Source organism: Dermacentor silvarum, chromosome 4, assembly GCF_013339745.2.
Source record: "Dermacentor silvarum isolate Dsil-2018 chromosome 4, BIME_Dsil_1.4, whole genome shotgun sequence".
Classification (NCBI taxonomy): domain Eukaryota; kingdom Metazoa; phylum Arthropoda; class Arachnida; order Ixodida; family Ixodidae; genus Dermacentor; species Dermacentor silvarum.
This window is the reverse complement of record NC_051157.2, coordinates 112,827,961-112,900,049: the sequence shown is the minus strand read 5'-3', so window position 1 is coordinate 112,900,049 and position 72,089 is coordinate 112,827,961. Positions and strand designations below refer to the sequence as shown.

The following is a 72,089-nucleotide window of genomic DNA, read 5'->3' as shown; positions in this document are numbered from 1 at the left end:
CCTACAATCGACAAAACAGTGATCAATCGTTTCAGCATGTGGACACAAACGGCAGTCTGTAGACCACGGCACGAAACAGCCCCTTTTTTCTAACCAGGTTTTGACAGGAAGGGTTGCCGAATGTAAGTTAAAGAAAAAAAGTTTTGATCCCTGGAGGAATGATCATTCGACGGACACGCTTGAGTAGATCTAAGTAGCAACATTCCAAATAAGGCGCACGGTAATGGGGAACAGGAAACAATGTGTCTATCAGTGCAGCAGAAATTTCTTTACGGGATGCAGTGAAAATATAATCCAAGCTAAAGCGACTCTTAAGAAAGCGAAAGCATTCAACAACCTCTTTCAAGAAGCCCCAAGGAGCATGTGGTGCATCTCTGACAGATGACGACACGACTATTTCTGGGAGGTGATTCATTAATCGAAGTTGTAACATCTCTTTTAGAAAAGGACTGTTTACATCACGAAAGAAGAATAACCGGGAGACAAGTTGCCTAACAAAAAGGTGAACTAGGCCAAGACCACCACTCTCAAGAGGAAGAAAAAGGTTATCACGCCGCATGGCCTCAACACGTGAGCTCCATATATAGGTAGCAAACACACGATGGAAAGCTTGCAACCTAAGTCGTGAGCAGTGTAATACCTGCAGGACGTACATAAGTCGAGCTGCCAGAAACAGATTGCAAGCTTCAGCTCGGCTAAATATGGACAATTGCCGCCCCTGCCAGTTGTTAACCTTACGTTGTACTTCTGCAACTTCCGCTAACCAGTGTGGATTACTGTGGCGATATTGAGAGAGGGGTACACCTAAGTACTTAAAGTCTTGCCTCCACTGAATACCTGCGAAGTGAGTTGGCATTGTACACCATAGACCGAACCAAAATCCTGAACTCTTCTCAAAGTTCACTGTTGCACCAGAAGCTGAGCAAAACTGCTGTGTTATGGCGAGGGCAGTCTCCACACTTTTCTTGTCAGCGCAGAAGAAGGCTATGTCATCTGCACAGGCTAGTACCCGGACCTCATTGGATAACAATTTTAACCCGTGAAAGGTATGATCCTTCAAAATTCGTGCACAAAGCGGTTCCAAGTACAAAGCGAATAATAGAGGAGACAAGGGGCATCCTTGCCTTACCGATGCCCTGAGGTAGATAGTCAGATAGACAACCATTAACAATTAGCCTTGTTGTACCATTAGCATAACACATGGAGATGCCTTTAAAAAGAAGAGATACAATGTTTGTGTGCTCTAAAACACTAAAGAAGAAGCAGTGATTAACTTTATCAAATGCTTTTGCCAAATGAACCTGAACTATTGCAACCTGACCCACACTTTCTGTCACACACTCTAGCACAGACCATGCAACGTGGATATTTGTCTGAATTGATCTTTCTCTAATACCACATGTTTGGTGGTCTCCCACCAATGATCGAATTACTTCTTGAAGGCGACTAGCTAATATCTTAGCAAATATTTTATAATCCACGTTGCAAAGTGATATGGGGTGATATCCCTGAACCTTCTGCAATTTTGTTGCATCACTGCTTTTTGGGATAAGTACTGTGTGCCCTTGATAGAGCGTGGCAGGTAGGTATCCAATCCTGTAAGCTTCTTCACACACTTTAAGCAGAAAGGGAGCTAATATAGAGCAAAAGCACTGATAAAATTCCGCACTCAAAGATGATAGTGGGCGTGATATCCCTGAGACCTGTCTGCAATTTGTTTTCAGACTGTGTACAGGTCTTCAACAAATGGTGCATGCAGCTTTTTCGTCGTGAACTTACCTATGTGCAACCAATTCCGTGTGCATCACCTTGATAGAGCGTGGCAACGGTAGTGCTATCAATCAATCCTGGTCAATCTTCAGTGACTCAAAGGCAGCCCTACACTTTAGCTCTGTGTCACGGGCATAGAAAGCTCGTATTCGATATTAGATACTTACTCCATACTCACAGGAGAAAAGACACCACGTGACGTTTAGTGGCTTAGTCACTGCGGCGCATAGGGAATGAAAAGCGATAATGCCGCTGAGCTCTTGACGACACACAGGAAAGGCCAACCGCTCTCACGGTCCGACGCAGCCAGCAGACTTCGAGTGCGCACAGGAGATCAAGCTCTCCATGGTGCACACCAGGCCCCAGGAGCAATAGTCACTACCACCTGCCTTTATCTCTGTGCCCTTGATTAGAGCGGGGCAGGTAGGTATCCAATCCTGTAAGCTTTCATTCATCACTTTAAGCAGAAAGGGAGTAATATAGAGCAAACGCACTGATAAAATTCCGCACTCAAGCCATCAGCCCAGGAGCTTGCCTTTAGTTAGCGAAGCAATGGTTGGTTCCACTTCCTTGATAATTATGCCTCAGCCATACAACCACACTTGCAAGGCTTGCAAGCATGCGAACCATATGATTGCTTTCGAGCGCCCTCGGCGAAAGCAACCACCTAGAAACGCGGTACGCGCGAGCCGCGCAGCGCGGCGCCAGCGGTCGAGCGCTGTACGAGGGCGCAAATAGAAATACGCGGCCGGGCTCGGACTTTTGGTGGCGTGCATGTAACGTGCGTCGAGTTATCCTCGCGCGTCTCGACTCTGAAAACATGTTTTTTTTCGGTCTCGGGCCGGGTTCAGGGACGGTTTCGAGCCGGGCTCGGGCCGGACTCGGGCCTTAGGTAAAGGGGTGGCGGGCCAGGCCGGGCGGGGAGCGTAGATTCTTTCCGGGCCCGGGCCGCGCCCGGGTCTCGCCATAAAACTTTTGGTCGGGCTCGGGCGAGCAGCCCAACGTAAAAACGGGCCCGGGCCGGGCTCGGGCTGAAAAAATCGGCCCATGCAGTGCTCTAGCGAGCACATTCCAGATGAAGAACTTATAAAGAAGATGGAAGAAACTGGTCTGGATACACGAGCCCTCCCTTTAAGTGGAGACAACGCAAATTCTGTAGCTATACTTAAGACTACTATTGGCAACTTGTGACTGGCGACGTGAAAACAATGTGGAAGAAATGAAGGATCCTAAAAGCTGTGCACACAAAATAGGATGGACTGTGCAAGGGTCACTTATTTTCCCAGGCAAGCACCGCTCACTGTTCCAGCGCTATTGTGCTTCGAACAAGCGTAGAAGAGGACACTGTCTCGAAGGTTCTCTCGCGATTTTTGGACCTGGAAAGTCGAGGTGTTAGAGCTGATGAAGAAAGCCTGCTCGATAGTGAACTGACGTTACAGAGTTCGCCAAAAATATAACTAAAATGAACGGTCGTTATCAAGTTCGACTTCCTTGGAAGAAAACGGTCGACTTGGTAGACAGTTTCTTTGCTGCCACTAAACGTATTGGCAATTTGATGCGCAACCTCAACAGGAACCGCAGACTATTGAAAAGGTACAACGAAACCATTCTTGTATATCTCAACCAAAGATCAGCAGAAGGAGTTTCCTGTTCAAGTTTCCCGAGCAAATTTCGAATTTACTACATGCCGCATCGAGCGGTGATCAAGGAAGACCGGAATATAACAAAGATTCTCACCGTTTTCGACGCATCCTGGCATGAACGTGGACCGAAGTCAGTGAACGAAAATTTGGAATCCGGGCCGAGCTTAAACACAGACGTAACCGCCTTATTCTTGCGTTTCCGGCGATACAAGGTCGCTATGACAGCAGATGTTGAAAATGCCCTCCTTCAAATCGGCCTGCTTGCATGAGAAGGACAGAGATTCACTGAGATTCTTCTGGTTTACAAAGCCTTCTCGGACAAACCAACCGCTACCAAAGCAAGAAATCTGTAGGATGACCAGAGTGACATTTGGAGACACTTCAAGCCCTTTTACGTTGATGTCCACGTTGCAACATCGTTTTCGGTGTGCCGAGGATAGCTACCGAACGACAGCTCTACTGCATCAGAAACCTATGTACATGTACGGCCTTGTGATTGGAGCTGACACAAGGCTGAGTATTCGAAAAGGCCACATCAAGGTTCTCCAACAGGGCGTCCGAGATACCCTGATTAAGGTTCATGAACGATTTTGGATTCCACAGGCCAGACAACCAGTCAAAAAAAAAAAAAAAAAAAAAAACATACGTCGATGCCAGTTTTGTCAGCGGCTGCATGCAAAGGCAGTAGAGCGAGAAAAACATCCTTTACCAGAAGACAGGTTTACAAAAGCAGAAACTTTTTGGTCACAGGAGTTGACTTTGCTGGACCATTATACGTCAAGGAAAGTGGTAACCAACGTGCATATATTTCACTATTTACTTCCGCTGTCACTCGGGCCATACATTTAGAGTTGGTCGAAGACATGACTGCCGAAAAGTTCTTTGCATTCAGGAGATTTTTTTCACGAATAGAAATATGCAAATATGTACAGCGACAATGTCCGTACTTTTGTGAGGACGTCCAAAATATTGGGGAATCTTTGCAAAACTATTAGAAAGCCAGACATAATCTCATTTTTCATAGCATCAGAAATTCAGTAGAAGTTTTTGTCGCTCCTTGGTGGGGAGGTTTCTACGAGAGACTAGAACGCTCTTTGAAAAACTGCTTGCGAAAAATGCTCGCAGGAGGAATCGCGGGCTATACTGAGCGTAGTACGCTTTTAACAGTAGTAGAGGCCGTGCTGACATCAAGTCCTTCAACCTTTGTCTGTAATGACGTTGATGAGCCTTACCCACTTTGCCCAGCAAGTTTTATAGTAGTTCGAAGAATTACATCTCTGCCACCTTACGTAGTATCGGTGGATACTAACAGCGAAGTCTAGCTGAACAGACTATTGCAAAAACGAGAACAAGACCTGGAAACCTTTCAGGTTCGCTTACTGACAGAATTCTCAGGTGAATTGAAAAACTTTGCTGTTAACAAAGCGAAACGCACCGACTTGCTGAAGGAAGGAAATTTAGTTCTCATCGGTGGCAGAAAACGTCCCTCGGCAAGTTTGTGGGATGGAAAGAATACGGGAACGGACGTGATGGAAAGGATCCGCTGCTGTTCAGTACGTTTGCCGGGCAGATCCGAAGTCAGACGCGCTGTTCAAGTGCTCTACCCATTGGAAATTAAATAACGCCATCTGCTGGGCGCGGGAAGATGTTGGAACTTCGTCTTTCATCCGTCTAGCAGACAATCATTCACCATCATTGTTTTGCGCCTCACGAGCTCCGCTTGCTCGAGGGCATGAAGATATCCTTTTCAGATTCGCTGTTCCATTAAAAGGAGAGTACGCGTGTCAGATGTGCCATCTCTGTTTCATCAAGACAGCGTGTTGGCCGGGGGACCTTGAGGTCCACTCACAGGTGGCAATATGGTGAAATTTCCAACATTTTATAGCAAGCCTGATGCAAAAGAACAATGCGCATAAAAGGTACCATAAGCTTCATCCATAAAGGTCTTTGTCTCATCAAGACAGCGTGGTAGCCGGCGGACCTTGAGGTGCTCTCACAGGTGGCAATATGGTAAATCTTCCAACATTTGATAGCAAGCCTTATACAAGAGAACAATGTGCATAAAAGGTACCATATGCTTCATCGATAAAAGTAAGAAGGTGATGCTGTGGAAAATGCACTGGCCTTTTTGTGGAAAAGCATTGCTACGTTGAACCCTTGGTTTAAGCTACAGTGTGAGGGTCCTAGATTACTTGCCAGAAAATACATTGCAGTTTGGATTTGTGGCAAGACGGACAAAATTGCAAGCTTCCTTCAGGTGGAAAAATGATCAATCGCACAGACGCTCTGTCAGTATTCCCACGAACTCGATCATACTTGTTCAAGTATAAACAATTGCATTTGTTAACTTCCCCTTTGTGAAAGCGAAAAGTATGACTACGTCAATGCAGCAAAAGCTACAATCTCGCAAGAGCTGAAAGCAGAAGTGCGAGGTGAATAACAGGGGAATAGCAGCTCTTCGTATCGAAATGACTAGCATATTCCAAAAGTGTGTCTGCATTAAACTGCCAAGTTCTCATGATTTTCCCCCGCGTGACATGAACGACAAATAAAAGAAATCATGGATGCACGTGGCGAGCTGCTCACAGCGTTGCATAAAGCGATGATGACGATGCTGATGATTTATTGCCATCCCTTTTAAAGCAGGGTGGTGACAAATTGTCAGCTGGACTGCTTCAGTTACTCGGGAAATAACTAACCCTCAGGATCATCTTCCGTGTCACCGTCAATGCCAACGCTAGTGCACAGGTTTCTATAGGGTGTATGGAAAATCAGGCGCCAAATTCCCAAAGCTCTTCGTTCGTAAATGCTATTTTGCAGTGATCGGCCGCATTCAATGACATACCCACTAGCACGATTAGCTAGTATCCTTTCTTACGAATACTTCTAGCGTAAGAATTTTTTAACCGAAGCATTCTTTGTGACACGCCGAGCAGCCGAGTCACGCCGCTGGCTATACGTTCACCAGCAGGTCGCTACTTACTTGTCTATGGCTGGCGAGTTGTACTCTGTGTAATAAATAAAAAAAAGGTTTATTTTTACTGGACTTTTGCCGGAAGCAACGGCTGCCAAACATTTCCCGTAAAATGTATTGGTGTCCGTAAAGTCATTTCACAGCACTGCGATAACGCGTCGTCATATTTAGAGTAGTTTGCCCTAAAATTTCGACATCTGCAGTTTTATTCAAAGGCACTGCAAATGCAAGCCATTGTACGTATGTACGCATTCCTACTGCAGCTTTATTGAAAGCATTGCAAAAGCAAGCAACTGTACGTATATACACATTCCTACCTACTCAGCGACCCAAGTTGGTCCGACCGTTGTTTCGAACCCTGTTACATCCGCACAGCATCCCTATGCGCAACCCATTCCACCACTGTTACCCAGTTAGGCGGGAAAATGTTAGATAAAACCATACACACGTAGATACATAACCTGCTAGAAGTGCGTAAAGTGCTCAAAGGATACTCTGCCGGTACCCTTTGCCTCCAACTTCCTCTACTCGCGCATATTCGTGCCGAACTGCCGAACAACTTTATTATGACCGGCTTCGTCCGCCTGCCGCCTAAAGCCTTGACTTTCGTCTATTTGCTATCATCTTTTCCTGTGCTCGATGGTGATTACGTCGCTACACCTGTTCCTGATGTCCTTTTGAAGCGCAATATCACTGTGCCCCACTCCGCCGTCACCGTCGCCGATAACCGGCCACGCCTCCCCGTCGTCAATTTTGGCCTCACTAAGGAAGTTCTCCCCCAAGGCATATCGGTTGCAACGCTGCGTGCTAATCGAGATGACCACGTACGTCACGACGTTTTCAGTAGACGTCTGCTCCGATTCTTCACGGATGCTATTTTCCCTGAAGCAACATTTCGTCCCATGATTGCTGCAGACCTACTGCCTGAACAAGCAGCAGCTCTGTGTCGCCTTTTGGTTTCCTACCACGACATCTTCGACCTCAATAATCGACAATTGGGCCAGACTTCTATTGTTAAGCAGCACATAAATACTGGTGATGCCAGTCCTAGTCATCGCCGGCCATATCGAGTTTCTGCTTTAGAGCGTAGGTTATTCAAGATGAATTGAACAAGATGCTTGCCAAAGGCATTGTTGAACCCTAGTCGAGCCCTTGGGCGTCACCCGTTGTGCTTGTTAAAAAGAAAGATGGCACATGGCGTTTCTGCGTAGATTATCGTCATCTAAACCAAATTACCAAGAAAGACGTCTACCCCTTGCCTCGCATTGACGACGCCCACGATTGTCTCCACGGTGCCAACTACTTTTCATCAATAGACCGTCGGTATGGTTATGACAAATTTCTGTGGATGAAAAGGACCAAGAGAAGACCGCGTTCGTCACCCCTGATGATTTATATCAAATGAAACTTGTGCCAATCAGTCTATGCAACGCACCAGCAACGTTCGAACGTATGATGGACTCTTTGCTTCAAGGGTTCAAATGGTCAACATGCCTCTGCTACCTAGACGACGTTCTTGCATTTTAGCCTGCCTTTGAGACACCCCTTGAGCGCTTATCAGCTGTTCTTCAAGTCTTCCGTGAGGCCGGGCTCTAACTAAATTAATCGAAATGTCGCTTCTGTCGTCGGCAAATTAAAGTCCTGGGCCACCTCGTCGACGGTTCCGGTATTCAACCAGACCCGGAGAAAATTCGTGCTGTCATGTCTTTTCCTGTATCTCAATCTGTTAAAGACATCCGAAGTTTTGTAGGACTCTGCTCCTACTTCCGACGGTTCGTTAAGTACTTCACGGCGATTGCCAGACCACTTACTGATCTTCTGGAGAAGAACGTGCCGTTTACTTGGGGTCCAGCTCAAACATTTGCGTTTGCCCACCTGACCAACATTCTCACCACGCCACCTATACTGGCCCACTTTGACCCGTCCTCTCCTACAGAAATCCATAGCGATACCATTGGTCACAGTATCGGAGCCGTCTGAGCCCAACGCCAACAGGGTCAAGATCGTGTTATCGGCTACGCTATAGACGCCTCCACACAGCAGCGGAGCGGAACTATTCGATTACAGATCGTGAAAGCCTACCTCTCATCTGGGCGGTTTCCGAATTCCATCCGTAGTTGTATGGCACGCACTTCTCTGTAATCACGGACCACCACGCGCTCTGCTGGCTTGCTCACTGAAGCATCCTACTGGCCGGCTTGGTCGCTGGGCTCTGCGGCTGCAATAATATTCCGACGCAGTAGTGTACAAGTCGGGCCAATTACATCAAGACGCAGACTGTTTATTGCGCTATCCAGTGGACCAACCACCCGCTGTCCCTGACACCGATGCCGACGCTTGTGGTTTCTCCGTTTCACAGCTGGTACACGTCGCCGACGAGCAACGCCGTGATGCTACCTTGCGCGCCATCATTGATCGCTTGGAATCTTCGCCTTCTGACTCGTCCCTTCACTTGTTCGTTCTACGGGATGGTGTATTATACCACCACAACGCACGCCCCGACGGTCCACGTCCTACTCCTCGTCATTCCTAAGCACCATCCACAGGCTAATAATGTTCTCACCAAGCGTGTGAATCGAACCCTGAGAAACATGCTTGCAAAGTATGTCTAGTCCGACCATACTGATTGGGACCTTGCCCTACCCCATGTCACATTTGCCTGCAATTCTTTGCGTCACAACGCTGGTAAATCAAATGAAAAATAAACTTAAAACCGAAGTTCTTAACTTTGTGAAATAGGCGACAATAAGGTAAAACCTCAAACATTTTATAGCAAGCCTGATGCCAGAGAACAACGCGCAGAAAAGTCACCATATGCTTCATCAATAAAAGCCAGACAGCTGATGCTGTGAAGACTCTACTGACCTTTTTGTTGAAAAGCATGGTCACGTTGAACTCTTGGATTAAGCTTCAATGAAGGGACCTAGTGTACTTGCCAGAAAATACATTAAGATGGGATTTCTCGCAAGACGGACAAAATGACAAGTATCCTTCAGGTGCAAAAATGATCAATAACACAGACGCTCTATCAAAATTGCCACGAACTCGATCATAACTGTTCAAGTATAAACAACTGCATTTGTTAACTTGCCTTCTGTGCAAGCGAAAAGGATGACTACGTCAATGCAGCATAAGCCACAATCTTGCAAGAGTGGAAAGCCGAAGTGCGAGGTGAAATAACAGGGGAATCGGTATCGAAATGACGAGCACATCCCAAAAGTGTGCCTGCATTAAACTGTCAAGTTCTCTACGTTCCCATGCGTGATATCAACTACAAATAAAAGAAATCATGAATGCATGCTCCGAGCTGCTCACAGCGTTGAGTAAAGCGATGTTGATGTTATTGATGATTTATTGTGGATCCCCTTTGAAACGGGGTCGGTGGCAAATACTCATCCAGACTACTTGAGTTATTCCGGTATTTACTGACCCTCAGGATCATTTTCTCTGTCGTCGTCAATGTCACCGCGAGTGCACACGTTTCTAAAAGGTGTATGCAAAATCAGGCGCCAAATTCACAAAGCTCTTCGTTCATAAATGCTATTTGCCATTGATCGGATGGCTTCAATTACATGCGCACTAGCGCGATTGGCTAGTATTCTTTCTTACAAATACTTCTAGCGTAAGTATTTTTAAAACAAAGCTTTCTTTGCGACACGCCGAATAGCCGAGTCACGCCGCTGATTATGCGTTGACCAGTAGGTAGCTATTTACTTGTCTATGGCTGGCGAGTTGTACTACGTGATCACAGCAAAAAAAAAAAAAAAAAAATGTGCCGTCATTTTAACTGCGCTTTTCCCGGAATCATCGGCTGCCAAACAATTCCCGTAAGATATTTAGGAGGCCGTAAATTCACATCACAGCAGTGCGATAACCCGTCGTCATATCTGGAGTAGTCTGGCGTAAAAATTAGACATCTGCAGTTTTATTCAAAGGCACTGCTAAAGCAAGCCATTGTACGTATGTACACATTCCTACCTACTCAGCGGCCCAAGTTGGTCCGACCGTTGTTTTCGAACCCTGCTACTTGCGCACAGCATCCCTGTGCGCCAGCCATTCCACCACTGTGACCCAGGCGGGCAGGAAAATGTTAGCTAAAAACATACAGACACAGATACCTAGTCCGCGGGAAGTGAGTAAAGTGCTCAAAGAATGCTAACGCATGAAAAGAACTCAAGACGAGAAAAATAAGTGGCACTGCTTCTTACTGAACCCATCGCGGCACGATCCAAATTCGTACCGGGGAGCCGATGAGTAAAGCTCGAGCCCTGACCGTGGCCAACCTGGGCTGTACAAGCCACCGGTGGCGAGTGCTATTCTCTCCATAGCACCCGTTACCTACCGAGCCTATGGTAGCCGCGTGCTCTTGGGCGCGCGTCCATGGCTCTGGTGATTAAGCTTAGGTTTAAGCAGGGTTATATTTTTACTGATTCTGAATAGTTGCCTAAAGAAGCAAAAGAAAAACATTGCGGCAGAACCCATGCATTTCAGGATGACTGTGGACAGTAATGCGTGAGCATTGAATCAGCTTAGCGTCACAACGTATTTCCACCGTCGAAACGAGTTACGTATGAGTCGCGCACTGCAGCTGGACTTCGTGCTTCCCTTAGAAATCTCGGTGTCATCTAGAGCCGCCGCCGCGAAGCCTGCGCATGGTCTCCGAAATGCATGTCGCGGTGGTTTTGCCGTTGATTATTGTGCTACGACCTAGGTTGATCCCAGTGAGTGTTTTCGATTTTGGAAGGAGGTAAGTCAAATGGAAAATAAATTTAAGCCGAAGTTCTTAACTTTGTGAAATAGGTGGTGTTGGAACTTCGTCTTTCATCCGTCTAGCAGACGGTCGTTCGCCATCATCGTTTTGCGCCTCACGAGCTCCGCTTGCTCGAGGGCATGAAACCATTTTATTGCGATAGCAATTATATGGACACTTCAACCGGATTTCTGCCGTCGGCGTCGCCGTCATCGTCGCCGTCGCCGTGAGGTTCCGTATAGATAAAATCCTCGCCGCGCGCCGTATGCCCGAGCGGAAGCGTGCGGGGACGCGCGCTATCACGGAGAGCGACCGCACTCATCTCCCACGCGCAAGCAAGGAAGCAGGAAGCCAGCGCCGGAGGGAGCGGGGGGGGGGGGGGGGGGGCGCACTACTTACTCTGCCAACAACCGCGCTCGTCGCTCGTCCGCACCGTCTCTTATCTCCACACGGCTCTGACCTTTATGCGCCGTGCATTCGCCGCTCAGTTTCCATTGAAGCGATAGACCACACGTACCTTCGCCCGCTGCGGCGTATGCTTGCTGCCAGCGTTTTGACAGTCGTTGTCTGCAGTCATTCAGTGCGATCTATTCGTGTTTGTTTGTGCGCGCTCACACCACGCTTGTTCATTCAGTTAGTACTAGTCGGGCGACATTTTCCAACGCACGCTACACATGCAATGCTGCCCGCATCGGCAGTGCAGAACTACAGGTGTGTCCCTTCGCACGCGCTGCCCACGGGAAGCGCTTCTCATCAACACCACCGTTTCACACGCGTCTTCTAGTGGTCATCGAGTCTCTCTTCATGTCGGTCTACTTACGCCGCAGCACACCTGCTTACTTAATCAGCTCATGTTTACTACAATTCATATGATACCAAAGCCGCTCAGCCTTACTTCGTATGACATTGCTGTGTTGCTATCGCATTCATTGCTTCGCCCTTAGGGCGAAACTGTGACTTTTTTTTCGTACTTGCTGTTCAATTAAACGAAGAGTACGCGCGTCAGATGCGCCATCTCATTTTCATCAAGACAGCGTGGCAGCCGGCGGACCTTGAGGCCCAATCACATGGTGCCGAAACCCCACGGGATCTTCTGAACGACGTCAACCTCATCAATTCACGGTATCATGCTGCGATACCTGTGCAGTTGGCGAAGAGTTCCCGGCTGCCAACTGACTCATGGAACGGCTACTCCGACTAGCTCAAGTGACTACGCTCGCAATTCGACGACATCCTGAAAGAAGCGGAAGGCATTCGATCTACGAGAACTGTAAGAGCCAGCAACATGACAGGTCAGCGTTTTACGTGATCGGATTGGCGCACTCTACGTACAGATAACAAACACCGATGAGAGCATTCTAAACGAGACGCCTGACGATTTAATCAGGAGTGAGACATTAGACGCGAGCGAATATGGAGACAAGGTTGTTACAATGACATCAAAACTTCGTTTCGTGCTTCAAAACAGCCGTACGTCCCAAGTTTCGCGCCAGACAAGCAGCCCAGCTTCAGTCAGCATCAAGTTTGGACGGGCGCAGTTGCAATTGATGAAGTTCGATGGTAACCGAAAATAATGGCAATGTTTTTGAACACAGTTTTTGACGGCAGTGCACAATAAGGAAGAGCTCAGCACTGCTGACAAGTTCAATTACCTAAGCACCCTACTCAGTGGAGCAGCTGCTCCCGCCATATCTGGACTCCAGGCAACTGAAGAGTGCTGTCAGGACGCCATAGATATTCTCAAGAAACGCTTCGGAGATGAAAGTATAATCGTTCAAGAGCACCTTCTAACCTTTTAGATTTGAGACCAATCTCGTCGTCTTCGAACATCACGCAACTTCTAAATCTCAATGACTAAGTACAGGTGCATGTAAGGAGGCTCAAAGCTCTTGGAACGAGCCCTCCAATGTACTGTTCCATGTCACGGGAGATTCTTTAACGAGTCTTACCGTCAGACTTAGTGCTTACATTTAATGAGCTTTACAAGCCGACGCCAGCGTCCACAGCAGTATGAACAATTCAAGCAGAAATTGACTCGGAGCACTCATGACAAAAGCAGAGGAAGAGTTACAAAGTCCTCTACTATAGTACTTCTATGATCAACTTCAGTGCCGAGAAGCTCCGTCAGTATATGCGTCTCCGAAAACGCCAGAATTTGTCCACAAATATACGGAGACATCGCGATCTATTCAGCATCGTAATGTGCCCCCCTCTGCAGCGGCTCTACAAAGTGTGTTGGAGAAGCCTGACCTGTGCCTGCTTTGCAAATCATCTAAGCATAGTGCTGAAGTCTGCGACAACAAAGAAGTGAGTCTGGCATACAAGAAACAGATTCTCACCAAGGCTGGACGATGTTTTCGATGTCTAAAACAAGGTCATATGGCAAGGGACTGTAGAGGAAGATGAAGATGGGATCGATGTTCTCGACGTAATGTCACTTCGATGTGTAACCCTGACTTCAAGAAGGAAGAGAATGAGGCTTCTGCGACAGCAGTTAATCTTCTTTCTGAACAAGCGAGCCCCGTTATATTAATTGCAGTCCTTGACGGTAAGAGTGGCAGGCACGGAATCTTTAAAGCACTACAGGATACTCTTGGACAGCGGAAGTCAGCGTGGCTTTTTTACCAAAGATGCATCACGCACACTCAGCTGTCAGTTTCTACAAGAGGAAGCGGTGAATGTAGGAGTTATCAGAGGACGGAAGACTCAGACAACAATGAGAATAGTTCGCGTGATCGTCTTGCCAAAAAAGACAGATAACACCTATTGAAATCAAAGCTTTACAAGTGGAGGACATCTGTAGCGAGCACATTCCCATATCATATGAAAAACTTATAAAGAAGATGGAAGAAACTGGATGGGATGCACGAGCCCTCTCTTGAGGTGGAGACAACGGAAATTCTGTAGCTATGCCTATAGGTTCAGAATACTACTGGCAACTTGTGACTGGCGACGTGAAAACCGTATAGAAGAAATGGAAGGATGTAAAAGCTGTGCACACTAAACTAGGATGGACTGTGCTAGGGCCACTTATTTTCCCAGGCAACACCGCTCACTGTTCCAGCGCCATTGTGCTCCGAAGAAGCCTAGAAAAGGACACTGTCCTTGGAGGTTCTCTCGCGATTTTGGGACCTGGAAAGTCGAGGTGTTAGATCTGATGAAGAAAGCCTGCTCGATAGTGAACTGACCCTACAAGAGTTCGACAAAAATATAACTAAAATGGACGGTCGTTATCAAGTTCGACTTCCTTGGAAGAAAACGGTCGACTTGGCAGACAGTTTCTTTTTGGCCACTAAACGTTTGGGAATTTGATGCGCAAACTCAACAGGAACCGCAGCCTATTGGAAAGGTACAACGAAACCATTCGTGTATATCTGAATTGAACATCAGCAGAAAGAGTTTCCTGTTCAAGTTTCCCAAGCAAATTTCGAATTTACTACATGCCGCATCGAGCGGTGATCAAGGATGACCGGAATACAACAAAGATTCCCATCGTTTTCGATGCATCCTGGCATGAACGTGTAACGAAGTCATTGAACGAAAAGTTGGAATCCGGACCAAGCTTAAACTCACAGGTAACCACCCTACTTTTGCGTTTCAGGCGATACCAGGTCGCTATGACAGCAGATGTTGAAAAGGCCTTCCTTCAAATCGGCCTGCCTGTATGAGGAGGACAGAGATTCACTGAGATTCTTCTGGTTTACAAAGCGTTCTCGAACAAACCAACCGCTACCAAAACAAGAAATCTGTAGGATGACCAGAGTGACATTTGGAGACACTTCAAGCCCTTTTCTTTTGATGTCCACGTTGCAACATCATTTTCGGTGCGCCGAGGATAGCTACCGAACGACAGCTCTACTGCATCAGAAATCTATGTACATGTACGACCTTCTGATTGGAGCTGACACAAGGCTTATTCGCCAAGCCCATATGAAGGTTCTCCATGGCGGAGTCCGAAAAACCCTGATTACGGTTTGTGAAGGATTTTGGATTTCACAGGCCAGACAACTAGTAAAACAAAACCATACGCCGATGCCGGGTTTGTCAGCGGCGGCAACCAAAGCCAGTAGATCGAGAAAAACATCCTTTACCAGAAGACAGGTTTACAAAAGCAAAAGCTTTTTTTTGATCAGATGAGCTGACTTTGCTGGACCATTATACGCCAAGGAAAGTGGTCACCAACGTGCATATATTGCACTATTTCACTTCCGCTGTCACTCGGGCCATACATTTAGAGTTGGTCGAAGAGATGACTGCCGAAAAGTTCCTCTTTGGATTCAGGAGATTTATTTCACGAATAGGAATATACAAAATCATGTACAGCGACAGTGACCGTACTTTTGTGAGGACGTCGGAAATATTGGGGAATTTTTGGGAAAATATTAGAAACACAGACATTATCTAATGTTTCGCATCATCAGAAGTACAGTAGACATTTCTGTGCCCAAGCGCTCCTTGGTGGGGAGGTTTCTACGAGACACTAGTACGCTCTGTGAAAAACTGCTTGCGAAAAATGCTTAGAGGAAGACTCGTGGGCTATACTGAGCTCAGTACGCTTTTAACATAAGTAGAGGCCGTGCTGAATTCAAGCCCTTTAACCTTTGTTTATAATGACGTCGATGAGTCTTACCCACTTTGCCCAGCAAGTTTTTTAGTTGTTAGAAGAATTACATCTCTACCACTTTACGAAGTATCGGTGGATACTAACAGTGAAGTCCAGCTGAACAGACTGTTGCAAAAACGAGAACAAGACCTGAAAACCTTTTGGGTTCGCTTGCTGACAGAATACCAAGGTGAATTGAGAAACTTTGCCGTTAACAAAGCGAAATGCACCGACTTGCTGAAGGAAGGAAATCTAGTTCTCATCGGCGACAGAAAACGTCCTCTACAAGTTTGAGTGATGGCAAATATACGGGAACGGACGTGATGGAAAGGTCCGCTGTTGTTCACTACGTTTGCCGGGCGGATCCGAAGTCAGACGCCCTGTTCATGTGCTCTAACCATTGGAAATTGAATAACGCCATCTGCTGGGCGCGGGAAGATGTTGGAACTTCGTCTTTCATCCGTCAAGCAGACAATCGTTCATCATCATCGTTTTGCGCCTCACGATCTCCGCTCGCTCGAGCGCATGAAATCATCCTTTTCATATTCACTGTTCCATTAAAAGAAGAGTACGCGTGTCAGATGTGCCGTCTCTGTTTCATCAAGGCAGCGTGGTAGCCGGAGGACCTTGAGGTCCATTCACAGGTGGCAGTATGGTAGAGAGAGAAAAACATTTATTTAGACCATCGAGTTGATCTTGAGGACGAGTGGGTGGTGTCCTCATTCCAGGACTTCACTGGCCATGGTTGCTCGACGTACTTGCTGGACGAGAGCTTCTTGTCCCGCCAGGGTATCGCCGGTCAGCTGTACCTCCCACCGCTCAAATGACGTGTTAGGCGTATTTAAATGTTCAGGTTTGCCCCCGCACCCCCACGACATGTGAAAGAGCAGGGCAATATGGTAAAATGTCCAACATTTAATAGCAAGCCTGATGCAAGAGAACAATGCACATAAAATGTACCGATAAATGTTAGAAGCTGATGCTGTGAAGAATGCACTGACCTTTCTTGTTGAAAAGCATTGCTACGTTGAACTCTTGGATTAAGCTGCAGTGAATTAAGGACCTAGTTTACTTGCCAGAAAATACAGTGAAGTTGAGATTTCTCGCAAGACGGACAAAATGACAAATTTTTTTCAGGTGCAAAATGACCAATCGCACAGACGCTCTATCATTATTCCCAAACATTTCCTGTAAAATATATGAGTCCGTAAATTCTTTCACATCACTGAGATAGCGCGTCGTCTTATTAGAGTACTTTGCCGTAAAAAATTAGACATCTGTAGTTTTATTCAAAGGCACTGCAAAGGCAAGCCATTGTACGCATGTACACATTCCTACCTACTCAGCAACCTAAGTGGTTTTCGAACCCTGTTACTTCTGCACAGCATCCCTGTGCGCCACCCATTCCACCACTGTGACCCAGGCGGGCAGGAAAATGTTAGCTAAAAACATACAGACACAGATGCATAGTCCGCGGGAAGTGAGTAAGTGCTCAAAGAATGATGACGCATGAAAATAACTCAAGACGAGAAAAATAAGTGGCACTGCTTCTTACTGAACCCATCGCGGCACGATCCAAATTCGTACCGGGGAGCCGATGAGTAAAGCTCGAGCCCTGACCTTGGCCAACCTGGGCTGTACAAGCCACCGGTGGCGAGTGCTATTCTCTCCATCAGCACCCGTTACCTACCGAGCCTATGGTAGCCGCGTGCTCTAGGCGCGCGTCCATGGCTCTGGTGATTAAGCTTCGGTTTAAGCAGGGTTATATATTTACTGATCTGAATAGTTGCCTAAAGAAGCAAAAGAAAAACATTGCGGCAGAACCTTTGCATTTCAGGATGACTGTGGACAGGAATGTGTGAGCATTGAATCAGCATAGCGTCATAGATGATGGTGAGCATTGAATTGAGGCATACATAGATTATGGTATCTGCGGCGCCATTCTAGGGGTTAATGTAGGTGCGAAGGTGCCTTGTATAGACATACTGGTCGTCGTGTCGACGAGTCGACGAGCGCGGAGATCAACACTGAGGACGAAGTGGGGCAGAAAATCAGCACCCAATATGGCCATGCGTACGTCTGCAACGACGAATACCCAACGGAAGGTGCGTCGGAGACCCAAGTCGATGGCAAGAGAGCGCTGACCATATGTGTTGATCGCAGAGCTGTTGGCTGCTTGAAGAGGCGCAGTTTTATGAGAACGCTGCCGGTTGTTGTGCCATAGCACCTGCCATCATCGCCACCCGTCCCTCTGGGTCCTGTCGACGAGTCGCCAAGGGGACGCGACGACACAATACGACAGGGGTGCATCAGCAGCCGCGCCCCGTCTGGGCCCTCTCGACGAGTCGCCAAGGGCACGCGACGACACAATACGGCGCGGGCGACGTCAGTAACCGTCCCGTCTGGGTCCTGTCAACGAGGAGCCGCCGCCAAGGGGATTTAAGGAAGAACCGGCCCATTGTTAAGCCAGAGAGTCGCCACCGGCCGCCCCGTCGGTCTGGTGCGCTCTTACCAGCTCTTACTGCTTTTACTAGCTATCACCAGCTAAGGGCAACTATTACCAGCTATTACCTGCTATTCCTGCTAAATCTGTACATATTTGTACATATTGTGTAAAGCTTTCGTCTCCTCTTCGTCTGCTTGAAGACTCAGTCTCTCGTCCCCGACCCCGAGTCACAATACGGTCTAGTCGCATGGCAGGAACCACACCGACCTCTGCAGCTGTGTCCACGAGAAATCGATGTCCGGCAATCCTGTCAATGGCATGGCGGCTTGTCGTACGGCAAGAGTCACTGGCCGCCATCAGTGGCTCTGCGGTATGTTTCCGTGCCAGCCGCAAGGAGAACGGCACTGACGTGCGCTGGCACAGAAGTTGCTGTGGTGCCAGCAGTGTACGCGGCGACGAGGGCTTGAACGTGAGCTCGACCTAGGTGACAATCTGGAACGCGAATCGCAGTCTCGTCAATGCGGGTGGTACGGAGGCCGTAGTGCATTAACAGTCACATCTGCAACGTCATCGATCAGTTGCTAAATGCCAGACTGCCCGTCTTCGAGTTGCGACAGCGGAACGGTAGATCCCGTCGCCACGGTACCTCTTGCTGAATAGTGAATGACGCGATTGGCCAGCTCCGCCAGTTTCTCTGGTGCGGTAGCCAAGGCAATAACCCTATTCTGCGGCAGGCGCTGAAGGAACAGTTCTCGCAGCAGCGGGCTGTTTGCGTCCAGCATACTGTCACTGAGAAGGCTCCGCATGCGACGTAGAAGTTCCGGTGGTCGCCAGGCGCAGAGCTCCTCTTCGTTGAAAAGCTGCTGAAGACGCCTGCGCGCAGAGACAGACGTGTGGTGCAGAACCGTCGTTTTAAAGTCGTCATAGGGGGTGGTTTCGTGGGGCGCGTCCACAACGTCGTAGAACTCCGCAATCACCTCGGTTAAAAGTGCGGAGACAACTTGGTAGAACTTGGATTGTTGCGAAGTAATGCGCCGAAGGGTGAAGTTGGCCTCCACGTGCGTAAACCAGGCTGCAGGATTCAGTGGCCAAAACGACGGCAGCTGAATCTTCACCGTGGTGATGCCCTCTGCGCCGATCGCCGGTCTGTTTTTCATGGACCCTTTCATGCTGTGGTGCTCGCCTTGCGATCACGTCCGGGTCACCACGTTATAGGGACCGAGGTTATGTTCACTGTAACAATGCGTGAGTCGGCGAGGGAAAAAACAAGGTGATGATGATGATGATGAACCTCTGTCACGGCTAGCACCTACTAAGGGGGATAGGCCAAGAATCGGGCGGCAGTGGGTATGCTAAAGAAAATTCTTATTTGAAAACAAGAAACGCAAAGTAAAAGACAAAAAAAAAAACAACAGCAGATGTAAAGGAACCGTTAAGGCCGATGTCAGGAGGAGACGCGACTATATTTTATTCTTCTCTTAAGGCCGATGGCAGGAGCAGAAGAGACTACATTTTATTCTTGTCTTAAGGCCGATGGCAGGAGCAGAAGAGACTACATTTTAATCTTCTCTTTTTCGAACCTCGGAACACGCTGCACGAGGAAGGAGGCACATGCACATGCCCATGCAATTGAGCGTGCCATCAATAAAAGGACGACCGCTGAACATGACGATGGCCTGCTAGGACAGCTCTCGGTATCAGCAATGACTAGCATATCCCAAAAGTGTGTCTGCCTTAAACTGCCAAGTTCTCATGATGTTCCGCCCGCGTCACATGAACAACAAATAAAGGAAATTATGGATGCATGCTCCGAGCTACTCACAGCGTTGCATAAAGCTGCCACACACCCAGTGAACGAGACGCCAACGCCGGGCCAAATTCCAAAGCCGACTTATCAGCTCCCGAAAATAACCCCACGAAAGCAAGGACAATTAATAAGGGGCCCTCTGGTGCTCCAGCGAACGCCGGTTGTGGTCCAAAGACCGAATCAGAGCCCAGAGTTGTCAAAACACAACAACATATATTCTTCGAATAAGGCAGTTACATACACACATGCACACTTCGGCTAGACACCTCACAATACAATTCAGATGGGCATTAACAAAACACTGGAAAATAATTAACGACAGCCACTAAGAGTCAAACGCATAAAGTACAGAATGAATAGGAACACAAAGTGTCCAATCGCATTCACCCGTGCTGATCTTGAGCCGGACAATCTCGGCGTAGCTCGAGGCAAATCTCGAAGACGGAACTTCTTCCGGAAATGCAGACGCTCGTTGAACTCATCGGTTAGCTTGGCGGGGAATCCCTTTCTTCCGCAGACGCTCAGTCTTCACGTCACATATCTTCACCGGCGCCGTCTGATCCCCCTTCTGATGCCCGCACGGCGCTTTTATTGCCTTCGCCGGCGCTTCGGGAACCTTCGGTTGGAGTTGTGATCCCGTAGCATAAACAAAGCCTGGGAATCTTCTAGACGTTTCTCGCGTTTTTGACCGCGGCCGTCGGAGCGTCGTAGAGGAAGGTGGTGGCACATCCGTAGGCGCAAGCCGGGTTGCCGTCCACCCTTTCTCTCTCTCGGCTTCCCGGGTGAGAGGGTGTTTCGACGCGTTCTGTCTCTCTCGTGCGCGCGTTACCGTTCCCTTCGCGTGTCTTGCTTTTGTTTATACACTCCATTGATCGCGTCGGCTCTCTGTGGCGTATGCCCTCTCTCCCTCTGTCGAAGCTGTCGCGGGGTCGGCTTGTTTCATGCTGGCTTGAATGACGCTCGGCTCGCGCTTAGATTATGCGCTCTTTTCTGACAAAAGCGATAATGATGATGATGATTTCTTGTCATCCATTTTTAAACGGGTGGTGTCAATAAGTAACTTAGACTGCTTGAGTTACTCGGGAATTTAGTAACCTTCAGGATTATTTTTTCTGTCATCGTCAATGTCACCGCTAGTGTAGACGTTTCTATAAGGTGTAGGGAAAAACAGGGCTCAAATTCACAAAGCTATTCATTCTTAAATGCTATTTGCCATTGTTCGGCCGGCTTCAATGACATGCGCACTAGCACGATTGGTAGTATCCTTTCCTACGAATACTTCTAGCGTAACAATTTTTCAAGCAACGCTTGCTTTGCGACACGCCGAGCAGCCGAGTCACGTCGATGACTGTGCGTTCACCACTAGGTAGATATTTACTTGTCTATGACTGGCGAGTTGTATTACGTGTACGCAGTTAAAAAAATGTGCCGGTATTTTTGCTGCACTTTTCCCGGAATCATCGGCTGCCAAACAATTCCCGTAAAATATATAGGAGTCCATAAATTCATTTCACAGCACTGCGATAACGCGTCGTGATATTTAGCGTACTTTGCCGTAAAAATTAGACATCTGCAGTTTTATGCAAAGGCGCACTGCAAAAGCAAGCCATTGTACGTATGTACAATTTCCTACGTACTCAGCGGCCCAAGTTGGTCCGACCGTTGTTTTCGAACCCTGTTACGTCCGCACTGCATCCATGTGCTATACCTATTCCACCACTGTGACCCAGGCGGGCAGGAAAATGTTAGCTAAAAACATACAGACACAGATACATTGTCCGCGGGAAGAGAGTAAAGTGATCGAAGAATGCTAACACATAAAATAACTCAAGACGAGAAAAATAAGTGGCACTGCTTCTTACTGAACCCATCGCGGCACGATCCAAATTCGTACCGGGGAGCCGATGAGTAAAGCTCGAGCCCTGACCTTGGCCAACCTGGGCTGTACAAGCCACCGGTGGCGAGTGCTATTCTCTCCAATAGCACCCGTTACCTACCGAGCCTATGGTAGCCGCGTGCTCTAGGCGCGCGTCCATGGCTCTGGTGATTAAGCTTAGGTTTAAGCAGGGTTATATATTTACTGATTCTGAATAGTTGCCTAAAGAAGCAAAAGAAAAAGATTTCGGCAGAAGCCATGCATTTCACGGTGACTGTCGACAATAATGCGTGAGCATTGAATCAGCATAGCGTCATAGATGATGGTGAGCATTGAATTGGCATATGTCACAACGTATTTCCACCGTCGAAAAGAGTTATGTATGAGGCGTGCACTGCAGCGGGACTTCGTGCTTCCCGAAGAAATCTCGGTGTCATCTAGAGCCGCCGCCACCGCGAAGCCTAAGCATGGCCTCCGAAATGCATGGCATGGTGGTTTTGCCATGACAACGGATGGTCACAATGACAAGTTTCCTTCATGTGCTAAAATCAACAATAGCACAGACGCTTTATCATTATTCCCAGCAACTTGATGATACTTGTTCTAGCCTAAACAACTGCTTTTGTTAACTTCGATTCTGTAAACGCGAAAGTATGACCACGTGAATGCAGCATGACACACAACCTCGCAAGCGCGGAAAGCAGAAGTGCGAGGTGAAATAACAGGGGAATAACAGCTCTCGGTATCGAAATGACGAGCATACCCCAAAAATGTGTCTGCATTCAACTGTCAAGTTCTCATGATGTTTCCCCGCGTGACATGATCGACAAATGAAGGAATTCGTGGATTCTCACCGCGTTTCACAGAGAGAGGAAACGGGAGGGCACGCCACCTGCTGGTACACTTTAATACAACTTAAAAAAGAAGGTAACGCAGATCACACACGCTACGCGAATAATCAATTACATAACATTGCAGTCATATAACGCCTGCCTTACCGGCCATGATGTCCTCGAGCCACGCAGCACCAATACTAGCCTGCGCCGGCGATGTAACGCTAAAACTCCGGATCCTGCGGCGGCTCGCTGGCGCCGGATGGTGAGTAAGTAGCCACGGTACCAGCTGCGTAGGCGCGCGCTCACGCTACGTGCGCCGCCAATGTAAGCCGTTTCACTTCCGCCGGGAGGGAAAGAACAGGAGAGGGTTCGCGTTCGCTGCGCCTGCTTGGTTCCCGTTCAGTTTAGTCTCGGAAAACTGATGGCCACGCATTATGCATACCCCCGAACAACAGGCAGCTCTCGCCGAGTGCCGATGGGAGATCGCCCGGGAAAGGGCGAGTCGTCGACGGGCCGATCCTACGGTGCGAGCCGCTGAAGCTGCGGCACTCCGCCAACGCCGAGCAGATCACCTGACCTTCTCTTGCTCGCGGTCAAGTTACTCACAAGAAGCATAACCGCCAAACACAAGGTGCACCCAGGTCCAGCTTCGCTTACCCCCCTTTTCTGGTAGGCGAAGGGCCCACGATTGTTTAGGTAAACGCAACTCTCAACAACACTATCAAACTGAAAGCGTACTCACCAAACTGTAGCAGGTCTGCAGACATAGCAGACGCAATCTTAGTACTCAGTCAAGTGGCGAAAATATAGAAATCTCACGCCGTCACCGCTTGCACGCGAAGCCGCTTCTCAATTACTCACCCAAGTGCAGACGCTGTTGAACGCTTGTTGTAGCATCTGCTACGGCTGTAACATCGGAGCCGAGGCTTGTCGGGGATTGTCGGGGCAGGCGGTGGAACAACTGCGCCTGCGCGTTGTGCGAATCTGCCCCCCCCCCCCCCCCCCCCCCCCCCCCCACCCCGATGTGTGCGATAGGCATTGCACTCTCACCCGTTTGCTAATATTTTCTTTTTCCCTCTTCAGATGGTACGCATGTGCGTGACTTGATAAACGAAATCGCACCATCTTCTCTGGGTACAGGCATAGTTCCGTAACTTTTGCCGGGAAAATGCGTGAAAAGTACGGGTACTTTAAAATGCGAAGCACTCTTGGCGAACATTTGCCACTTTGAGAGTATCTATCTATCTATCTATCTATCTATCTATCTATCTATCTATCTATCTATCTATCTACTATCTATCTATCTATCTATCTATCTATCTATCTATCTATCTATCTATCTATCTAGCCACCTACGCCTTCGTGCTCTCATGGTCGTTTCGTTAACTTGGTATGTACCAAAATTGGCATAGTATGACAAGAGTGCATGATGAACATAAATGATAGGTCATGACATGAATACCATGCCGTGTGTGCCATGTAGGTCATGAAACAGCCGCCTACGTCTTCATGCTCTCATGGTGGTTTCGTTATCTTGGCAGGATCCCCCCGCACACTGCTTCGTATAACATCGATTCCCACAGGGCGTGGGATCTGCCGGCTTTTATTGCGAAAGCAATTATATGGACACTCCAAGCGGATTTCTGCGCGCCTGGGACGCGCACTTTCACGGCGAGCGCACGAACACCAAGGCAGTAACCACAGTTCTGGACAACACACTCCAAAAAAAGACCAGCACCTCCATACGATGCCACAACATCACCGAAACCGAAGAAACAGCCATTGCGCTCGTTCTTGCACTCAACTACAGACAGAGACGATCGCTCACAGTTCTGACGGACTCCCAAGCGGCTTGTCGCAACTACCTACAAGGGCGCATCAGCCAGCCTGCCCTCAGTATCATCCTGAGCGCGACAGACACTGGCGAGCATCTCAGTACACACATCCACCCAATTCAGTATGGTGACGTTTAGGTGAGGTGACGTTTAGGTGCGGCACCAAACGCGTATCTTGCGACCGGGCGCAAAGCCAACTGGTGACTCAATCTCCCATGCGAAAGGAGGAAAGCGGGAAGGCAGTGCATGAGGGAGCGAGTGCTGCTTCTACTCTGTGAGCAACGGCGCACTTGTACTTCGCGCGGCTGTGAGCGTTTGCGCGCATCGTATCTTGAAAGCGATCTCCACACGGCTCTTACCTTTGTATGCGCTGTTCTTTCGCCGCTCAGTTTCCGTTGAAGCGATAGACCGCACGAGCCTTCGCTCGCTGGTGCTTCCGGGCTTGTTCACGCAAGCGTTGTGACAGTGGTTGTCTCGGGTCATCGAGTGTGATTTATTCATGTTTGCTCGTGCGTGCTGACACCATGCTTGTTCAGTTAGTAAGCGAATGTGTCCGAGTTTATGGAGCCGATAAAACTACTATCCTTACTCCGTATAGCTCTGTACTAATTTGCTATCGCAATTGATAGTTCGCCTTTCGGGCGAAACTGCGTTTTTTTTTCTTTTACAGCGTAGTCAATAGGTGGACATACTTTTTTCCGTCTTGTCTCCTGACGAATGAGGACGGACGAGTATTGGCAAGGTAGCGGAGACTGTCAGGGATTGGTTAGAACCTGACTCATACTGCCTATTATAGAAATTAATGCTTGCTCAAATTCAAAGTTAGCATGGACAAACCTGACTCACACTGCCTATTAGAAATCAACGCTTGCTCAAATTCGAAGATAACAAGGACTATTAACGCGCCCCATGAAAAGACAGAATATTTCAGAAGGATATGGTTTGTTTAGCGAATTGGTATTCGATTGAGCAGCACAAAAACGCACAATACGAAGTCAATGGAGACGGTCAAGAAATACGGTCCAGCAATGAGACATTTTGGCACAACCAATGATCCAGTGCTATATATTATCGGTCACAATGATTCCGTTTTTCAACATCTCTTGGACAGAAGGAAGCGGGAGAACGAGAGAGAGAGAGAAACTTTTATTTTCGCTCTTAGCGTATTATTGAACAGGTGGCCTCATTCGCGGCCATCTCTCTCAGCGTGCTTTATGGCTGATGAGGTTTACGCTGTCAGGTATTCTTGCTCCTTTACTGTGGTAGGAATATTTCTCTACAAAAAAGAAAAAAAAGAACAAGTCATAATTTAAAGTTTTCTTTGTGCACGTCATGCTTTTGTTTATGAGTTTAATTGCAGACGAGTTGACAACGACGGACAGAGACTACTGATGGCGATGCAGCCATGCTCTGCAAAGCTGAACTTTTTGTCACTATATTTGTAGCGAACGAATAACAGCGCGAGATGACGAGGGCGAGAAGGTGACCCACCCATGGGCTATCCTACAACTCTCGACCTAGTCATGTAGTGCTGTTACTCGTTGACTGCGAATCAGACCCAACTAGCCCACCTTGTAACAAGCCTTAACAAAGACTATATTTGGCCGCTGGTTTTCTTCCAACGTGTTATCGAAAAGCTGGAGGCCCTCGTTCACCGTATCGCTTCAATCAAAGAAGATCTGGAAGCACTGAACCATGCCGGGCTTCGAGTCCTTCCTCCAATCTTTTTTATGACTTTCAGGCCCCTCAACGAATGGTCACCAAAATGCGCCTATTTCTGTTGCAGTACAAGAAGACACGAAACTTGCTGGCGGCGCTTTCTCCTCGGGAATGCAAAAGTAAAAATAATACTAATAATAAAAACAACTTCTAAAGAGATGCTCAATGGAACGCCTACAAGACCGACAAGAAAAGTGAAATAGAGTATAACGCAACGAGCACGATGAAAACAACCAAAGCACCGGCGAAAACGGCGGCACGATGTCTCACACATTGCATGTGCACGTGGAATTGCTGAGGCAAGTCGAGTTTTCCGGCGGTAGTGACTTCACCTTATTCTGCCATATAATTATTATGATGATGATTTCTCACCCAGTTCCCATCTTCTTAGTCTTCAACTTACCAGTCTCTCTTCCCGTCGTCACGTCGAATCTTTGAAGTTTCTTTATACTCTAATTAACTCCCCACGATTCCCCCTTCTTAGCAAATACATCGCACCCGCTAGGCCTACAACCACCAGACATCACCATGAGTTGAATACGACCACTTTTCACCATCGTACCGATGCGTTTAAATACAGTTTTTTTTTTTTTGTCCGCGCTATATAATTGTGGACTGCTCTGCCTGGTCACGCAAGATCTTTACCACTCGATGAATTTCTATTGTATATTGCTAATCATTGATGTTCAGTGCTCTTTGTTATGCTTTTCTATGTATTGTATTCCCCACTCCTGCGATAGCCCTTCGGGGCTGCAGTATGTTGAAATAAATAAATAAATAAATAAATAAATAAATAAATAAATAAATAAATAAATAAATAAATAAATAAATAAATAAATAAATAAATAAATAAGCATGATGATAATCATTCTGATAGACGCCAGAGAAAACGCATGAAGTTCCATTTATAGCTGTCGCCGTAAAAACGAAAATGAAAAGCACGCGAGGATGCGTTCAACAAGATTGAGATAGGAAAAGGAAAACACAAAGTGTAAACCACTAGAATTTTTAAGTTCAGCGTCTGCCCCAGTTCAGTGGAGGGAAGGAGGGAAGAACACTTTATTGCACAACGACTGTAGTCCGAGTCAGTGGTGTGTATCCCGGATGTTCGAGGTGACTTCTTCAATTCGCCTTTTTGTCTTAATTTAGTTCTGCTCCCATTTCAAAATTATGCAGACAGATAAGTTTTTTTGAAACTACATAATACAGAGGACGAAATTGACGGCCGGAGGGCCTTGTAACATCGAGCAAAGCCTATAAAAAAAGAAAGACGTACAAGAATAAACAAATACAACAGCGCATATCCACGTCTTTGTGTCGTGTTTGTTTATTGCTTTTTTGTGTATGTGTTCAGCTTCTCGCGTAAGGCGAATCCTTGCTTGATTTCTACTTGGTCGGCCTACGTGGTTCTCGCTTCTGGCTCAATCCCCGTGGAATACTTTTTTTTTGCGCACCTACCCAATTTACAACTGGAAGAAATATCAGCGCAAGCGCGAGGCGTCCTATACGGAAAAATCTGAAATCCAAGTCCGCCACATCAACGCCCAGGTCACGAGGGCACAATTTGGTATTTATGTACTCTTTCTGATATTACAAGAAGCACGGACAGAGCGTCAGCGGCAGGGCACTACTTTATACTGGCTCCGTGTATACACCGTTCACCCGGTGACTGAACATATCGGAAGAGAACCCGCACCAATCTCGGCGACCCCTATCAGTGCGAGATGTCGTCGGAAGAGCGTACAGGACATTCCGGCGTTCAACCTCGGCTGCCTCCTTTCGCGCTGGCCGTTCTCTGCCGCTAAACGTAGCGTAAAAAAATAAAAAGAAAAAAAAAAAACAAGGAAAGAAGTAACACGCGCAATCCCTTGGTGGGGAAATTGCAATCCCTTAGCTTCCTTTGCTTTGATTGCTCGTCCTCCCGGGGGCATCCTACGTTGTGGGTCAGACTCCCGGTGATCGCCGCGGTGCGTTCCGTGTGCGCGCGCGTGTGTTACTTTGTATTAGTGTTTACATGTGTTCCCGTGTGCTTATGCTTCTTTATGCTACCGATAAACTTCTTGCGAAAGTATAGCCTCATATCCTTTCTTTCTCTCTTTTTTTTTCTGTTCCCTTCTACTACCTTCTTGCATTTTCCTTCCCCCTTTAATGTACTCTTTTTTTGTACCATTGCCCGTTCATTCGCCTCGACTTTTGGCGTCACTTGACTGGTCACTTGGCCCCATCTTTGTCATCTTAACTTTTCCGTGTCGCTCGTCCCGTCTTTGTCACACATTTTCCGCGTTCTTACGCGCTTGCTTCTTTTCTCTCTCTCCCCTATATACCTACGTCAGGTGAGACTCCCTGTTTTCCTTTCTCGTAGCTTCCTCTCTCCCGTCCTTGACCACGCCTTCTCTCGCCTGATGCAACTTTTTTTTCGGATTGTCAATCGGCCGCCCCGCCCGCACGCCTCCCCATCTCGACGTTTGCTACACCGCGGCCTTATACTCTTCAATATCCGCCGGCACAGGGCCCTTGGCTGCACTTTACTCGATACCGAGCCCTCCGGGCCACCGGCGTTCGCTGTCCGCTGTGTTTCTCCTCGCTTCGACGGGTGGGGTCGTGGCCACAGGCGCTTGGACAAACACTCTGTTCGGCGTTCACTCTGTCGTCGGTGGCGTGTTGCCTCTTTCCTCCTCTCCATCTCCGCTATGCTCAACGTTGTTCTAGACGCTGCAACGTCCTCCCACTGCCCCTGCTCCCTCGCCGAGCACTATGCTTGGGGCCTCGCGAGGAAGTGAGAAAGAGGACCAGGGGAATAGAAGAAGGACGACGCAGGCCACGGGAGCTAGACCGTGTGGGGGTGTTCGTGTGTGTCGTTTAGACATAGCGCGGTCATTGCGTGGAAGTTACTGTTTGCCGGTCTACACAGACTGGGTGTAGCGCCGGTGCTTTATGTCGCTGTCTCACCGGGACTCACTGGACTCTGCGGTGTGGCGACCATTTCTTTGGCCTTCGCCACCGCTGCACGACGCCACCTGCGCCAATGCGTTCACTACGCTAGCCGGAAGAGGTGAAAGGTTAGATGTCGTCAAAAGTAAACTAGGCAGAAGCATTCCCTCAAAGGATCGTTTCACTGATCTGTAGGAGCCCAAACTTGACCTTAGGGTATGAATTTTCTGCGTCGCTCGCTCAGCAATTTCACAGTTATTCCGCCATGTGTGTGCGTGTGCGTTATTTACGTGTTCACCGAACAAATAATTTTTTTAGTCACACCATTTTAGTTAAATGCCAGTTTCTTCAATTACTCCACACCGCACTTTCCACTAAACTTGGGTTGTTTGTTCACTGTGTAGCTGGTACCCTTTTCCTTGTACTTTGCTTGCTTAGGACTCACGTCACAGTAAGAAAACAGCTTTCATTGTTCCTGCGTCGGGTTTACGAAGATGTCGGTTCTGTTGGTAAATTCTTTTATGACGCGTGCGCCTAAATATATAGGATATCGACTTTTATTCAACATTATCGAACGTACGCCGTTTTCATGCCCTGTATCTCGCACACGCACACACAAAAAAGAAACAATGAAGCGATGTCGGCATCACCAGGAAGCCATCGAAAGTCACGTTATTTTCTAGTAAGCAAACCCATCAAAATTTATGGAGTGCATTTCATGATTTTTATGTTTTGTCGAACGCATTTTACCTGGCTGGTACATTGAAGGCTCTTCCGGCAGCCGCTTGTAACGTCGAAAGCCTTACTACATTGAGAATTCAGGAGCACGTATGCGCGTGCATCACCAAGCAAATAATTCTCCCAACTAAAACTTGAAAATTCAATTTACCCAAAGCGCGACAAATTGCGCTGCCGTTCGTTCAATATATTACCATCTCTCTAGTTGCAAGCAGTCTCCCAGGCGCCTACGCTTGCCGTTTCTGAGCAGGAAATTGTCTTTCTCTACAAGGATGTGCGGGCTTGGCTTCCTTGCAACGCGTAACGTTGTCGAAAGGCGAAGGAAGCGATCTTGATCTTCTCTTGGAAAACAGTGGCGAAGAAAAGAGAAAACGCAAAAGCGCGTTTTATTTCTCATCCGGGCCGCTGCCCGCTACGGCGGTTCGACAAAATCGGAGCGGTCGCATTTCAGGCCGCCGAAAGCTCGGGAAAAGATAACATTCTCCGTGCTCCCGCTTTATCCTCATCGTAGTTTTTTTTTTTTTCTGAAAAACTTGAGTGTGCAGGCAAAGCGACACAATTTGGTAACGACTCAATCTCGCTGATGCGTTTGCGAGACGAAAAAGAGATAACGCATGAAGCAAAGAAACATAAAAAGAAGAAGTAAAAAAGAGGGAGACGCAGCACGCGAAGGACTGAGCGTCGATTGGCAGCCTCCAATCACTATACGGCTGAACCAGCGAAACGCTTATTGACGAGACGGGGGCGCCAATTTCTCTCTTCCTTTCGCCGTCACAACACGAGAGAGACAGAGAGCAGTTAGTGCCTCGATCGCAAAGTTCTGGCTGTTGTGGCCAGCGCTAAGGCCGTCGCTCGCACCAATGCCCCCGTCATCCTCCGGTCACGTGCTTAAGATGTGACGCCTTGAGCTGCTCCAGAATCAAGATGTTATCCTTGATTGCCTTAGAAAGCATTCGACGCAATTGGCAATCGACGGCGCACGGAGAGAGGCTGGCAGCTGCCAATCGAACGTTGCCAACGAGGAATGGCGCCACAGAACCACCCGTTTCCGCGTATTTGGATAATTGCACGTCACCCTTCCGATATATATATATATATATATATATATATATCAGAGATGCGGCGGGTAACTTACGGCAGTTGTTGATGCTGCCTGATTAGGAGCTATTGACTGTGCAATTTTGCTTTTGCGAGGCTCCCATTTGGAAGCTCTCTGCGCGACCTGACCCGGAACGGCTTCCTCGGATGAGATCGAAAACAATAAAGTTGCTTTTGCTTTTTCCGTGCTTCTCTACGTTCGCATCAGATTTACTATTATTTACGAGGCGCTCGTTTCTTTTCTTTTTGGTTGGATGCCAGTGAAGCCGTGCAGAGCCTATTATCATTAAACCTTCTGTTCCGTACGTTATACTTACCATGGTGGCTCAAGGACTATGACACCTGCGGCTGATCATGAGTCCACTGGTTTGGTTCGTGGCCACGGCGAACTTAGTGAAGGTTAAGGGTAATAGGAAATTTTATCATCATCTTCTTCTTCTTATAATTATCATCATCATTTATTCACCAACTGGGGATTACTCGGGGCAACTTGTGCAAGATCAAGTGTCCGTGTTCACCAAATACCAGTGGCATTACATCCTGTAAAATTTTATTGTTGGTACATATCTTTACGCCATGAATAGACAAACAAAAAGAAAAACAGAATCTCGATATACAGCCAAAGTCGACTATGACTTGGTCTATGACGGTCTGTAGAGTGCGTCAGTGAATTTTTGCGATATAGGTGCTGCTCATGGTGCGCAGCAAAGCGGTGCGGGTGGCCCCCGGGTGGTTTGTACGCGGACGGTGCTAGGCGTCATCCATGCGGAAGTTCTTCAGCCCTATGGACTTCCGCGGCAGCCTCTGTCCCCTGGGCAGGTCATCGGTGTACGCTGGTCGGTGATCGTCATCGTCCCACGACCGGGCCAGCTCCGGCTGCATGGGCGGTGCTGAATTCTCTGTGGCAGAAAAGCGCCAGCGCTCTACGGTTAGCTACATGGAGGCAGTTTAGAGAAATGTTTATAACTATAGTAGAGGAATAGAGACATCCCACCGGAAACAGTGTGTTTCACCTTGGAGAACTACGTATGCAATCACTAATGAATTGCAGCGTGTAAAATGATCGCCGATGCGCATTCAGTATGGTTAGAGAGGATGTAATTGCGATTGCAATCAGGAGTGCCGGCCCGAAGGCGTGTAGACGACAATATCCTGTGTGCACGTGATCTGGCGTATTCATTACCTCTGTATCCATGTGTACACTGCGTACCTTGTCTGTCTACCCTGTGTGTAAACGTGCACGCCTGATCCTGTGTATTCGTGGCCTGCGTATTCATGTGCGCACTGTGTATCCTGTGTATTCGTCTTCTGTATTATGTGTATTCATCTGCTTGTACGCGTGATCCTTTGTGTACGTGCCCTTATACTGGACACATGATCTGTCTATATGGCAAACGCGAATACCCATGCCAGATTTAGGTGCATGAAAGTTGACTACATGCCCGATCGTTAGTCTTTGTGTGCTCATAATGAGTATTGATCGCAACGTTCAAGCGTTCTACTTAATGTGTATACACGTGGAATTCCTATCTAAATTAGTAATATGTCTTAAAAGAAAGAAAAGGTTTACAGACAATTAAATCCTTGCATCTTGCAAGGAGGATGAGACATTCATGCATGCTATAAGAACAAAATGGAGGACTAATGTCAACCCTCGCCGACAAAGAAAGCAAATATCTTGGCCGTACAGAGGTCAACACACTTGTTCAGAACACACTCATGAGGGCGAAAGCAGCTTCCAAAGCTTAAGCCGACCAGCAGGTCGTGAGAAAGCAATGGAAACTGTAAATGTAGTCACGCAACCTCACGTACAGCCGATTTTGTGCCTCATGTCATCTTCAGAAATTGCCAGCGCAGTCCTGAGAACGTGGTTCGCGCGTTCTAGAGAAGTGTGTCGACCTCTGTACATAGTCATCCGTATAGATTGGAACAAAAAATTAGGTCACGTGTTCGAGATTCGTGGGTCGTTTGTAGCTTCGCCGCTATGACGTATAAAATACGGGGGATGGAGAGAGAAAGGGTGGAGAGGAGTAGCTTTCCCAGAAATGTGCCATGTTGGCAACACTGCTACAGAAGAGCGGGAAAGCAACAGAACAAAGGCAGGAAAAAAAAAAAAGAAGACAGCAATTGCACACACGGCGCACGCGTGTGAGCCGCCGAAATATGGCGTCACGTCCACACTTCAGAGCTTGGTGGTGAGTTTGTACAATATCATAAACCAGGTTTTTCGTGACATTAATGATGCAGGACGAACTGAGGGCTGCCGTCCCTTAAGTCGGATAATATCGCCCGTCGATTATGTGGCTGTTGATCGATCTTATCGACAGGATATAGCAAAGCCGCAAACTAGTCCCGATGCCATTGGTGTTGAGATGGGTGAAACCTTGAAGTCCAAAAGAGGTAGATCGTGATGCGCTGATTATAGCACCAGTAAAACTGCTATCGCTGAGAGAGAAGGCCGCGAGAACTAGTACGAAGTTATAAGAAGGCTTTCTGTTCTGTAATTATCGTAGAAAACCAGAACATATCAGATAACTTTTATGTCTAAAATATCCAGGCTAGGAAAATATCCAGGCCAGTTACTGGTTAAATCAGTACTAAATTACAGTGGAAACATGTACTGAATAGCAAATATATAATGGCTCAAATGCTCTTATTCTTAATATAAATAAATAAGGAAGGCATATAGTATCGCATTTACAGCATGGCTTCGATTTATGAATCTTGAAAAATCAGCGTTACGGATGATAGTATGACAAGTAATGTTACCAGGCACAAACAACATAGCTGTTCTGATTAAGAAAAGGAAAAGAAAAGCTGCGCGCCGCGATTCGCAACATGAGTATACAACACAATATACAGGAAGATGCATTTGTGACGCACTTTGTTCAGTTATATCTTGAGTGAGAGGGAAATAAATACATATTGGGAAGGACCAATACTTCTGAGGAATTAGTCAAAGCTGGGGTCACGAAAGCAAAGTTTGACCAAGTAAGAAGACAGAATGAGCGATGATTGACACATGTGAGGAAGAGGAACGAAGTCAATATGAAGCAAATGTAAGCACTGATAACGTTAGAAAAGACTTGGTTACTGGCACGGAGAAGTTTAGAAGCCACATAAAAAGTAGAACACCATTAAACAAAAACTTGGCCCACATTTTATAGAAGAAGTTTCGAAATGGCACTATGCCGAGACAAGCACGAAGAACACAAATACAAGGAGACAGAGAAGTTTCAGTCAGAGCAGGTCGATGTTCAATTAGCCGCGGGCTCGTGGAATCTCTTGCGGCCTCTGTGGTTACCCTGGTTTGCGTTGTGGTTTTGGGGGACAGCTTGTTCGAGAAACCGGTAAGAGTTCTCCAAACGGCGAGTGCGTGAAGGTCGGGCTTGATCAGTTTATCGGGGTCGCTCCAGGATTGGATAGGTATATATGGGTCGTATAACTCGCCGGTGTTTGCATACTGGTATTTGCGGTCTGCACATATAGTGATCCACCGTAAGTGTTTTGTTGTGTCAGTGGTGGCAGCGAACTGATTATGGAAATAACGGATGAATGTCTACATCGAAACGGTAGCGCTGTGAAGGTATATGTAATAGCGATGTCTCGTTGTACGCTTGCGCGATGAACAAAGCTTGTATTCTTGAATTCCTGGTATCTACAGCTGGTCGGCAGAATCTTGACGTATAGGTTTGAGGTTGAAAAAGTTTCGCCTCGCATTTCCTAGGCCACGCATGCACCGTTTCACGCCGAATATACATTCGCCCCTGGACAGATCGCAACAAATGTCTCGTGAGCCGCGGTTGCCGTAAGCTCAGTATCCTGAATTTCTTCGAGCGTACTATGAAGCATGAAACAAAAATAAGTGGTCGGAAATTATTTTCTTTGAGATTCCTCAATGTACACGCGAACAGTACGCCTCGCGGAATACTAAACTTTTCCTCGCGATTAATCATTTCTTGATAGGAAACAAAATGAGCACAGGGATTTCGGAATCATAAGCAGATAAACACGAAAGCTACGCGCTTGATCGTAACTTTGGGAACACCTGTGATGATTCCCCTGTGCCGATCGAAAGAAGCATGCCGATTGTTATGCAGGTGACGTAAGTTTTGTTGCACAATTAGGGGGGGGGGGGGGTGAATCGCTTTCCGCATGAAAAGAAAACAAAAAGCCAGTGGTGAGATCTTGATGACCATAGCTATATAGATGCACGAAAATAATAATAATAATAATAATAATAATAATAATAATAATAATAATAATAATAATAATAATAATAATAATAATAATAATAATAATAATAATAATAATAATAATAATAATAATAATAATAATAATAATAATAGTAAAAAGGACAGATGACAAGGCTACTCTGTGGTTTAGGCTTCCTCCTCGACTATCTGTGGATTTACTCGCACGTCGGCGCGCGATAAAACAAAGCTCTGCTGATAGTCTCGCACGCCGAGCACTGACGTGGCGATAGTACCTGTATGCTGAAACATGGAAATTGCTAGATTTTTTTCCCGTGACCGTGTTGCACCGGTAAATAGCTGTTACAATGTCATCGCTTGGCGCAAAACGCGCCTTCTTGTATCGGAACTTTCTCGAATGGTGTCGCCGATTCTATAGCGAAATAACCTTTCTCTAATCAGATTCTACGCGCGAAGCGAATAGTGGTGTACATTCTAGAACGAATGCGAGTGCCACCGATCACGCTGGGATATGAGTCACGCACGAGCCAACGCGCTTGAGCTGTAGCCGTTCGACAATCGACGATCGTGTTCGCTGCTTGATTGTGCTCTGAGTGTTACTATAGTTTCGCTAGGCACGACACCGGCTATTATAAACTGGTAACGTTTTTAAGTCACGTCTTTGACAGTGTGTCCTCATTCACCGTCACTAAAACGTGACAATATACATTAAGCGACTATTAAAGATAAAAATACTATAAATCCTGGGGTTTTACGTGCCAAAAACACGATATGATTATGAGGCATGCCGTAATGGGAGACTCCGGCTTAATTTTGGTCACCCAAGGGTTTTTTAACCTGCACCAAATACACGGTACGTGTTTTTTTTTTGTATTTCTTCACCATCGAAAAATGCTGCCACCGCGGCCGAGATTTGATCTCGCTCTCTCAGGCTTAGCAGCGCAAGGCCAAAGCCACTACGCCACCACGGCGGGTGTTTGTTAAAAATAGCTGTCGTGAAGAAATTTCACTCCTTACGATTTCCAATAGCTCTTCGTGGTCAAGTGACTAAGCCGATCAGAATCATTCCTATATACTTTACCGTATTCGCAAGCTGTCAGCGTGAACTATCGGCTTAGCGAATAAAGATGGGATTGACGACACCAATGTGTCCTTCCTGTTATAGTCACGTTGATGCGAGACATATTACTTGTCAGACTACCCAGAGTTCGCTCAAAAGCACAAGTTTCTCCTTGATTGATTTATTGATTGATTGACTGATTGATTTGCTTCTTCACAGTACAGCGTAACAGAAGGCGGAGGGAAAAGCCATTCAAATGACGGCTTGAGGGATCCTCCCTCAATTTGTGAAGAATGACAGCAGCTGAAAGCACAATATCACAACACTATTTTTTAAAAGTGGCACATGGTTTCAAATAAAGATCATGCCATAAAAGAAAATTGAACACATTGCTTATACATCACTTATGCAAAAAAGAAAAGTGCTGCCATCTTCTGCGCTAAGATGATACACTATATACCTAGTTAAAACAAGACCCGCTTAGTGTACTGCAATTAAATAAATGCTACATAGCTTATATAACAAAACGAGCCACTAATTCTGTGACAAATAAATAAGGCACATCTATTAATTTGGTATTGTAATGATTTAGAATTCGCGCAAGAGTACATCGAAGGCATAATTAGTACGAAGGTAAGGAACGTTGGTGGCGGTGCCGTGGAGCAGAGGTAGAATACCCGGCCTCAAATCTTAAGGTCGTAAGTTGGAATCCTGCTCCAGTCCACTACATTTTCAGGCATCGAGTGGTGCCTGGCACCGGCAAGAAAAAAAAAATATATATATATATATATATATATATATATAAATTGCCGAGAGCTACTGGGGCTATACTAGTTCAGGTGCAACCAAACTAGGAAGGCCCACTAAGCTTCATCAAAGTCACTCCCTCACCAGAACAGGAATTGGCCTCCCTGGTGCAGTATTCGGCCACTACCTCCCTCATGACTCCGACAATTAACCCATGGCCCTCAGTCCCCAGTGGCTGCGGAGCACCTGACCAAGGCGGCGGTCAGACCTGCTACGCGGCAGAGGTTGCTAAGAATCTCTGGGTCCGGACAGGCCGCCAATGGAAACTGAACCTCGCAACGTTAAACACGCGCACCCTTTCGAGTGAGGCTAGCTTAGCCTATTTGAAGAATTATCAGGCATTGCCTGGGGTATTATTGGCCTTAGTGAGGTTAGAAGAACTGGTGAGGCTTACACAGTGCTGACTAACGGCCACGTCCTCTGCTACAGAGGTCTTCCAGGTAAGAGAGATTCCGGGATAGGATTTCTAGTCCATAACAACATAGCGGGCAACATTGATGAATTCTACAGAATTAATGAAAGGGTAGCAGTCGTCGTAATAAAGCTGAATAGTAGGTACAGAATGAAGGTAGTACAAGCCTACGCCCCAACCTCTAGTTACGATGATGAAGAAATAGAACAGTTTTATGAAGATGGTGAATTAGCAATGAGAAAGGTGCAAACTCAGTATATACTGTAGTCATGGGCGACTTCAATGCAAAAGTGGGGAAAAAGCAGGGTGCTAAGCAAGCAATTGGCAACTACCGCATCGATTCTAGGAATGCAAGAGGGGAGATGTTAGTAGAATTCGCAGAAAGGAATAGGTTCCGAATAATGCATACCGTCTTCAGGAAGCGCAGCAACAGGAAGCGAACCTGGAATAGCCCTAATGGAGAAACTAGGAATGAAATAAATTTCATACTCTCTGCCGATCCGAGCATAGTGCAGGATGTAGAAGTGTCAGGTAAGGTAAAGTGCAGTGACCATGGGTTAGTCAGGTCTAGGATTTCTCTCAATTTGAAGAGAGAAAGAGTGAAATCAGTCAAGAGTAAACAGGCCAACCTAGAGGCACTAAGGGTAAAAGCAGCCCAATTCAGGCTGGTGCTCACAAACAAATATGCAGCTTTAGAAAAGGAAGATAAAGACAACATAGAGGTAATGAATGAAACCTAACTAGGTAGATCTCAGAAGCAGCAATTGAAGTGGGAGGTAAGGCACCAAGGCAACCAGTAGGTAAGCTCTCCCAAGAAACAAAGGACCTAATAAAGAAACGACAAAACATGAAAATGATCACTCAAGAGATCAGATAAAATTCGCTGAACTGTCAAAACTGATCAACAAGAAGAAAGTAAGGGATATTCGAAATAATAACATGGGAAAGATTGAGGAAACCGTAAAATATGGACGCAGCATTAAATGAGTAAGAAGAAAGCTTGGCATTGGACAAGGCAAGATGTATGCACTGAAAGATAAGCATGGTAATATTATGAGCAATTTCGATGACAGTAAAAGCGGCGGAAGAATTCTATACTGACCTGTACAGTGCCCAAAACAGCCAAGCTACTTTCATTCGAAATAGTGATGAACCGGATACAGAGGCTCCTTCTATAACTAGCGATGAAGTTAAAAGGGCCTTGAAAGACATGACCAGGGGAAAAGCTGCTGGAGAAGATGGAATAACAGTAGATTTAATCAAAGATGGAGGAGATATCATGCTTGAAAAGCTTGCGGCCCTTTATACGCAATGCCTCACAACTTCAATTGTACCAGAGAGCTGGAAGAACGCCAGCATTATACTAATCCACAAGAAGGGAGACGTTAAAGAACTGAAGAATTATAGACCCATTAGCTTGCTTACAGTATTGTATAAAATATTCACCAAGAGAATTTCCAATAGAATCAGGGCAACACATGACTTCAGCCAACCAAGAGAACAGGCTGGCTTCAGGAATGGATATTCTACGATGGCTAATATCCATGTCATCAATCAGGTAATCAAGAAATCTGCGGAGTACAATCAACCTATCTATATGGCTTTGATATATTATGAAAAGGCATTTGATTCAGTAGAGATACCAGCAGTCATAGAGGCATTGCGTAATCAAGGAGTACAGGAGGCATACGTGAATATCTTAGCAAACATCTACAAAGATTCCACAGCTATCTTGGTTCTCCACAAGAAAAGTAGAACGTTATCTATCAAGAAAGGGGTCAGGCAAGGAGGCACAATCTCTCCAATGCTATTCACACATGCTTAGAAGAAGTATTCAAGCTCTTAGACTGGGAAAGCTTAGGAGTGAGGATCAACAGCGAATATCTCAGCAACCTTTGGTTTGCAGATGACATTGTCTTATTCAGCAACAATGGAGACGAATTACAGCAAATGATTGAGGACCTCAATCGAGAAAGTGTAAGAATTGGGTTGAAGATGAATATGCAGAAGACAAAGATAATGTTCAATAGCCTGGCAAGGGAACAAGAATTCAGGATCGCCAGTCAACCTCTAAGAGTCTGTAAATGAGTACGTTTATCTAGGTCCAATAACTCATAGGGGTCCCTGATCACGAGAAAGAAATTTACAGAAGAATAATATTGGGTTGGAGTGCATATGGCAGGCATTGCCAAATCCTGACTGGGAGCTTATCACTGTCGTTGAAAAGAAAAGTGTACAATCATTGCATTCTACCGGTGCTAACATATGGGGCAGAAACTTGGAGGTTAACAAAGAAGCTCGAGAACAAGTTAAGGACCGCACAAAGACAGATGGAACGAAAAATCTTAGGACTAACGTTAAGAGATAGGAAGAGAGTGGTGTGGATCAGAGAACTAACGGGGATAGCCGATATTATAGTTGACATTAAGCGGAAGAAATGGAGCTGGGCAGAAAATGTTATGCGTAGGATGCATAACCGGTGGACCATTAGGGTTACAGAATGGATACCAAGAGAAGAGGAGCGCAGTCGAGGTCGGCAGAAAACCAGATGGGATGATGAAGTTAGAAAATTTGCAGGCGCAAGTTGGAATACGCTAGCGCAAGACAGGGGTAATTGGAGATCGCAGGGAGAGGCCTTCGTCCTGCAATGGACATAAAATATAGGCTGATGATGATGATGAAGGAACGTTCTACATTTCTGTATTTATTGTTTCATAGGCCTTTTCCTTTAAGCAATGATTCGCCATCTCTATGAACAGAAAGTACTCTCGGAGAAGTCTGTATTGATATAGGTCATTAACTCTGATTATCCTATATTGTTTTTAAATAGTCTATGGTGTTGGGCTGCTGAGCACGAGGTCGCGGGATCGAATCCCGGCCACGGCGGCCGCATTTCAATGGGGGCGAAATGCGAAAACACCCGTGTACTTAGATTTAGGTGCACGTTAAAGAACCCCAGGTGGTCCAAATTTCCGGAGTCCCCCACTACGGCGTGCCTCATAATCAGAACTGGTTTTGGCACGTAAAACCCCATAATTTTAATTTGTTTTTAAATAGTGGGTCGCTAGGTGCTAGAACTGTAGGGTTGTCTATTAGCCTAAGTATTTTCTTCTGTATTTCGAATAATTGTGCTAAGTTTGTTTCTGTAGTTGTTCCCCAAACCAAATAGCAGTAGTTAAGATAAGAACTAAAGATCGATTTGTATATCACTAACCTCCCCGAGTTGGGGATAAGCTACCGGATGCGGCTTAATATTCCAGTTAATCGGCCTAATTTTATTTGCATATTATTCAGTTGGTCGTCCCATTGCAGATAATTGAGAAAATGTTCCCCGAGTACTTTCAATGACTTCATTATTTCTATATTGGAGCCTCAAAGTACAATTTCATTCTGAAAATTGACCTGATGACTCTTCGAATGAAAAACAAATACGCCTTTTGTTTTATTTCCATTTACTTTTAATTCATTGTTACTTGTCGAGTTGTCTAAATTCCGTAAGACGTCATTCGCATTAGTAGAATGAATAACATATTATGCTGAGGTGACAAATATTCTCGCGTCATCTGCATGTCAGAGAGTTTCATCTGCATATCATCTGCATATGAAAGGTGCATCGAAGAGTTTATTTTATTCCATAAGACATCTGCTCGTTTTGAGCACAAAGTAAATGCTTGTATGTGATACAGCTCCTTTGATTTCTTCATTTCTCTACTTAAGGCATTTCGGCACTGCTTGAAAGCAATTAGGTCCTCCTCGTAGCGCGTACGCATCAATTTTCTAAACGATCGGTCTTTTTTGTCAATTTTACATAGGATTTCGCGCGTCATCCAAGCTGTTCGACATCGTTTACGTTTATTCCGTTGTTTATACGGGAACTGCTTTTTGTGCATACAAAGACAGGAGTCTAAAGCGTCTTAACGTCTTAAAAATCTTAACGGTTCGAAACATGTAGCGGCTCCGTTCGTTAAGATCTCACCCTCGAACTCCTCCTGATAAAGAAACAAAAAAGGGCACGCACGGTCGCTGGTTGCTTTAATCAAGAAGCGTAATTTCTCCTGCATTCACCTAAAGTGCGCTCTCCGCTTTATTCATACGGTAACTTAGTTATGTTGTTACCATTACGGGGTAATTACTTTGAGGCAAAGGATAAGGAGACTTCATCGACTCCAGAGGCTCTGACCTCATTCACTGCGACAGCGGTCACTCCTCCACATATCACCGATTCCCTCAACTTGGCGCAAAGTTTCATATGAATCCTGTGCAAACATACTCAAGTGTACACAATGACTAAAAATTTTTAAAAAGAAAAAAAAAATGTCGCAGTTTCGCCCTAAGGGCGAAGCAATGAATGCGATAGCAACACAGCAATGTCATACGAAGTAAGGTGGGCGGCTTTGGTAGCAATATGAATTGTAGTAAACATGAGCTGATTAAGTAAGCAGGTGTGCTGCGGCGTAAGTAGACCGACATGAAGAGAGACTCGATGACCACGAGAAGGCGCGTGTGAAACGGTGGTGTTGATGAGAAGCGCTGCCTGTGGGCAGCGCGTGCGAAGGGACACACCTGTAGCGCTGCACTGCCGATCCGGGCAGCATTGCATGTGTAGCGTGCGTTGGAAAATGTGGCCCGACTATTACTAACTGTGTTGTTAGCGCGCACAAACAAACATGAATAGATCACACTGAATGACTGTAGACAACGACTGTCAAAACGCTGGCAGCAAGCGCATATACGCCGCAGCGGCGAAGGTACGTGCAGTCTATCGCTGCGGTCTATCGTACGTGCGGCTATCAGCGCATAAAGGTCAGATTCGTGTGGAGATAAGAGACGGTACGAACGAGCGACGAGCGCGGTTGTTGGCAGAGTAAAAATGCGCCCCCCCCCGCTCCCTCCGGCGCTAGCTGCCCGCTTTCTTGCTTGCGCGTGGAAGATTGAGTGCGTTCGCTCTCCGTGACAGCGTGCGTCCCCGCACGCTTCAGCTCGGGCATGCGGCGCGCGGCGAAGATTTTATCTATACGGAACCTCACGGCGACGGCGACGCCGACGGCAGAAATCCGGTGAAAGTGTCCATATAATTGCTATCGCAATAATAAAAAAATGTCACAGTTTCGCCCTAAGGGCGAAGCAATGAATGCGATAGCAACACAGGAATGTCATACGAAGTAAGGTGAGCGGCTTTGGTAGCAATATTAATTGTAGTAAACATGAGCTGATTAAGTAAGCAGGTTTGCTGTGGCGTAAGTAGACCGACATGAAGAGAGACTCGATGACCACGAGGAGGCGCGTGTGAAACGGTGGTATTGATGAGAAGCGCTTCCCGTGGGCAGCGCGTGCGAAGGGACACACCTGTAGCGCTGCACTGCCGACCCAGGCAGCATTGCATGTGTAGCGTGCGTTGGAAAATGTGGCCCGACTATGACTAACTGATTGAACAAGCGTGGTGTGAGCGCGCACAAACAAACATGAATAGATCACACTGAATAACTGCAGACAACGACTGTCAAAACGCTGGCAGCAAGCGCATATATACGCCGCAGCAGCGGGCGAAGGTACGTGCGGTCTATCGCTTCAACGGAAACTGAGCGGCGAATGCACGGCGCATAAAGAGGCCAGAGCCGTGTGGAGATAAGAGATAGTGCGGACGAGCGACGAGCGCGGTTGTTGGCAGCGTAGAAGTGCCCCCCCCCCCCCCCCCCCCGCGCTCCCTCCGGCGCTGGCTTCCCGCTTCCTTGCTTGCGCGTGGGAGAGATAAGAGACTGTGCGGACGAGCGACGAGCGCGGTTGTTGGCAGAGAAGTGCCCCCCCCCCCCCCTGCTCCCTCCAGCGCTGGCTTTCCGCTTCCTTGCTTGCGCGTGGGAGATTGAGTGCGTTCGCTCTCCTAGCGCGCGTCAACGCACGCTTCCGCTCGGGCATACGGCGCGCGGTGAAGATTTTATCTATAGGGAACCTCACGGCGACGGCGACGGCGACGACGACGGCGACGGCAGAAATCCGGTAGAAGTGTCCATATAATTGCTATCGCAATAAAATGCCAACAGTGGTGATGGCATGATGACGACCATGGCATGCGGACAAAGCACACGACACGTGGATGACGTACGGCCATTATAACGATGACGAAGACAGCTATCACAGTCACATGGCTGGAGACAACGACAACGACAACAAACATCAGGACGATGGCAGCGCAGTCACTTCGTGTTACAGTAAAATGTTTCACGTGGTGTTCATATCCTCCTCTATACAGAGAAATACGCCTGGATCACGGCAAAACGACGAATAACGCAGCGGGAAACAATCAACGGGCGGAGCGGGCCCTGTTTCGAGCTTTTATTGCGATAGCAATTATATGGACACTTCAACCGGATTTCTGCCGTCGGCGTCGCCGTCGCCGTGAGGTTCCGTATAGATAAAATCTTCACCGCGCGCCGTATGCCCGAGCGGAAGCGTGCGGGGACGCGCGCTACCACGGAGAGCGAACGCACTCAATCTCCCACGCGCAAGCAAGGAAGCGGGAAGCCAGCGCCGGAGGGAGCGGGGGGGGGGGGGGGCGCTTTTACTCTGCCAACAACCGCGCTCGTCACTCGCCGCACCGTCTCTTATCTCCACACGGCTCTGACCTTTATGCACTGTGCATTCGCCGCTCAGTTTCTGTTGAAGCGATAGACCGCACGTACCTTCGCCCGCTGCAGCGTATGGGCTTGCTGCCAGCGTTTTGACAGTCGTTGTCTGCAGTCATTCAGTGTGATCTATTCATGTTTGTTTGTACGCGCTCACACCACGCTTGTTCATTCAGTTCGTAATAGTCGGGCCACATTTTAGAACGCACGCTACACATGCAATGCTGCCCGGATCGGCAGTGCAGCGCTACAGGTGTGTCCCTTCGCACGCGCGCTGCCCACGGGAAGCGCTTCTCATCAACACCACCGTTTCACACGCGCCTTCTCGTGGTCTTCGAGTCATGTCGAGTCATGTCGGTCTACTTACGCCGCAGCACACCTGCTTACTTAATCAGCTCATGTTTACTACAATTCATATTGCTACCAAAGCCGCTCACCTTACTTCGTATGACATTGCTGTGTTGCTATCGCACTCATTGCTTCGCCCTTAGGGCAAAACTGTGACATTTTTTTTACCTGCTTGGAATCCGAGTGCGCTAAAGGGACAAGGACGAACACAAAATACACAAAATAATATATAACAGCGTATCTTACGTCCGTCCTCTTAATTTTAGCGCTAGGTATTCACATTCTCAGTATGACAGACCAACTGTACCGAATTATTGCTTCTAGCTGCTGTCACAGTAAAAGAAAGCGTTGCGTGACTCGGGCAAGCGCAACACTTACTATTCGCTTAACGACATATTGTAGGGCCAAAGCGCAATTACACGGAAGAGACACAGGAGACACACGTCACAGGCACTTCCGTGCAATTGTGCCTTCGCGTTACAATATGTCGTTAAGCAAACACCAACTTGCCCAAGAGCAAGTCCTGCTGCACTTACTGATCGCCCTGGCGTCCCGCCGGACGTTGACGAAGCAGCCGACGAGCAGGGTGCCCATGCAGGCGCCGGCAGCCGCAACCACACTCTTGCGCAAGATGGCGGGTGGTCGCAGCGTCCAGAAGTGCAGCGCGCCAGTCACAGTGCCTGCGGTCAGCGCCGGTAGCCAGACGTCGAAAGAGGTCCACTGGGCGTCCGCCGCCTCCTTGACTTCGTCGCCGCCCGGCTGGCGCCGACTCCTGCGCCAGGCACCGTCGTCCATGGCGTCCCGCTGTGTCCTAGCCTCCCTGGATGTGGAAGGGGATGTCGGGGTGTTGAGGAACGCAAAAAGTACAATTATATTTCGGAGTCATGAACGTGCCAAAGCGACGATCTGATTATGAGGTACGCCTATAATTAGATGAAAATTAGAAACTTTATAATTAGATGAAAAGTGTCCATGAGAAAATTGTAGAGCAATATGAAAAACTCCCGATACACCTTTCTGTTGCTCAATACGTGCTACTTAAAAGTGTCCTTTTCCGACCGTGAAAGAAGCCCGCGAATACACGCAAAGTGCCTGCATTTGGGGCCCCAGCGATCACCCAGCGCTCAACGGTGTCGCAAAAAGCGCCGGTTGTACAATGCGGGCTGATTATCACATTTGAATCGCATGAACACTGTAACGTGCCAGAGCGCTTGTATGCTTCGCGTGTGACGTGAGGCCCTATAACGTAAAACTATCTCAATCTGTTTTTATTCCAATATTCTGACGTGTGATTCACGTTGCCACCAACGTAATCATGGGGCGGTGACCCGCAGCGTTAATTGAACCGCCCAATCAAACGCTCTCTTTGTTTATCTAGGCCATTTTTGTTTGATTTCAAAGCGAATAGCATTGCCTACGTTGACAGGTTTATCGTTTCTAATTGGCTGACAACAGGCGCGCAGAAGGGGAGAGGGTTTTGGTGGTGCCGAGCTAGCACAGTGAAAGTAGATAACTGGAGGAGAAGGGTGGGGCCAGCGTCTGGGATTGGTCCGCTTCTCTTTGCTTAGCTTGCAGTGGCTGGTCGAAAATCGCGGCGGCGTGCAACTGGAAGGTTAAAAATGCCGCTAAGGCGGGTCCTCAACGAAGAAGAGCTGGCAAAGTGATGTCGTATACGTGCCGAAAGCGCTCGACAACGTTATACTTGAAATACTTTTATACTTAAACTAAGAAAAAAAATATTATGCGCAAATAAATCCGTTCTCCTCGGCAGCTCTGAAAAGCCAGTGCCAGAGCTATTGGTAAGTAGACGTCACCTACACCTTTCGGGCCGGGGCAGTCTGCGGCTATTCAGAAAAAAAGTTCAGTTTTGCTCGGCATATTAATGCATCTTTAATGCATCCACGTCGCTTTGACGTAGTGAGTTTTCGCAGTTTTGTGACGTCGCGTGACAGAAAGGCTTAGTGGGTGCTGCCCCAGAACTTTTGACCAATAGCGGACAGCTAGTGGCGATGAAGCTGTGGAATCAGAAATAATTATTTGTGTTTCATATTAAGTGTGCACACGTCATATCAGATGAGGAGCTTTCGCGGTATTTGTGACGTCGCGTGACAGACAGGCAAAGCAGGGGTTGCAGGAAAGCTTTTGACCCATTCTGGAGGGCTGATTGCAGAAATGGCATAGAAACAGCTTGGAATAGGTTTACCTTATAGCGCCCGTGTTCTTTGCATTATCAAACCGTGCAGATCGAGTGACGTTCTGATTTCACTATTCACCGACTGCGCTTCTCTGCGCGCCTGAAAAAAAAAATCATCCGTGGCTCTGCTATCGCAAACACCAGAAACGAGCGGAGCTAGGGAAAGCCTAGTAAAGCAGTGGCAAACCACACAAACCTTTGCTGCGCTTCTCCCATCTCCGCTGATCTCGGGTGTTTACGATAGCAGAACCACGCATAATTTTTTTTATTGCGATAGCAATTATATGGACACTCAAAAGCAGATTTCTGCCGTCGCCGTCGTCGTCGTCATCGTCGTCGCCGTGAGGTTCCGTATGACGTCAATGGAGATGAAATCGTCGCCGCGCGCCGAACGCTGTATGTGCGAGTGAAAGGCGCGAGGGGCGCGCGCTTTCACGCGGAGTAAACGCACGGCGGAGAACAAACGCGCGTTCTGCGCCGTGCTCGCTTAAGAAGCGAGTGCGCGCGCCAGTCGAGCCCGGCCGTGGTGGAGATAAAGAGACGGTGCGGGCGACGGCACCACAGCCAGTGCAAGCGTATTTGTTGGCAGAGTAGAAGCTGCTCCCCCCGTCTCTCCCGCGCTGCCTCCCCGCTTTCTTTCTTTTTCTTTTTTTTTTTTTTTTTTGCTTTCGCGTGGGAGATTGTGTTGCCAGTTCTCCTTGCGCTGGGTTGCAAGATAAGCATTTGGTGCCGTAGCACAGCGTCGCCCCGCCTCCCTCCCCCCCATACCACCATGGCCTTTTGGGCGACAATCGCGTTTGCTTTCCGCCTTGCGTTGGCTCTCCGTGATAGCGCGCGTCCCCCGCGCGCTTTTACTCGTACGGCGCGCGGCGACGATTTTATTAAAGACGATAGTCTTTCTTGGGGAACTTAAACGCTGAAAATTTGGTCTGTCTGTCTGTCTGTCTGTCTGTCTGTCTGTTTGTCTGTCTGTCACCCGATTCAGCCACCCGGCCAAAGTTGGACCACTTGCTTACCGCCCACACTACTTAAACTGCTACGGCTGTTCATACTTGTGAACGTTATCGATCACAAAGTAAATATTACGCATATCTGAGGCGCAAAATCACTAGGTAAGTATTAGGAGGTGTGTTCCTTTAATAGAAAATACATAGATACGTAACTCTAAAGACCCTAGTTTCTTAAGCTGCGCTGAAAATGCCATGCTATGCGCGCCTCCTCAATTTTATCAATGCCAGCCAGATGCGGCCGATTCAACATAAAGGAAGCGCTGTCTGAGGCAGGGCAAAATATAAATGGCCGCTTGATGAAATAATGCGGTAAAATGAAATCTGTTCAAACAAACCTCCATTGCATTTATCATACCAGGATGGAAATGGCACGAGAACAGCATCACGGGTGGCCGCGGATCAGACCAGCACTCATGTAGTACGGCCGGCAGAAGACTATCGTCTTTCGACGACATTTGCAGCGAAGCACGCAGATACGCGGCAATTTTTTACCCTTGGAATCTATACGGAACCTGACGGTGACGGCGACGACGACGCCGACGGCAAAAATCCCGTTGAAGTGTCCATATAATTGCTATCGCAATAAAAGGCACAAAGAGAAAACGCGCGCAAAACGCGTTCGGCTACGGCTAAACATCGACTCGGCTGACGAAGCACTTGTTGCCAGACCAAATCACATTCCCACTAAACTTGCATTCAGCGAAGCGTAAGGGAGGGGGGCGTGGCAGGCCGCCGCAGAGGTTTCAAAATATGTCATTTTTAGACAAAAAGAAGTCACGCTGGAACAAACAAATGACTGATTCTGATTCAGAAAAGGCGCAGATTTCAAATTGCGCAAAAAGAAAAAAAAATGATTTTTTTCAATATTTTTGCTTACCCTATTCCCTTAAGGGCTGCAGAAGTAGGCGTCTCTTTCCTCCTTTACAATCACCATATATGTAGAGCAAACGCGCCTTCTTCCGACGCGCGAGAGGCCGTGGGGGAGGGAAGGGAGGCGACGTTTAGCTGCGGCACTAAGTGCCTATTTATATCAAAGGCTCCGGCAACAGTCACCAACGCCGCACACATTTTGAGCGAAAGGGGGCAAAACGCCGACGGCGTCGACAACAGTTCTGCGTGTTGCCGGTGCTGCTGCATGTCCAAGTTTATACAGCTGATAAAGCTAATATCATTACTCCGTATAGCTCTCTACCAATTTGCTATCGCAATTGATGCTTCGCCTTTCAGGTGAAACTGCGACAACTTTTTTTATGTGCCAGTGCACATCGAGAATGCGAAGATTAGCAATCTCTCGCTTCAGTCTTTGGGATTCGACGAGTGTTCAGTTCTCTGGTCGAAACCTGCCGAGCCGCGACCAGAGGCATCGGCTGCAGACCGCGGGCGCGTTCGGCGCGAACGCAGGGAAACGCGGTTGGCGTCGGAAGCAGCTCTTCGCGTACCACTACCACCTGCCTCACTCCTCTTCTCCACCTCGCATCCGCTAGTAGTAGTAGTAGTAGAGGTTCGGGGTGGGAAAAGATGCATATTTCTGCAGCCCTTATAGGGAGCACGGCTCAGCATCTGAGGGGAGGGGAATGGGGGGGGGGAGAAAGAAGGAAATAGTGGGAGAAGGGTGGAAGGGAGAGGGCAGTCGTCCTCGTCTCGGACAGGGGACAGTCCGCTATGCTGGGCGATGCTAGTTTTATCCCACTCTGCTTTCACTCTCTCTCAGCTCTCTCTTCCACAGCTAGGCGAAGCAGCGGACGACGGAATCATCATTATAGCGAGGTTCTAACAGCTCCGCTGTAAAAGAAGTGCAAGTTTTCGAATATAGTGTTGAAACGATAATGCTCTTTAAAAATATTGCGCCTTCTTTTACTACTTTTATAACTGCCACTGGTGTATGACTTGATACTTCCGCACCAAAGTATAACCAACAAGGATTTTAATTCCGTTAAATGCTAGAGTATTACGCATCACATCCACGATTTGATTATGAGGCACGCCGTAGTAGGGGTCTCCGGGTAAATTTTGACCGCCCTGGGTTCTTTAACGTGCACCCAATGCACGGTACAGGGGCATTTTTGGATTCCGTACCCATCGGAATGCCGCCGTCGCGGTCGGGATCGAGTCCGCAACCTCGAGCTCAGCGGCGCAATCCTTCGCAGGTCTGGCATATTAACGAGAAATGTTTATGAAAATTACATGCATAACTGAGTGGACAGATTTTCGGCGTACTTACGGGGCATTGCCGCACCCTGCTCGTCGTCTCCATCACAGGAGCGCCTGGTGATGATGATGACGATGCCTTATTTAATGGCACAAACCCATTGTGGGGGATATATACCACGAACTGGGTGGTAATGGTGGTAATATGGCAAAAAAAACGAGGGGAAACAAATAAATGAATAGCGCACAACAATAAATAAAACTAGCGCACAACACAACTCATGATGATGGCGCACGAACACATATATAGAAAAGGTGTGCTCGAAGGCGCATCAAAGGCTGGGATTCCTAAGAAAAATGAACTAGAGAAAGCAACGCGAGACGCAAAATTAATTGCCTACGAGAGTTTTATCAGACTTATCCGAGAATATGCATTGATTGTTTGGTGCCCCCCTCATCAGCAAAGTCTAAAAAGTAACGTTGAAAAAAATTCAACGCCGCGTAGTACGCTTCATACGCTCTCGATACCGACGGACAGACTCTGTCATACAAATGCGGCAGTCCTGCTAATTTGAATTGTTCGAAACGCAGTAGGCGAAAAAAAAAGAAAGAAATAAAGGAACGAAAGACGGATGAAAGGTCTGTTTTAAGGTTTGGCAAGGAGAGCTAAAAATTGATAAAACAGTGTATGTAAGGCATCCAGCTAAAGGAAGTTCTCGTATTAATCGCAATTACATTATACAGCCTAATTTTCCTAGCAGTGATGTGTTTCGCCATTCTTTTCTTCTGGCCATGATTGAACTGTGGAATGCACCGCTAAGCTCTGTCGTGAATAGAAGCGATATTCGTGCGCTTGAACGCTCCTTGGCATCTTGACGTGTCTGTGCACCTAGGATGTGTATGTTTCTTTTCCCTTGTTAACCCTCCCTGTAAGAACCCTCCTTGGACAGTTGACAGTATGAATAAAAAAATAAAGAAAATAAAGAAAACAAGTATAAACTCTTGCGTGTTCTGAAAACAAACAATTACAGAAAAATATTCGAGTTTTAGCTTGTCTGCATATACCTATCGCGGAACCAGGAGACGCGGAAGGCAGTCACAATGCTAGTAGCGACAACCTGTGACGCTTTGTCTATAATGAGAATCGGTTAGAAAAGTTATGTTACATGCATGGGTTTTCGTGCTGAAGAAAAATAAATAAATAAACAAGGATTTGATGTTGATTATTACGTCGCCGCCAATTATTATACGCTAAGTCGAATATGGTACTGAAGTCGATACTATTTTTACTATATATAAATGATATTGTAAATATTCAAGGACGTAAAAAGATGGTGCTTTACGCAGATGACACATATGTATTTTTCTCAGGAGTCAACGCACATGAAATATGCGCAGAAGCAAATAAATGGCTTATAAATCTAAATAAGTGGTTAACATCAAATAAATATAAATGCAACTAAATACAGAAAAAACTAAGTATTTAATGTTTAGGTCGAAAGGTATAACAAATGTACCAGCCTTACCTTTGGAATTTCAAGGAGTACCTATCCAACACACATCTACGATCCGGTTTTTAGGTGTCGTATTCCAAAAAAAAAAAATTATCTTGGTCCTCTCAAGTGGATGCGTTAAGAAGCGACGTATCTCGAGCCATTGGAATGTTAAATAAACTACGATCACTCCTCCCGCCTGAAGCAAAACGCAAGATTTATTATGCACTTGTACACTCTCGCCTAATTTTCTGCTCCTTGATATGGTCAACAACAACCGAGACAAACCTTAATTATCTTTTATCGTTGCAAAAGCGAGCAATACGAGAAATTGGAAACGTCCCCTACACTGAAAGCACTGCAACGTTCTTCACCAGATATAGAATACTTCAGATAAAACAATTGTTAAAACAAAAACTATCTCTGGAAGCCCTACGTCAATACCGAGAAAACAGAATGAATTTTCAAGAAACCTATCAAGTTAAGCAACTGTTCCCTTATGAACTACGACAGACCTTAATAGATAAGACAAATTACCATGCAGAAATTATGGTTTACAGAGGTTATCGTCACTAATACCAGAACTCCCTAATAAGTATCCTGACATATTAAATCTAAGTAATTCTAGAGTTTCTCCAATTCAATTCAAGAAGCAAGTTAAAGCCCTATTACTATTTGAGCAGGTGTGAGATTTTAGCTCCTGAGCCAGTTCTCGGTATTAATCTTGTGTATTATGTTGTATTTCATTGTGTACTGTGTACATTTATTTCATTATGTGTGTGCATATGTATTAGGTTTTGATTCTCGTTCCAAAAAAGGAACTGCATATCGCACTGTATTTGCATTGATGTTATTGCATCTGGGTGGGCCTATGATGTGTCATCTAAATAAGATTGTTGCTGTGCAATCTATGATGTGTAATCTAAATAAGATTTGCTGCTTACGCTGTCAGGGTGGAACAACCTAGCGGGCTCTCTCCGGGCCTTTTGTTGTGCCTCCTGAGCCAATTTGTACAAAATTGTCTCGAATAAAGGAAAAAGAAAGAAAGAAAGTACTAAAGTGACAAACAGACGACACAAGAAGAGACACGGACGAGCGCTTACTAACAACTCGTCCGTGTCTCTTCTTGTGTCGTCTGTTTGGCGCTTTAGTACTTCAGTAACATGCACCAACTAGCCCAACAAAAAGTTCTGCCTAAAATCGAATATGGTTGGTAAATGTAATAATTTATTTGTGTCCTCTCTGTTTAAACTTTGCGCCACAAGATGGCATCACTGAGAAGGAGCCCAAGAAGACGATATGCGAATGCGCGCTCAGGACTCGTGCTCCGGCAATCACAGTCAATCACAGTGAATACGCACGTGACATGGTGAGTCTCTTTCATTGGTGGCTCTTTTATGGCCTCCATTTTGCCCTCATCCAGAGTACTTCAAGGACTCTAACTCAGCTTAACGTGTCCTTTAAACAAGAACAGAATAAATGCTCTGGAGGAGTGAACAGACGCGCTCGACTATGAGATAAACCTATATACGTATAGTATATGGATGTATCCATCAGAGTGGCTGTTGGATCTCTTGATATTTGCATATTCGATGAGAAACCTGCTTTGTCATTCATGATTTTTTTTCTTTTTAATAGCTCGCTCTAGGCCCCGCTATGCTACACCCCATAAAGGGCCTGAAAGAACGTTTGACAAAAACACAGAAAAGAAATATAGATATGCACATGCAGGGCGTTTTATGCCGCAGCTGACGTAGTTGCTCACAGTTCCTTCTATTTGAGTGCTACACTCAAGAAAGAAAGAAAGAAAGAAAGAAAGAAAGAAAGAAAGAAAGAAAGAAAGAAAGAAAGAAAGAAAGAAAGAAAGAAAGAAGCGTTGCGAAAGGAAATGAAAGATCAGACCACATCTGCATCTTTTGCCACAGCGTCCTTATCATCCATTCATCTTGGTTCACCTTAACGAGACAATAGTCGTTATTATTACGACCAAAGAAACAGTGTCCCTTATGTTAATGGTTTCCAAAGTGCTTTTCGCTGAAAGAAAAACGAACTACGCAGCTTTGTAGTCTGCTACATGAATAATTTACTGCTTGTCCTCCTAAAACAGTGATATTACAGTAGTTAAGAACAATCTTGAAGAAAAAAAAAGAGAAGGATACAGTTCACGAACAACTGGCCGGATAAAATAGGATATTCAGCCCACTAAAACAAGAAGATTGCTTTTTTTTTCGCATACGCTCGCTCCGTTCCGAGAGCACTGCCCAAACCAACGGGGATTCATGCTCTGCGCATTCAACTCGGTAAGCACGTCCTTGGTCCCGGACGCTTTGTTCTCTTGTTCAATACTCGAGCTATCATCTCTCAGTCTCGGTTTCACCGAGAACGTAGCGCATATTCGCTGTGTCACCGAAGCAAGAAACTCTGAACTGAGGCATGGTAGTCGTCCACCAGCCAAACCTTTCTGGTTGCGCCATAGAAGGCACGCACGCTATATACCACAGTATACGTGTACATTCGCCTAGATTCGAAAAGCACTCGTGTTCCCATTTGTAAGCGTATATACCTGATATTTCACTTTCCTCCATTCTTCGTACCACAAGCACCATAGTGGCGTGCAGCAAGGAGAGATGCTGAACGCGTTTAATGGCGCATTTACATTGCTGCTCGCGATGACGCTTATACTTTCATTCTTCGAATAGCTTTATCGGTTAGTCTAAACCTAACACGGACATGTTTTGAATTATCAGGCAGTAAATAAAATTGAAATACATTTGCGACTCTCATTTGATACACGAATGATGAAATCAAAGACCCTACAGCTAAGAAATCCTACCAATACCAGCGAAGTGATGCTGTATACCCCCGTTGAACGAAGAGCAGCTTCTGCTTTGACGACAGTGCACTCAACTGTTCGTAGGGAACAGAATGTCAACAGAGACGGCATAACTTCGCAACGGGCTTTGCCGAATGGCTCGTCGAACGACTCGCGGCCACCAGAGAGACGTTACGCAGCGTCCCATCACCGATGTATGCGCATTCGAAATACTCGCGGCCCATGTAAATGCAACGTTCGGCCGGAGTGAGTACGCGTCCGACATGCTATAGGACGTTGAGACTTTCACTGACAAAGCTTCTCCTTTTCTTTCACGCACTTTTGTACTTTCACTTGCCGTACAGCGTTCCTTTGCTTGCCGGTGAACACGAAAAAGAAGCGAGGTACGTGCTCTGTGGCTAAGCGGTCGCGGTGTATACGGCTCGCGCACGGTAGGCGGAATACGTGGAGGTCTGAATAGAATAACGCCTTGCTCGTTGCATTGTGCCCGGTGCTAGCGGTTCGCAATACCACACTGTTTGCAGCTGTATTACTCTTGAATCGTATCATGTCGAAGCGTGCTTAAGGGTCTCATTGTTCAGCCCAAGTATAGACGTTTTCACGAGGGCGCTTCCGACGGTCTGGCGTGGAGAGTGTGTGTCAGTGTTGCCTGTTCGGTCTGGACTGTGAGCTTGCCTTGCACTTGTGTTGCGGAGTGGTAACTTTCCTTCGATGTTTCCGTTTATTTTTGTCACGAATGACTTACACTCGTAAATAATGGCATATATAGTCATCAAAAGGCTACAGGCCAGCACTGCGCAGTTTATAGGTGCAGAAACAACCAGAGGAAGATAACGATTTTGGGGACAAGTGTGTCCACAACACAGCACTCCGCGAGACCACTGCTGATGTGGTATGCTCACGCTGCACCGGTTTCCTGCATCACCTGAGGACTTGGCATTTCAGTCTATTGTGAACCAATACACACATCAGCAAAATAATGGATTTTGGTAAACCCTTTTCGGCACATTTCCCAATAGGTTGCGATAATTGTCAACTCTTCGATGCAATACTTTCTCGTTTGTACTAGCAGAGGCTACATTTTTTATTCTTTCAAACACGACTTCATTCCAGTGCCTAATACGGGGGTCACACGGCGCACTTTTGATCGTGATCGAGCCCGATCTGTATCGAATTTCTCGGGCGCGATTGCCTTCTTTGCTCAATCTGCGGAACGGAGCCAATTGTGGTCGAACATTGCGATCCAGATTGGGCAGGATCGCGATCAAAAGTGGCCGGGTGACACCGGACACCGGTATGAGACAAATTGAAGCATTCTGCAGGAGAACTAGTCGATAAATACACTTCGCAACGATCTGGAAAAAATCTTGCCCTATGGAACATGTATGCAGCCCCTGTGTCTGCGAAAAAATTGCCCCCACCTCCCCGAAGGGAATCGCGAGGAAATGCGAATACATTTCTTGCGCCGAGAGTACACGGCGTAGTAATTTTAATGGCGTAAATAAATGACGAGACAAGGATTAGTACCGTAACCATTTATTTACACATTCATCAGCGAACGCACAGTTTGGGCCTCCTCTTCCAAACTCGTTCCAAAGAACCCGAAGCGCGTTCAAACGACTCGAGTCCTTCTTGATGTTCCCTATCGCGCTCAGATTGTTGTCGAACCACAACCGATCGCAAACCTTGCAGCTGTGACCAAAGCTGTGGTCCTCGAAGTCGCGCTTGAAACGGGCGTCCGGCTGCGTAAACTGCCGAGCGCGCGCCGCCGCTTGCGTGGCGCGATCGAGAGCGCGGGCGGCAGCGGGATCATGTCGTCGTTGCCGCTTGGACTCGGCCTCGCGCCACTTCACTCGAGGATCGGCGGCTCGCCGTTGACGTTTCTCCGCCGCGTCTCGAACACGAACTTCAGCGTTCTCGGCTCGCCGTTGACGTCTCACAGCGGCGTATCGAGCACACATTTCCGGATCTTCGGCTCGGCGTTGGCGTTTCGCAGCGGCTTCCCGAGCACGGAGTTCGGTATCGGCAGCTCACTTCGCTCGCTTGCGTTCGGCATCACGCGCTCTTCGCAGCCTTGTCTTCCGCTTCTTCTCCTGCGGTTGATGATGACGTTGAAGCTACTGCAGTGACGTCACCTCCAGCGAGAGGTGTAATGCTCGGGTTGGATTGTATTACACTTCTTGCTAGGGGTACCGTTGCCGTCAGACATTCGCCTTCACCGACTTCTGCCATCGCCTTGAGAGGCGCCCAGCCAGCGAACGGTCGAGAGTGAGGCGCGCGCTTCACTCCATTTATATATACGTGCGAGCGAGCGAACGGGAGAGTGGGGCGCAGGGAGGAGAGAGAGCGAACGGCGAGAGAAGGAGCGGCGAAGCACTGCACCTACCATCTCCTACACTCTCTCCACACACGCGGGAGCTCCGCCGAGTTCCCGCGTATTTATATTTGGCGCTGAGCCGTGCTCCCTCAAGGGCTGCAGAAGATAGCGCCAACCTTTCCCTTTCCCTCAAGAACCACTTATCATCATCATCATTTATATAAATACGTATTTGGTGCCGCAGCTAAACGTCGCCTCCCCTCCCTCCCTCCCGTCCCCCACAGACTTTCGCGCGACGGAAAAAGTTGTAGTAAGTGGTTTGTGTGGAAAGGGAAAGGTTGACTTTGAGGGAAAAAGTTGCGTTTGCTCTCTATATATGGGAAGGAGGTAAGAGAGGCTTAATTCTGCAGCCCTTCAGGGCGCACGGCGCAGAACGCGCGTTTGCTCTCCGACGTGCGTTCGCTCCCCGTGAAAGCGCGCGTCCCTCGCGCCCTTTCACTCGCACATACAGCGTCCAGAGGCGCTGAGCCGTGCTCCCTCAAGGGCTGCAGAAGATAGCGCCAACCTTTCCCTTTCCCTCAAGAACCACTTATCATCGGCGACGATTTCATCGCCGTTGACGTCATACGGAACCTCACGGCGACGGCGACGACGCCGACGGCAGAAATCTGCTTTGGAGTGTCCATATAATCGCTATCGCAATAAAAATGCAGCTCCACTAATGTGAAACCTGGGTAAGTGCGAAGCAGTGATGCGCCGGTGCTGGAGTAGCGCTACAGCGCGCATGTGATCATGCGCGACGGACGCCCACAGCCCGGGCCCCTAAAGTGCTTCGCACTTAAACGCACGACGGATGCCGACGTCGACAGCCCGGGCGTCATCACGCGCAATGGACGCCGACAGCCCGGGCCCCTAAAGTGTTTCGCACTTAAAATACCGCTGATTAGCACGCCAGGTCTCGACGAAGCAGCCGCGACTGCGACCGCTACCGACGACGAAACGTCACATACGTCGTACACTGGCTGGGCTTTCTATTGCCACTGCACTTCTCACTGAGCGCTCACGCGAGCACGTGAAACATGTGAGAAGTCAAGCGGCACAAGACAAGCGAAGCGGAAGAAAACAATCGAAATAATTCTCGGCGAAGATCACCCACCCTTCGGTTAGGGTGGCTAGAATGGGGCCGCATTCTATCCACCCTAACCGAAGTACGGTCAGCCTGCTCTTGCAAGGCCCACATTCCAAAATGGCGGCATAGCATGTTCTGACGCTAGACATCACCCGTATCGGGCAATGGCGCCACTCAAACGTCGGTTTGTGAAAAGGTCTATAGTGTGCAAAGGAAGGAAGGAAGGAAGGAAGGAAGGAAGGAAAGAAGAAGAAAGAAAGAAAGAAAGAAAGAAAGAAAGAAAGAAAGAAAGAAAGAAAGAAAGAAAGAAAGAAAGAAACGATGGTAACGGTGGTACAAGGTTCCCGCCATGAGTATATTAGACCTTTTGTTTGTCGAATAAGTGTTGATGAAGAGGAATGTAGGCCATCCCAGGACCAAGTTAAGAAACAGGGGCTATTTACTTTGCTGTATTTAATTTATTATTAAATTCATATTACTATTCCTATTCAGGCAAGGCTGACTAACTTAGTATAGACTACTTAATTCTTTTATTATTGCTTTATTTCTCATTTTCAATTAGTCGTTTATTTTTATTCTTATACTTATGTATTTATAAATTAATTTATTTTAAATTTCTATCATAATACCACCCGGTTCGTGGCCTATCCCCCTCAGTGGGTTGTGCCAAGTGTTGAGGCATCATCATCAATCATCATCATCACAGGGGCTGGAGCTATTTCCCTATAACAAGCGCTTACCACAGAGTGGCATTTTAAGTGCGCAGTAATAAAGTTTCTTCTAGTTAGCTTTATTTCGGCTTGTTCGTAACTTAGATAACTCTGAAGTGTATGCTTTATTTTATCTGAAAAAATAGTTGTAGATATTATTTATGTTCGTTCAATCATACATTGCTTACGTATTCCACTTCATTCACCTACATTTTTTACCGTATCTATCAGGCCCACGGCATCCTAGGCTATGAACGCCGCCCACCTCAGACAATTCCATCGTCACCTCATTTAAAAAAAATCATGTTTATTCCTACTCCTCCTCCGTATCCACCTTCAACTCTACGCTCACAAAGATTCTTAAGCGCGCTTAAGAGGGGCCTGAAAGCATGCGCGTCATGTCTTAATTACACTGACGAACATTTCCAGCATTTGTTGGAGTTCAAAGGGACGTAGTTAAAGAACGTTAATGACCCTCCAAGACCGCTGTGATACAAGTGCTCCCTATTAAATGAGAGATCATTAAGTAAGTCTCGACGCAGCATTTTACATTCCCTCTTCTTTGTTCTTCAGAATGTCATTAAACACTGCGAAACTCGAGCAAGTCAGAGTGTGGGCTTACACATTTTCGAAACAGACGTCTCGTCTGGATCATCTCTCTGTCATCGTTCTCTCATGGTTCTTCTGTCGCCAACTTTATCTGAGTGCGTGAGTCTTTTAGAGTGAGATCTTCAGTTAACCGTAGCGAAAGCGACGGAATTGGGCGAAATGGAATTACGAGAGCTGTTTGTCCAATTAGAACGAATCAATGCATTCGATACTAATTAGCGGGACTGGTGAATGAGTTCAAATGCGCAGTAAACGTTGGAACACAAGATGAACATTAAGTTTTCTGTCTAATCACAGCGTTGACTGGCGAAGGAAAGAGCGAGGGGATAACATCGGGCATGATAACAGCGCGGCTGTCAGTTTATGCTTCCAGTAGCCTTTAGATACTTCAAAGAATTACTAGTGGGCTAGTGGATATTGCACCGGTAGCGTGCATTACATGCTGTCTCGAGATGCATCGGCTTCTATGAATGCATCAAAGTGCCCGAGACTATCAAACAGAGTGTAAACTGATGTAATCAGCTGGAATTTCAGCGCCAGCCACGGAACATTGAGGTCTGATGTCCGAACTCAACTGATGTACTTATCGTTGTCGTTTACTAACTTTTTTTTTTTTTGCTCACACATGAGTTTGATGCAGCTGCTGCTGCTGCTGTTTTCTGCTGTCTGGTGGCTGCTACTGAGTCGGTCGGTATCTTGACCGGCGGTTATATATGGGGGCATATATATATATATATATATATATATATATATATATATATATATATATATACAGGGTGTTTCAGCGAACACTGTCAAAATTTATTTAAGGTTGCCTATGGCAAAGAGCCCAATTCTAGTTAATGAGCTGGTCTACTCATAGAGGCGGACATTACTTGTACAAAAAATTGAAATGCATAATCGACTAATCAGCAAAAATTGACTAATTAAGTTTTTACCTAATTACCTGATGGCCCAATTGCAATTTAAAAATTGTAGTCGTGGAGTTCGCAAGGCGGATCCACTTGGAATTAATTCTAAGGATGACAACACCAGTTTCGAGATATTAATTCGCGAACTTTGCGGCGAAATGCATTGGCATTCCAGTTAATTTTGTGCTTCAATGCACAAAGCGACGTTTTTTTAAGAAGCTAACTGGAACGCCAATGCATTTCTCCGCAAAGTTCGGGAATTAATATCTCGAAACTGGTGTCATCCCGAAAATTCGTTCCAAGTGGATCCACCTTTCGAACTCCACGGCTACAATTTCTAAATTACAATATGGACCATCAGGTAATTAGTTAAAAACATAATTAGTGAGTTTATGTTAATTATTCGATTATGCATTTAAATTTCTTCTGAAATTATTGTCCGCCTCTTCGAGTAGACCAACTCATGAACTTGAATTGCGCTATCTGCAACAGCCAACCTTTAAGAATTTTTTAAAGTGTTCGCTGAAACACCCTGTATATATACGAAGGTATAATATATACACGTGAATACACGCCAAGTGCCTCGAGCGGTCAGTCGCGCGGCAATTCTGCGTGTATTCGCGAACTTCATTCATGCTCGGAAAAACACTTTTGTGTAACACGTATTGAGCAACAGAAAGCTGTATCGGGAGTTTTTCATGTTGCTCTACGATTTTCTCATTGACACTTTTCGTCTAATGTTAATATTTGAGAAGTTGAATTGGAGAATTATTCAGAATGCAAAAGAATATAATGTGGGTATCTCCAAGCGACGGCAAACAACATTACCTAGTGTTCTGTCTAGCTACGTTGCATTTGCATATGTTTCAATATTGGTGCAGGATAGTTGGGACACCCTGTATATATATATATATATATATATATATATATATATATATATATATTGTGGCGAAGACATGGTTCTTCAACCACGAGATCGACTTTACTGACTGGGCTGCCTTCAAGCAGCAGCTGCGCCAAGTATTTGGTACACCGGCAGTTCGTTCTACCATCGCAAAGAAAACCCTCGATACTCGCCAACAACAGCCAGGCGAGTCTTACACATCATACATAGAGGATGTTCTTGCGCTTTGCCGCCGTATGAGTTCATCTATGCCAGAGTCAGACAAAGTGCGCCACATTCTGAAAGGCATTAGATCAGTCGCCTTCAATGCCCTTGCCATTAAGAACCCCGCTACAATCGCTGACGTTGTTACAACGTGTCAGCGCCTGGACGAACTCGAGTCTGTTCGCCTTCAGCCGGACGTTGGTGACTATTCTTCTACAGCGGACCCACATCTGCGTGTCGTGATACGAGCAATGATACGTGAAGAATTACAGTCAATGGGCTTGTCGTCACCATCCGTGTGCCCCAGCGCGCCTTCTAGCGCAGCCTTGCGTGACATCATAAGGGATGAACTGGCGTCCTTGACCTGCTCCACGCACGTGCAACCCTCCGTATCTCGTCCCCTGCCAACGTACGTGGAAGTTGCTGCCACGCCTCCAGGCAACGTCAACTCCACGTGCCGCTGCGGTTGCTGCCGCGCCTCAATATATATGTATATATATATATATATATATATATATATATATATATATATATATATATATATATGACGCGAGGAGGAGGTTGCGGTCGTAGAACAACATGGTCGCCCGAACACTGCCTTTTAATCTTCATCTTCCTCCTTCACCACACTAATGCACGGTACCGTCCTTGTGTGGTTCGTTACACACTTCCCCCTCCCCCCGAGAGAGTCGTAGGTACCGGGGCGGATGATACCCTCTTAATCTCCTCACATGAACGATTTCAGTGTGGCAGTCCAGTGACGTCCAGAAGAGCTCAGGTGGCCGACGCTGGCTGTTGCACTCCGGACGACATATCCAAGCTCCGATGAAGAAACCTTTGGACAAACAGCAGCCGTGGGAACTCGGATGTCGTTTCGACTTGCAGACACACGGTGTCTCCTGCTCGAACGTTCGGTGGACTGGGTCGCTGCGGCGACGTCTCTGTTGTTCCGGTATGCCGGGAAAGTGCGCGTGTTTTTTTCGTCGTCGTGCACAGCGTTGTCGCAGGAATCCTTGGGGTGGGAGCAGTCCTGATAGGTGTTGCTGAATGTGTGTTCGCCGATGTTTCTGTCTTGCGAAACGTAGTATTCGTCGAGTTCGCCTTGGTTTTTTTTTTTTTTTTTTGCCTTGCGGGTTCACGTCTTTTCTGATGATGCATTTGTTCTTCCGGCGACGCTCTTCGTCGTCGTTTATGTCGAAGTCGTCTTCGATATAGTTGAAGTTGATCTTGGAGTGACTCATTCAGACCTTTCTGACATGACTGCGATAGCTGATGATGTAGCACTGATTCAGGAATAAGCCTGGTGTCTGTTTGGCAAATTTGTGTCGCCAGCGGCAGGCAACTGACAGACTGCTTGCTTTCGTGTCGCTTATCTGACGGCGAGGTCAATCTGTGAGGTTCTTGAGAAGCCACTTCTACGGCTGCCCTCCATGTGCCGTCGTGCTGAGCAGAGCCTTCTGTTAGTTGATAATGTGTGATCTCTGGTGCCCTCGAGGCCTCTGCAATTTCATCAGTTTGCTGGGGTTCAGAGTGCACGGAAGGGCTCTAAATATGCAAAGCAGCGTGAACTCCGTGTGCAAGCTGTTCATCCGCTGCTGATGAAGGTAAAATGTCGCGAAGTGAACATACGGGGTTGGTAGTTTGATTGTGGTGTCCTGGTGGAAAATAAGATGGCTTAGTTTGACTCGTTCTGTTGATTGCGTCCATGCAGCCTGAAATTCCATGTGGTAAATTATTGGACAACGCCGCAGTGCATGTGGCTTCAACACGTGCTTCCAGTGATAGGTCTGTCTCCATAAACGTCGAGGTTTCATTTGTGAACGAAGCGATTCTGTGAAGCACGGGCTGCGGAATGAGCGTTATAGAAGACTGGCGTGACTTGAAACCAGACGGCGGGTCATACGCATAAGACGCAGTGAACGTATCCGATGCATTAGCGATGGCAGGAGTTCGATTGTGTGATGAAGGCGCACATATTGGCGATTCCTGCACGGAAGTGAAACATGATGGAAGGTTTGGTCTTGAAGGTAAACGACTTGGATATCCCTCAGCGAACGGAGGCTTTACTTTGTCCATTGTGAGTGGTGAAATCATGGTAGGCTTGCGATTTTCTTTCGTGTTTTCTAGAGGGCCACTACTTGAGGAAATTGTCGATGATCGAGTCATGCGTGGCTTTGGTTGGCACTGATGATGATAGTTACGTTGAGTCTGTGTGTGACTGCGGCGACCCAATTGAAATGTGTCAAGCTGGTGGATAATGTAGGGATCTGTGACATATACTTGAAATCGACTCATCATCTCTTCTTTGATTTTCTTCCATGTTTCGTTATTTTCAAATATGTGCATGAGGTAGAAGTTAAATGCCTCACCAGTGACGTAATCGTTGAAATTTGCGACCATATCCCGTTCCGACCATGATGCAGCGGATGCGTGGAGCTCGAAGAGGTGGAACCAATCTTCCACGGGTCCATTGTCCACTGATCCGGTGTACTTGGGTATGTCTAAGGCTTGTGGTGATGCAGTCATGATGCTGGTCGGTGTCGGTGGGGAGCGGTGCGCTCGGGGTTCACAGCGTGGCGTGGAAGGATTCCACGTTGATGTGCGGCTGATGAGGTGGCTGCCAGGTCTTTATCCTGTCTACTAGTGTGACGCGAGCAGGAGGTTGCGGACTTAGAACAACATGGTCGCCCGAACACTGCCTGTTAATCTTAATCTTCCTCCTTCACCACTAATGCACGGTACCGTCCTTGTGTGGTTCGTTACATATATATATATATATATATATATATATATATATATAGTCCGCCGTCAATTGCAGTATATATATATATATATATATATATATATATATATATACTGCAACTGACGGCGGACTGCTTCGGACCAGCGCCAACTGCTCTTCACGCCTCAAAGCGGCAAGACGTGTGCCGAATGAGCTTCTCGCGAACGCCTTGCAAAGTGGTGAACGCGGTTTAAATCGTGGACACGGCACCTCAAAGAGGTGCCACATATTGCAAACGCACTTCTCTCGCATATACCGATAAATCGCCACTGAATGTTTTTTTTTTTTTTTTGTCTGGGTTCCTTGTTTCTTTCTTTTTCTGTTTTCTTCGTGTGTCATTCAATTATCTTTATTTTCCTTTACCCCCTTTACCCCAGCAAAGGGTAGCCAGCCAGTCTGTGTACTGGCTAATGTCCCTGACTTTCCCTCTATTTATCTCCTCCCCTTCCTTTCGGTAAAGGAGCCCTTCATCGTACTTGAAAGGAACCAATGACTCAGTATAACAAGTTTGGGAAGTTTTCTCCGGACAGAACGACCGAAGTAATAGAAATTACATTCAATACCATAGTGTCACCATGACGTGCCGCCGATCGCCATTCGGCGCGAAAGAAAAAAAAAAAACAAAAACAAAGAAGAGCTTCGCCGTCATTCGGTCCAGTAACAGTCTCCAGCATTCTATGAAGTTAAGTAAAATAAGAATACTTTTAAAGCTAAACGTCTCTAATGTTCTAACGTTGTAAGGGGTCCCGCCTGCAGTTTTTACTTTGGGACCCCTTTCTGTATACTACTGTCTATGTACTAATTTACTTACCAATAAAAATGAATTGAATTGAAAAATGTCGCTGTTTAGCGTCTATTTGATATCCGCTGGCACGCTAGAGACAGACCGAAGGCGCGTCCTGGGTAGCTGTTTGAAGAGTGGCAAAACAGACACCTACAACTTCCAAAGTGTGTAACAACTCGCTTGGACAGTTTCGCCGTCTTTGATGTATCAGTAACTCAGACTGGCGTATGTCTACGAATATTCTGGGAACATGCCTTTCTTCCTCCGAATAGTTGCTATAGTAAAAACAGAAAACAACAAAGCTTTCTTGCCCAGCCGGCCTCAACCTCATCGCTTCACTTACTCAAAAATAAAGAAGAAATGACGAAAGGAAGAAAGAAAGAGGACCGGCAAATGGCTAACTAGACAAAACGGTGGCAAACGTATTGTGAAAACGCAGAAAAGAGCGTCTGGGCCGCACGGAGTACGCGCTCGTTCTGCTAGGAAGCTGCACAAACGGGAACGAGAACGTTTGCCACTGCTTTTCAGTCTATAGTTTTTTTTTTTTGTCTCCTTTTTTTTAATGTTCTTATTCCTATATCCTATTTGTTCAGTGAGGATCAGCAAGGAACGACGCGCGCACTCGCTCGACACTCGGTCCAAAACCTCGCGCGCGGGCAGGCGCACTCTATACGAACGAGCGAAAAGCAAGAACTCGAAGAGGAACGCGACTTCTTCTTCTCGAGTCTTTATAGCTCCTACCGGCACCCACGCATTTCGCGTTCCTCTGCATCTTTGATCGTCCTACACTCTGCCGCATTCTCGCAGTCAGCGGCAGCGGCTGCATGCAGCTCCTCCCACGTCGTTTGAGCGTCTTCGTGAGATCTTCTTTCTTTCTCTCTCTGTCTTTCTCTCTCATTTCCTTTGTGCCGCTGTACCTTCTTCCCGAGACGGCCAGACCAGAGCGAGTAGCAAAAGCAGCACCGCCTTAAAGCTTTCTTCGCGTAGTGCAGTACATAGGCGCGAAACATCTCGCGAGAGCAACTATGGAAAATGAACTTTCTCGTTGTTGCCGCCGCCGCCGCTGCTGCTGCTGCTGCCGTTGACGCTGAGAACGTGGTGGCTTCGTTCCAGAGGAATTCCATTCCCGCGACACCCGTACACGCGCCTCTTAGGAGGGTGGAAAAGCCAAGTGAGATACTCGCGCGAGGAGTGCAGAGGAGGCGACCGCGCGATGCAGTTAGCTCGGCGACGAACCGTGCCGTATATTCGCGCATACAAGAAAAAAGCAAGAAATAAAGTAAAAAAGAAAGAAAGTGGGAAAGAAAGAAGAAGAGAAAGAAAGAAAGAATAAAAGAAAGAAAGAAAGAAAGAAAGAAAGAAAGAAAGGAAAAAAAGCAGTTTGTCGGTGCAAAATTCCTTCGTTGCTTCTTGCTTGCTTTCTTTGTCGTTATGCGTGCGCTAACTACATACACAGGAGCGCAGAAAGGGCGAAAATGACATTTGCCAGCGTGACAGTGGAGGAAACGAAGCCTGCTCGGTTCAATGCATAATGCGAAGGAAGAGCTTCCTGAGAAACCTTGGGAACTATTCCATCTTCATGTCTGAGCAGGAACTACAATTTTATGCAGCCGAGACCGATATGTCTCTTTCTGCTGTTTTGTGATCGTAACAGGTTTTGAGAACATTTCATCTGTCTCCTATAAAGAGAAGGCGACAACTGCTTAAACGCCAGCATGTTGCTGCGATGATGATCGTGGTGATTATGATTTATTCGCATCCGCTTCGAAACGGGGCGGCGACAAAGTTTAATAGTCAGCTAGACTGCTGGAGCTAATCAAGTAACCTGTTGATATTTATCATAGTAAGATTTTGTCTATGTCTATTTAATATATTTTCTCTTCCTTAAAACCTCTACATGCACCTGGTATAGTTACCTACGCCTGTAGTGAATCCTGTCCTATCAATTTCTTCCCTCCTTTTTTTTCCCACCAATAATCTAAACGTCTCTATCGCTTGTCTCGATTGCTGACCGCCTAATGCTTCCATCCGTTTTAAATTCCAGCGCTTCCAGAAGGTGTACATTTCCTACGAATCTCGCTGTGCGAGACTTTGCATTCACCTTTGCATTCCAGTAGGATGTGCTGGGTTTTCTCCGGATTTTTCTGCAGCATAGAAACTGCGGGTGGGTTAAAGAAACGCCACCTAGACTATTTAGTAGGCCTCCACACGCCGCCGTGACGTCACGCTGGTCGGATGGGCTGAGGGGAGCCGTCCGCCCGCGCCTTGCTCTTTTCCGCGTCTGAAAGCTAGTGCACATAAGGCCGAGTACAATATCAGCTACAATGTTTTTTTTTTTGTTTGTTTCTTTTTAACAGTGAAGCTGTTAGGGGCTAGGTTCCCCGGGATCGTGTCCGCGTGTAGAAAAAAAAAACACCGCAAATCCACGAAGTGAATGATGATGAGTGGGCGAAGCAACGGGGGATCATTCGGGCAAAACGCCGGAAGCGTTCTCCGGAAACCGGAAGCTGGCTTCCGGAACCGGAAGAGAAACCGGAAGTGGAATCGGAAGCCGACTTCCGGTTACGGCTTCCGGAAGCCGGAGCTTGGCGTACATATACTATATATATATATATATATATATATATATATATATATATATATATATATATATACGCAGCGGTCTCCATGCCAACCAGAGCTACGGACTACGAGGGACAAGGCTCGGCCCTAAGGTGCTTCGCCCCTAAAACTTTCATCATCAGCCTTTGCTCAAGCGTCACCTTCTTCCGCAGCCGGCTCGTTGGCACCTCTCGGTTTGCGCTCGTGGCACGGCATCCAGCGACACGTAGAACAATTTCTGCTCCATTTGCGTGACGGTTTCCCGTCAGTTGTGCCTTAGCAAAGATGTCAAAACGGATCATGGATGGCCCATTGTTATACGCCTCGCCACCGCCGATGCTTCTTCCACAAGTGTCGCGATACTCGGCGGCGGTAAGTCCGACCAATCGTTGCGCCCCTATGTATCGTGACGTAGAGATCGCGCCAGCGCTGTTTTCAGCAGTTGCGCTTTGGACTCGCTATGGGACGGACGCTCGTTTAACCACATCTTCCAGGATCCTGGTGATTCCGTGAAGGGTACCGCTGCTATGAACGCCGTGACTCATACGCTAGTCTATTACGATAGGGCGGACTTGGTGCACCAAACGCACTACTTGGCCATCGCACCGGGCGAAAACAGTACGCCGGTGTCCTTGCTCTTTGACGAACATGCCGAAGACGAAAAATATAGTCAGTAATGTTAATATATAAATTCACTATAGCAATATTCACTATAGCAGACCCACCATTGTCATAGCTTCGCTGGCTTCCATCTTCACAGTAGTGGAAGGGCTCTGAATTTTTTTCTCCGGCATCGGATAAAACAGACAGAAAAACCTATTTCGTCTGCAGCACAACCGTTGCTTCACCGAGCTATGCATGTACTCATCAACGCCCACGTAAGAAAATTGTTTTCGTGGTGATGCTATGACAAACTGTATTTGAGGAACAATTTATTATACCCAAGACAGCCCAATTGAAGAATCTAGTTAAAGTACGTTCAGTAAACGTAATATGATTTTATTTATTCACTTGAGAGCTAATGAAATGCTAGCATGTTGTGAAAGACTATTTATGAAAGAAGCGCTTAATGAACACAGTACAAACTGAGTGTTCAAGCAAATAATTGTGAAACTGAAATAAAGGTGAAACTCAAGCTTCAAGTGACGTTTCTCAGCAAATATTATTGTATGTGCAGCGCGGACGGAACTTTTGTTTCGCGTGTATTCTCATGCACTTCTGAAAGCACGAGTAAAAAATTCGGCAGATACACCTAAGACTGTTTACGTGTGGGCGTTCGAAAGCATTATACTGTTTGTAGACCTCGGAACGTCACAAAAGCGCTCATTTTATACACTCGTGATGTGGCGCCACCTCCACCGCATTTTCTGTGCCGTCACGTGCCAAATGACGCACGCGCTAGGCCACACCATTAGTCATCGAGATGGCTGTTACGTGACGTGTGCAATCACGTATACGAGGAACACCTTTATTCAGCGAGAACCGTGGAGCCGCCGGGGCGTCGCGTGAAAGCGTGCTCCCGCATTCCGGAGGCCCGGGTTCGATTCCCGCCCAGACGGACATAAACCAATTTTTCTTTTCAAGACCATTGTTCACCGGAACCTCCCTGATAACTATGACATCAATCCGAGAATTTCTGATGGGTTTTTACTGTTTGCGGTGTCGGTCATTTTCGCTACCATCTTTCGGTCACGCCGACGGATTTTCACGTAATAGGGCGTATAATGTTGTCGCATTAATAACTCCTGCCGCACTTTCGATTCAAACGACGATGAAAAAAGTGGGTGTGATTCCGCACGCGGCGATAACAGCCAAAACTGGCTCGACAATGGACTTGGCTTATGTCGTCTCGCGATCACCGCTTTGTGTAGCTTAATATACGCAAAATTATTCTTTATTCTTGATTGTTTTCATTTCATATTAGATTAAAGCGTGTGCAACACAAATTTATGAGGCTCGGCATAGACAGCAAACTTCTTTCGCTTTTTTTTTTTTTGTTCTAGCGGATGAAGCGGTCCTGGTGTTGGGCGTGCAATGCTGCTGCTGCTGATGATGATGATTTATTGGCATCCCCTTTCAACGTAATTCACGATGGCAGCGCCATCACTGGCAGGGAAACGAAACTGACCCCTGTGTCCGGGGCCTGTTTGCTGGTTCAACTTGCAGAAGGTTGTCAGCAGTAAATTTGTGCCACCTATTATCGCAAGCTGGACCTTGCGACACGGGTGAGCCAGCCACAGCGCACCATCTGCTGTGGCCATGTCTTCGCCTATCCTGACTGCGAAGAAAATGCCTTGCTGGTCTACAGAGCTTAGTCACTACACTACACGGCTGGATCCTTCCAAGAGAGACCTGGTATATGACAGCTTGCAGCGCTACCTTTTGAAGGAGCGAAACAATTAACGTAATCTAGGCAGCTCACGAGAAACACCACAGGGGTTGGTTGCTTTATGTATGTATATTGGGATAGCAGTGATATGGACAATCCAGACACATTTCTGCCGCCGCGCGCCGTATGCTGTATGTGCGAGTGATAGCGTGCGACGGTGCGCCGACCATGGTGGCGCAATCTCGCGCGCGCAAGGGAGCAAGCAGGGCAGTAGCGCGCCGTCTTCCGTCACGCGCAAGCCACCGGAGGAAGGGGAGGGATATGGAGGGGGGGTGCGTTCTACTTTGGTGGCGGCTGCTTATGGCGCCGCCGCACGCGCCCTATCTTGAATGCAATCTGCGATGAGGACAGAGTGCGCTGAGTGCTGATTGCTTCGTGTGTGCTGTGTTCTCTCGCCGCTTAGTTCGCGTTCACACGAGAGGCAGTACGAAGGTCAATTCGGTCGTTGCCGCCGCGCTTCCTCACTCCAGCATTTTGACAGCAAATGTGCGTGGTCATCGAGTGAAATGTGTTTGTTTGCTTGTGCACGTGTGACACCATGCTTGTTAATTTAGTTGGTAAGCCAATGTTAAGTTATACCACCGATAAAATGCTATTCTTACTTCGCACAGCTCTCCGCTAGTTTGCTATCTCAATCGATGCTTCGCCTTTCGGAGGAAACTGCTACTTTTTATCATTAATAAACGTCTTTCTCTTTCTCTCTTTCTCTTGCAAGTTGAAGTTCCCAAGTCTGTCTTTTTTGTGAAGTTTGGTATGACCTCATATGCAATGTAATTAGGGCCAAGATTTTGTTTGCTCCGATATTCGAAGTCTTATCTCGTGCACGCTAGTGTCATTATGGCTAGCTTAGAGGGCACGTCCTGCACTTCTCAACAACTGGTAACTAACTCGGGAATTCATATGCCGACTAGTTCTATTCAGCCATTAGTGTCCTTGTGTGAAAAAGGTGGCACAGATATTCGAAATTCGTTTTTGTATGCACACATTCCTTCTCTTTTTTCGGTCTTCATACAATGAGGTTTCCGGAAGTGTAACATTTTCGAACCACCAGTTCGGTCATTGCCTATTATGCACAACTCTCATATTTGTTTTCTTCCTGAAAGATCTGCACAAATCTCAGACTCCTGTTAACAGGCTAAACTCAGCGTTTAGCGAGCTAAGAAATTAAATATTGTCATCTGCTAATGGTCGGTCTAAACCTCCCCCTCGCCCCCTCCTCCACAACACCTCCCCCATTCATCATTTATCTTTCATCTTTTTCTCTTCTTGTTCGTCTTCTTTTGTTTTTGTTTTCTTAACGAGGCATTCGGCGTACCACGCGAAAACTGGAAGACCGGAACGGATGTCTTTGTCAAAACAAAACACGCGCTTCAGAGTATCATTCACGGATCGTTAAGCATTGTGGCCTTTTGCAAGTTTTCCCCTGCTATTCTTGTGGTCTGCACCACAAAGCTTTGAGTAGCACGTGTTTATTCTTCCTTCTCTCCAGCTCTCTCCTTTAATTCTTTCCCCGTGTTTCGCAGTGCGTAAGCACTGCGGGAACTCTTTGTTCGACACCACCGCACACCATGTCGAAACGCTGGTTCGACGCGGAGTTCTTTCGTTCCTCGAGTTCAGTTGTTGTCAGCTGCTCTCGCCTTCTCGTTTTCTTTAGTTTCGTTTTCCTTGGACCCTCGTATTCAACGCCATTGTCTCACACACGCCACACGACGGCGGCAGCTTTCACACAAAGAGCACTTCTGATTTGAGTTTTTCTGCCCGTTTTTTAAGCGTGCCCCGCTCCGAAGACATTTTTCGCGAATTCCAGAGCGTCCTTTAACGCCACTGCGAATGATGGCGACGCGTCTCTGCCTCTTTCATTCTTCGCCCCATTTTTTTATATCTTCATACTGAAAACGTTTTAAGTCCTTTCCACTATTTTAATGTCTGTTTTTTTTCCTTCTCGCGTCAGGCGGCGTGAGACCGTGACGTGACAAATATGACGAGAGAATTCTAAGAGGGAAATTTCTCGCCTCGCTCGCACGCGACACCACAAAGCCGAATGAAGTTGGCACTATGGAAAAGTGCCGAAGCAAGGACAAAAAAAAAAAGGAATAAAAAATCGCGTTTGTCCTCGCCGCTCTCTTTGTTCGAGAAAGCGGGAGTTTGACGCGCTCTCGCTCTACTGTTTTGCGAGAATACTTCTCACACTTTTTCCATTTTTCTTCTTCGTATGCCACGAGAAGGATGCGTCGTTTCCTTCGCCGTCTTCCAAGCCAGTCGCTTTGTGACTGAAGGACAGGCGGCTACGCCGTCGCCCTTCTTGCGTTTAATTGATTTTTAAGCCTCGTCGTCCGTACATGCTCGTCCTTCATGCAAAGGCCGCTAAACTTTGCATTTCTGCGCCCCCACGAGGCTCGTGCTGGCTCTTATACAAAGCGAGAAGATGTGGAAAGGAACGAAACGATCTCGCACTTCCTAAACTTGCGCGACGAAGCGTGTAAGAAGCGTCGTTTTTTCGCTCCTACAGCTCGAGAGCGACCATCTAAAAAGCCGGTCATGTTTTCTTTTCGCTATGCGTTTTGCTCAAGCGGCGGCCGCAGAA

General features: G+C 46.9%; 1 protein-coding gene across 1 annotated transcript; it reads right to left on the bottom strand.

The window, feature by feature from the left end:
* Positions 1-31,651: 31,651 nt before the first annotated feature.
* Positions 31,652-49,956, bottom strand: LOC125945197 (uncharacterized). Its single transcript, XM_049666810.1, has 3 exons — positions 49,913-49,956; positions 45,024-45,307; positions 31,652-31,925 (listed from the first exon to the last, which is right to left on the bottom strand). Exons 2-3 carry the CDS (start codon positions 45,280-45,282, stop codon positions 31,777-31,779), a joined length of 408 nt encoding a protein of 135 aa, XP_049522767.1. The 5' UTR covers positions 45,283-45,307; positions 49,913-49,956; the 3' UTR covers positions 31,652-31,776.
* Positions 49,957-72,089: the final 22,133 nt, after the last annotated feature.

What these genes read in the sequence shown, in the direction of transcription:
- LOC125945197 (XM_049666810.1), bottom strand. Translation starts at nt 45,282, where the DNA reads ATGGACGACGGTGCCTGGCGCAGGAGTCGGCGCCAGCCGGGCGGCGAC. An exon ending in GCGGGACGCCAGGGCGATCA is followed by an intron (nt 31,926 to 45,023) that starts GTAAGTGCAGCA and finishes TTTCTGCCACAG; the next exon opens with AGAATTCAGCACCGCCCATG.